The following is a 72,089-nucleotide window of genomic DNA, read 5'->3' on the forward strand; positions in this document are numbered from 1 at the left end:
AAGAGCTTTCTTGCATTTATGGAAAAACTCTTTTTTTAACAAGATTAAAAAACATTTAATCTGTACAATAACGCTAAAATAAGACAGAATGAAAAAGAATTTCAAGGGAGAATTGGAGAGAGAGCTTTCATTTTTAAGGTCTGTATTTTAACACTTCTTTTTATAAGATTAGTTTTAAAATTTTACCTTTTGATAAAGCTTATAGTTAGACCTGGATCAGGTAACCCTGAACCTTAGATATGCTGCCATAGGCCTAGGCTGGGGGACCTATCCATGGTGCACTGACCATTTCTTCTTCACTCACAACCCGTTTTTTCAAAAAGGCTTGGCTTCTGTAAAATTGGTTTGAGCCAAGTGAAACAGTGAGATACAGGCCAGAATCAGGTATCTTACATTAGATTTTGTTTTTCTCCCTTTGTCTCTCTTTTCTCTGACATGTTCATGTCAGATGAACAGAAAGATTTTCCTGTCTGAAAATGATTTAATTTTATTCCACATTATGAGCATGTATAAAATTCTTATTTGTCCAGTACTGTCATATGTGACTATGTACAATTAATGTCCCACCTAACAATGATAGTATGGTTCCCTACCCATAGTTTACCAGTACCTTTACCAAACAGTAGCATAAACCCTACAGTTATGTAATTACTCTATTCTTTACTGAAAAGGCTTGAATACATTTCTGCTTCTTTAAACAACATTATCAAAATATCTCCTAAAGATGTTTTATGAGTGCAAAACTACAAGACGTGATACCACTGAAGAGAAATCTGCAGGCCAGTGTTTTTCTTCAGACTATGCACAATTTCTTTTTTGCATATTTGGAATGCATATCATCAAGTTCAGTGTAGTGGTGGTCAATTCAATTCTTTTTACTGAATAGAGTTTGAATGAGGTTTTTTTTTAATCATTTGAGTCACAGAGCCAGTTGACCAGAGATTGCAAAAAATGTACATTTTCACTCAAACTTAATTTGTTTCTATTTTCATGCATATCCTACTGCTAAGATGAGTGACTGAAAAAGAAAAACAACTATTTTTATAGAGCAAAAAAGAGCAAAAAAAGGATTTCTAAAGGGAACATTTATTTTATTTATTTTTATTTCATTTTATTAGTATTTTCCTCAAATGTCCATCCATCCATCTTCCTCCGCTTTATCCAAGGCCAGGTCGCGGGGGCAGCAGCCTAAGCAAAGAGGCCCAGACCTCCCTCTCCCCAGCCACCTCCTCCAGCTTATCCGGGGGAACACCAAGGCGTTCTCAGGCCAGCCGAGAGATATAATCTCTCCAGCGTGTCCTGGGTCTGCCGCGGGGCCTCCTCCCGGTGGGACATGCCTGGAACACCTCACCCAGGAGGCGCCCAGGGGGCATCCTTGTCAGATGCCCGAACCACCTCAGCTGGCCCCCTTGATGTGGAGCAGCAGCGGCTCTACTCTGAGCCCCTCCCGGATGGCCGAACTTCTCACCCTATCTCTAAGGGAGAGGCCAGCCACCCTTCGGAGGAAGCTCATTTCTGCCGCTTGTATCCGCGATCTCGTTCTTTCGGTCACTACCCACAGCTCGTGACCATAGGTGAGGGTAGGGACGTAGATCGACCGGTAAATTGAGAGCTTCGCTTTTACACTCAGCTCCCTCTTCACCACGACGGACCGGTGCAGCGTCTGCATTACTGCAGCTGCAGCCCCAATCCGTCTGTCGATCTCCGGCTCCCTTCTCCCATCACTCACAAACAAGACCCCGAGATACTTGAACTCCTCCACTTGGGGCAGGAACTCATCCCCGACCTGGAGTGGGCACTCCACCCTTTTCCGGCTGAGAACCATGGCCTCAGATTTGGAGGTGCTGATCCTCATTCCCGCTGCTTCACACTCGGCTGCGAACCGTTCCAGTGCGAGCTGGAGGCCCTCACCTGATGAAGCCAGCAGAACCACATCATCCGCAAAGATCAGAGATGAGATTCTGAGGCCACCAAAGCGAAAGCCCTCTGCCACTTGGCTGCACCTAGAAATCCTGTCCATAAAAATTATGAACAGAACCAGTGACAAAGGGCAGCCCTGGCGGAGCCCATCACCCACCGGGAACGAGTCCGACTTATTGCCGGCAATGCGAACCAAGCTCTTGCAACGGTTGTATAGGGATCGAATGGCCCGTAGCGATGGGCCAGACACCCCATACTCCCGCAACACCTCCCACAGGACACCCCGAGGGACACGGTCGAATGCCTTCTCCAAGTCCACAAAACACATGTAGACTGGTTGGACAAATTCCCATGCACCCTCAAGTATCCTCGAGAGGATAAAGAGCTGGTCCAGTGTTCCGCGACCAGGACGAAAACTGCATTGTTCCTCCTGTATCCGAGATTCGACTAGCGGACGAACTCTCCTTTCCAGCACCCTGGCATAGACTTTCCCCGGGAGGCTGAGGAGTGTGATCCACCTGTAGTTGGAACACACCCTCCGGTCCCCCTTCTTAAAGATGGGGACCACCACCCCGGTCTGCCAGTCCACGGGTACTGCCCCTGATCTCCACACAACATTGCAAAGGCGTGTCAACCAGGACAGCCCTACAACGTCCAGAGCCTTCAGGAACTCGGGGCGGACCTCATCAACACCAGGGGCTCTGCCACCAAGGAGTTGTTTAACTGCCTCAGTGACCTCGCCACCGGAAATTGGCGGGTCATGCTCTGCTTCCTCCTCGGAAGACGTGTCAGTGGGATTAAGGAGGTCCTCGAAGTATTCCTTCCACCGCCTGACAATTTTCTCAGTCGATGCCAGCAGCGCTCCGCCAGCACTATACACAGTTCAAGTTCAAATTTTATTCGCCACATGCAGTGGTAGGTTGCCCTGCAGTGGAATGAACCCACCCCCCGACATTACACACACAACACAGACATTACATGGGGATACAAGTCAGAGAACGGTTGCAATACAGAAAAACCACTGAAATGGACACTACAATGGGAAAAAGTACAAGAGGAAAAAAAGAGACCTCTACCCATGCTGGGCTACAGGAGGACAGCATGAGAACAGGAAACAAAAAAACTCCTCTGCACAGAAAAGCACATAAATGTCCACAGTACAACATTATAGAGCACGTGGCCAGCAACAGGGTTGGGTAGGGGATAAGGAGTAATCCCAGGCAACACAGCAGCCATCCTGCCACTGCGCCGACTCGCCAGCGCGGGCCCAGACCCGCCTCGTGTTCCCAGGAGGTAACAAGCATCGAAGGCCTTGGAAAGGGAAGGGGAGATGAGTGAGTGCTTATCAGTGTAAGTGTGTGTGTGTGCGTGTCCATAGTTCAGCTGAGACAGTGTCCTTCGCCCTATCAGGCTAAGTAAACAGTCCTCCAGCCAATCCAGGTGGCCTTGCATGGGATGGGGAGAATAGTCATCACACAGTCGTTATCAGGGAGTGTTTGTCCGGCTTCAGCCTTGGGCCTGCAGCTGGCGCCGTGGTGGTGTCTGCATTTTGATCCCGAATTTGTTGATTTTCTTTTCATACGAGCAGCTCACGAGAATTTTCAAAGCTGATCTTTTACACTCTGATGCTGGTCTCTCGATCTCCCGTTGGAGAGCCGCGAGCCTCCCCATGATGGTATCAAACTTCTGATCCGTGGTGTTGTCATTCTTTTGATTCTGAGACCTCACAACTGCAGTGATCCGTTCTGTGATGTGATCCAACTTTCGCTCAAGGTTGTCATTTTGAGCAGGGCCCTCTCTGATGTATCCCACCATACGCTCAATGGTGTTGTTTTGAGCCTTCACAGCCGCTGTAAGCGTCTCCAAGGTGTTAACCATGCTGCGTTCGTTGTGAGAAGTCGCGACTCGTCCCGTCGCTTTGAATCCAGCGGGCAGCCTTGGGGGGGTTTGAACAGCCGGTTCCGCTCTCTCAATTCTCCGATAAGTCAGGGCCATGTCAGCTCCGATCAGCAAGAACCCTGTTATCATGGTTCCGAATAGGTAGATATCTTCAGCGTCCTCGATCGACAGTCCCGCCAGGCACATGACTCTCCAGTTCTGCCACCCGTCCATCGTGTATCCGGCAGGGAAAGTCCCTCCAGGGCACTCGGGCTCTCCCGAGCCCAAACTTCTCGTTGAGAAGAGGGTGTCAATAGCATTCAGAGGCCAGTTGATCAAATCCATAATTCTCTTTTAGGTTTTAGAGAACAACAGAGAGACTGTTCCAGGGAAAGTAATGCACATGAGACAGACAAGGACACAGAGGCTAAGCAGGGAAGATAAGGGTAAGGAGGAGAGGAGAAAAGTGCGACCGCCTTCGCTGAGAGCCAAACGAGAAGGACACAGAAGCCACAGTGCAGGTAGAGCACCGCTTTCCCTTCCTGAGACGCCTGACGGTTTGCCAGAACCTCTTCGAGGCAGTCCGAAAGTCTTTTTCCATGGCCTCTCCGAACTCCTCCCACACCCGAGTTTTTGCTTCAGCCACTGCCTGAGCCGCATTCCGCTTGGCCTGTCGATACCTGTCGGCTGCCTCCGCAAACCCACAGGCTAACCAAGCCTGATAGGACTCCTTCTTCAGCCTGGTGGCTCCCTTCACCTCTGGTGCCCACCATTTGGTTCGGGGATTACCACCACGGCAGGCACCAACCACCTTGCGGCCGCAGCTCAATGCAGCAGCTTCGGCAATGGAGACGCTGAACACGGTCCATTCGGACTCAATGTCCCCAGTCTCCCTCGGAATGCTGTTGAAGCTCTGCCGGAGGTGTGCGTTGAAGATCTCGCGGACTGGGGCCTCTGCTAGACGTTCCCAGCACACCCTCACTATGCGTTTAGGTGCACCAGGTCTGTCCAGCGTCCTCCCCCGCCACCTGATCCAATTCACCACCAGGTGGTGATCAGTTGACAGCTCAGCCCCTCTCTTTACCCGAGTGTCCAGAACATATGGTCGCAAGTTTGGTGATACGATTACAAAATCGATCATCGACCTACGGCCTAGAGCGTCCTGGTGCCACGTGCACTTATGGACACTCTTATGTTCGAACAAGGTGTTCGTTATGGCCAAACTGTGATTAGCACAGAAGTCCAATAACAAAACACCGCTCGGGTTCAGATCAGGGAGGCCGTTCCTCCCAATCACGCCCCTCCAGGTCTCGCTGTTGTTACCCACGTGAGCATTGAAGTCTCCCAGCAGGACAACAGAGAACTGCCACTCGGCGCACAAGCACAGATGACAGTCAGGACCCTTTCCCCGACCCTAAGGCGCAGGGAACAAACACTCATCCACCGGGAAAAACCCCAACGTACCGGCAGCAAGCCGAGGGGATATTAGAATACCCACCCCAGCCCGCCGCCTCTCACCAGGGGCAACTCCAGACTGAGACAGAGTCCAGCCCCTCTCCAGGAGGCTGGTTCCAGAGCCCAAGCCATGCGTAGAGGTGAGCCCGACTATATCTAGCCGGTACCTCTCAACCTCACGCACTAACTCAGGCTCCTTCCCCACCAGAGAGGTGACATTCCATGTCCCTATTGCCAGTCTTGGCAGCCGGGGGTCAGTCCGCCAGGGCCTCCGCTCCTGGCCGCCACCCGGCACACAATGCACCCGACCCCTATGGCGCCTCCTGCGGGTGGTGGGCCTGTGGGAGGATGGGTCCATGTCTCCTCTTCGGGCTGTGCCCGGCCGGGCCACATGGACTAAGGCCCGGCCACCAGACTTCATAAGGGTCTTCTGAATCGCTCTTTGTCTGGTCCCTCACCCAGGACCAATTTGCCATGGGAGACCCTACCAGGGGGCAAAAGCCCCCAGACAACATAGCCCCTGGGATCCCTGGGACACACAAACCCCTCCACCACGATAAGGTAGCGATTCACGGAGTATAATGGAGGAGTATAAGGAGTGTCAAATATATATTTTCTCATCTAAATGTCCACTGAGCTGTGTGCCAGGGGGTGGTAACGCTCCTTAACATTAGTTGCCAACCAAGAAAAAGAAGAAGAAGCTGTGAGCTAGGAGGGAGGGGGTGAGTGAGTGAGTAGCTGTGTCCCAAAACGTAGGCTGCATCTTTCGGAGGACCTGGCCTTCACAGTCTACGTGGGCCGGGTCCTTCGAAGACCGAGAAGTGTGAGGCTGTGAAATGGGACGGTCTAGCAAATATTTCTGTCCTAAAATTTAAACAGTAACAGCTTTACTACAATATAAGCTAACGTTTACACCGTAACTTTAAGCTTATTGTTTGTTGTATTGCTTATTGTGAAACACTGTAGGTTGCCTGGAATTGCGAGAAATGCGAGAAAGGTGACTGGAAAGGAAAAACTCAATGCATCATGGGAATCCCCCGGCAGCCTACATCTATTGCAGCATAACTAAGGGAGGACCCAGGGTCACCTGGTCCAGCCCTAACTATATGCTTTAGCAAAAAGGAAAGTTTTAAGCCTAATCTTAAAAGTAGAGATAGTGTCTGTCTCCCGAATCCAAACTGGAAGCTGGTTCCACAGAAGAGGGGCCTGAAAACTGAAGGCTCTCCCTCCCATTCTACTTTTAAATACTCTAGGAACAACAAGTAGGCCTGCAGAGCGGGAGCGAAGTGCTCTAATAATTCTCGATATGGTACTACAAGGTCATTAAGATAAGATGGGGCCTGATTATTTAAGACCTTGTATGTGAGGAGCAGGATTTTGAATTCAATTCTGGATTTAACAGGAAGCCAATGAAGGGAAGCCAAAACAGGAGAAATATGCTTTCTCTTTCTAGTCCCCGTCAGTACTCTTGCTGCAGCATTTTGGATTAGCTGAAGGCTTTTCAGTGAGTTTTTTGGACATCCTGATAATAATGAATTGCAGTAGTCCAGCCTGGAAGTAATAAATGCATGAACTAGTTTTTCAGCGTCACTCTGAGACAGGATATTTCTAATTTTAGAGATGTTGCGCAAATGGAAGAACGCAGTCTTGCATATTTCTTTAATATGTGCGTTGAAGGACATATCCTGGTCAAAAATGACTCCAAGGTTCCTCACAGTGTTACTGGAGGCCAAGGTAATGCCGTCCAGAGTAAGAATCTGGTTAGATACCATATTTCTAAGCTTTTCAGCGCCGAGTACAATGACCTCAGTTTTATCTGAGTTAAGAAGCAGAAAGTTAGTGGCCGTCCAAGTCTTTATGTCTTTAAGACATTCCTGCAGTTTAACTAATTGGTGTGTGTTATCTGGCTTCATGGACAGATAGAGCTGGGTGTCATCTGCATAGCAGTGAAAATGTATGCTATGTCTTCTAATGATGCTGCCTAAGGGAAGCATGTATAATGTAAACAGAATTGGTCCTAGCACTGAACCCTGTGGAACTCCATAATTAACCTCAGTGTGTGAAGAGGACTCTCCATTTACATGCACAAATTGGAGTCTATTAGATAGATATGATACAAACCACTGCAGTGCAATACCTGTAATACCTACAGCATGTTCTAATCGCTCTAATAGGATATTATGGTCAACAGTATCGAATGCTGCACTAAGGTCAAGAAGGACAAGCACAGAGATGAGTCCACTGTCAGAGGCCATAAGAAGATCATTTGTAACCTTCACTAAAGCTGTTTCCGTGCTGTGATGAGCTCTGAAACCTGACTGAAACTCTTCAAATAAACCAATCCTCTGCAGATGATCTGTTAGCTGTTTGACAACTACTCTTTCAAGGATTTTTGATATGAAAGGAAGGTTGGAGATTGGCCTATAATTAGCTAAGACTGCTGGGTCTAGAGATGGCTTTTTGAGTAAAGGTTTAACTGCAGCCACCTTGAAGGCCTGTGGTACATAGCCGATTATTAGAGATAGGTTGATCATATATAAGATCGAAGAATTAATCAATGGCAGGACTTCTTTGAGCAGTTTTGTAGGAATGGGGTCTAAAAGACACGTTGATGGTTTGGAGGAAGTAATTATTGAAGTTAACTCAGAAAGATCGATTGGAGAAAAAGAGTCTAACTTAACATCAATGGTACTAAGAGTAGCTGTAGATAATATTACATCTGTGGGATGATTATTGGTAATTTTTTCTCTAATGATAAAAATTTTATTTGTGAAGAAGTTCATGAAGTCATCACTAGTTAACGTTAAAGGGATGGTTGGCTCAAAAGAGCTCTGACTGTTTGTCAGCCTGGCTACAGTGCTGAAGAGAAACCTGGGGTTGTTCTTATTTTCTTCAATCAGTGATGAGTAGTAAGCTGTTCTGGCTTTGCTGAGGGCTTTCTTATAAAGCAACAAACTATTTCTCCAGGCTAAATAATGATCCTCTAAATTTGTGACACGCCATTTCCTCTCCAGATTACGAGTCATCTGCTTTAGGGTACGTGTTTGAGAATTATACCACGGGGTCAGGTACTTCTGATTAGAGACCTTAGTTTTCACTGGAGCTACAGTATCCAGAGTCGTACGTAGTGAGGAGGTGAAATTATTAACAAGATAATCGACCTCTGTTGGGGCAGCGTTCAGATAGCTGCTCTGCTCTGTGTTGGTACAGGGCATTGACGATGATAACAGTGGCTGGATTATATTCTTGAACTTAGTTACAGCGCTTTCAGAAAGACATCTACTTTGATAAAGTCCACTCTCCACTGCTGCGTAATCAATTATTGTAAATGTAAATGTTATCAAGAAATGATCAGACAGGAGAGGGTTTTCATGAAACACTGTTAAATGTTCAGTTTCTATGCCATATGTTAAAACAAGATCTAGAGTGTGATTAAAGTGGTGGGTGGGTTCTTTTACATTTTGAGAGAAACCAATTGAGTCTAACAACAGATTAAATGCCATGTTGAGGCTGTCATTTTTAGCATCAACATGGATGTTAAAATCACCCACAATAATTATTTTATCTGAGCTCAGAATTAAATTAGATATAAAGTCTGAGAAATCAGACAGAAACTCTGTGTAAGGCCCAGGTGGACGATAGATGATAACAAGTAAGACTGGTTTCTGAGTTTCACAGCTGGGGTGGACAATGTTAAGCATCAGGCTTTCAAATGAATTAAAAGTCTGTCTTGGTCTTTCATTAATTAATAGACTGGTGTGAAAAATTGCTGCCACACCTCCCCCTCGACCTGTGCTTCGAGATTTCTGGTAGTTAGAATGACTCGGGGGTGTTGATTCATTTAAACTAACATAATCATCCTGCTGCAACCAGGTTTCTGTAAGGCAGAGTAAATCAATTTGTTGATCAATTATTAAGTCATGTACTAACAGAGACTTGGAGGAGAGAGACCTAATATTTAATAATCCACATTTCACTGTTTTACTCTTTGGTGCTGTTGAGGACACTGTATTGTTCTTTCTTTGTAAATGTTTAAGTTGTTTGTTGCTGGTTTTTAGTTTGTTTTTTGTCTTTTTGGAAGCTGACACAGTCTCTATGGAGATGGGTTTTTGGGGGGGTAGCAGGAGGAGAGAAGCTGCAGAGAGGCGTGTAAGACTGCAACTCTGCTTCCTGGTCCTAACTCTGGATAGTCATGTTTTGAGGGGTTTAATAAATTTGTCGATATTTCTAGAAATGAGAGCTGCTCCATCCAAAGTGGGATGGATGCCGTCTCTCCTAACAAGACCAGGTTTCCTCCAGAAGGTTTGCCAATTATCTATGACACCCACATCATTTCTGGGACACCACTCAGACAGCCAGCAATTTAAGGAGAACATGCGGCTAAACATGTCACTCCTGGTCTGATTGGGGAGGGGACCAGAGAAAACTACAGTCCGACATTGTTTTGGCAAAGTTGCACACTGATTCAATATTGATTTTAGTGACCTCCGATTGGCGTAACCGGGTGTCATTACTGCCGACGTGAATTATGATTTTACCGAATTTACGTTTACCCTTAGCCAGCAGTTTTAAATTTCCTTCAATGTCGCCTGCTCTGGCCCCTGGAAGACAATTGACTATGGTTGCCAGTGTCTCTAGCTTCACATGTCTGAGAACAGAATCACCAATTACCAGAGTTTGACCCCCAGCGGGTGTGTCACCGAGTGGGGAAAAACGGTTAGACACATGAACGGGTTGGTGGTGTACCTGGGGCTTCTGTTTAGGACTATGCTTCCTCCTCACCGTTACCCAGCCGCCCTCTTTCCCCAGCTGCTTGGGATCTGCCGGGGAACAGCTAGCGGGGCCTATGCTATCTTCGGCTGCACCAGCTACAGGGGCCTGGCTAGCTAAGGGTGAGTGAAGGGTGCGAAGCCGAGTCTCCAGTTCAGTAATCCTGGCCTCCAGAGCTGCAAATATGCTACATTTGTTACAGATATCATTACTGCTAAAGGAGGCCGAGGAGTAACTAAACATCTGCCACAATGAGCAAGAAAGTGCAGAAGGGACAGGTGAAGTAGCCTTGGTGCTAACGAGTCGGCTACGAGCTAAGCTAGCGAAACAGTACAGAGACAGTGAGTGAATACTTTGGCTATAAATTAGGTAGTGAGTACACAGAAAGTGTGCTTCGGATGAAGCACGTGAAGATTATACTATGAAAAAAGAATGTATTTAAAAGTTGTTAATTAAACTGCTAAGCAAATAAGCTACTCAGAAACACCACTGTGTTTGAGCAGGAACAGGAAGTGATACTATACCACAGAGCGAGCGAACACCAAGTGACAGCGCCACCAACAGGATCTGGTAACTCAGTTACTAACTCAGTTACTTTTATGAAGAAGTAACTAGTAACTACAATTAATTACTTTTTCAAAGTAACTTGTGCAACACTGCACATGTCTGATGGCAATCTTACCAAAAGTGGGAGAGGTAAGCCCTGGTGGGGGTTGACAATACCATAATGTCACTTATGGACAAATTCCTAATTTTTTTGACACAAAGGGTGGATTTGTTTTGGAATAATCTAGGAGAGAAACTGTTAAACTCGGTCAGGTACTTGCACAAATGTCCAGTAACTGTCATAGGCAAAATTAAAGCAGTCCGGAAAATTAGACGGTCCACATGAGACAATTTTAATCTTACCCAGAACATTTATGGACAAAGAGCAGTTCCAGATAAAAATAATTTAGCTTGGGGGTTTGAGATTAGCTGGCCTGACCAGGAGAATGGAATTACTGGACGATCAATACCGTTTGATGTTATAGGATGGCATTGGATATGCTCTTGGCGGAGAGAGGATTGGTGTGATCAAGCAGTGGGTTGGCCTGTTGTTGTATATTCTGAATGATACAGCTCCGGATGGGTCAGTTACCAGGGCATTAAAGGTCTACAGACATTATCAAATGAGGTGAAGGAATTTTCTAGGATTGAAGATCCTCTGGGTGAGTGGTTGAGTAACAGTGTTGGGAAGGTTACTTTTAAAATGTATTCCATTACAGATTACAGAATACATGCCCCAAAATGTATTTTGTAACGTGTTCCGTTCCGTTACTCAGTGAGAGTAACGTATTCTGAATACTTTTGATTACTTAATATATTATCATGCTGTTTACAACTACATGAATGTACTATTGCTGTGTGATTTATTACTATTACTGAAGGCTACTCGCCATACCAATACCTACTAGATGTTTAAATCTTAATATAAAATGAGTGACAGTAGGGTGGACATTAGGTAAGGCTGCACTTTTTGCAGTGATCTCGTATAGAAAACTATTCCGCACGTAAATAAAACAGGTCCGCGGCTCCGAACCGTAGTAAAGGGACCTCTGGCTAATACGTCGGGTTCGTGTCAGGCTCATAGCCGAAAACTAGCTTTACTTTGTTGTCTGGGTCAACTTTGCTAGCGAGAGACAGAGAGAGGTGTTGAAAGGCTGCTCCAACGGAGCTTATTGTTTCAGAGGAAAACACGAACAAAGCATACAGTCGAGTCTTAATAGCTTACTTACAACTGGGCTCGTCAAGCAGTCTTTTTGGCTGCAGTGGTTATTATTATATTTATATGCTTCCAGCTCCCGTTTTTGCTCTGTGACAACTCGTACTTTTCCTTTTTCTCCCTCCCTCGCTCACAGACACATAACGGGTATGACAGTTCATTCTCCCTGCAGCACGGACTACACTGCCCATGAGGCTACATTCTTAGGGCTATACCTGTAACACTCTGCCTATTGTCCTAATATTAAATAATTTTTTTAACAATAATTTTTAAATACATTTCTTCACGTCATTATGCGGCCGCAAGTTGAGGTGACACGGGCCGCGAGATTGAGACCCAGGCATTAGAGCCTCTTAATCAATGTTCCCTCTAAGCGCAATTGCGCACTGCTGGCACGGTCTCTGCACACAGAAAATCTGCGTTGCGCACAAAAAAAATCTAACCTGAATTGAAATTAAAAATAAAACTTTAACAATTCTGTTTTGCAGTGTTAGTCAGTAAGTGACTGGCTCCGTATGGGATTAGAACGATGCCACCTTATCCCATAGTCCAGCCAATCACGCGATTCACATTTGTATATACGCAGCTAATCAACCTTGTTGACAGGCTATGACAGCATCCTTATGTGCCGACACCGGTGTTTTAGCTAGCAAAGTGGCGTGGCTGATGTGGAGTGAAGCCATGTTAATGACAACGTGTACAACCATTGGAGATGTGAGCAGGACAGACGGAACAATTGACGGAAAAAGTGTGGACTTTATACCAGTTTTTAAATTGTGTTGATCAGCCACGTAAAACCAGAGTTATGATAATAATATCTGCAATGTTAGGTTTTCTTCCTGAATACTGTCGTTGTTTATATTAACTGCGGGAAGAAACAGTAAAAACTGTGTTTTATAAGGAAAACACCCGAAAGCACTCTCCGCCTGTGAGCAAAACCGAAACCAAAAAAAACCCAGCCTTTCCTATTGGTGGAAAAAAGTACCATGTCGACCAATCAAAAAATGATATGGCAACATGGCATTCAGTTGTTTAGGAAGGGGGGAAGTTTTACGAGTGACGGATGAGATGTGCTACGTTTAGCACAAATTTTGTGTAGTTAGTGTAGTTAGAATCAGCAGCTAGCCGAAGCTATGCAAGGTGTGTTTTTGTTGTGTCTTTCTGATTCCAGGAAAGGAGCAGATAGGAGGTCTATGAGCTGAACGGACGTGAGGGTTTGCCGGAGCCATCACATTCATGTTGGGAGATAATAATTTTTGTCATTGTTACTGTATAAAAACCTGTTCAGCCGTTTCAGGCCCATCCATGGTGTGAAGGGAATGCTGTATCAGACCATGGTCCACAGCACTGTGTAAACTTGTAATTTTTTGCTGAGAGGTCTGCTGCCAGAAACTGAATTAAAACTACTTTTATCTGCTTCCTTATTCCCAAGGGGTCACCACAGTGGGTAGCTTTGCATGTTTCATGTGGCAGAGATTTTACACCAAATGCTCTTCCTGACATAGATCCAGAGGGCTTTGTGTCTCCATCTGTGTTCGAGCTGGAAATCTTTTCATTCATCAGGAAATGTTTAAACCACTCCACTAAAGATGCAGGCTTTACTGATTGAAACACTTGCAATCTGTGTAGCAGTGACTAGAGGTCACTCCTGCCTAGGCTTTTACTTTTTCATCTTCTCTGTTGCATTTCCTCTTTCACCATAGTTCATATTTTCCTGGTTTCTACAAATTGAAAAGTCCCATGTTTTCATTGTAATTGAGTACTGATTGTTTTGAAGTCTTGTAACCAGAGAAGATTCTAGCCTGTGTAAGGATGTGCAGGTAGATAAAGTGGTTTTAAGTTAGAGCAGCTGACTAATCAGCTGACGGTTGCTGGTTTGAGACTGTTGAGATGCTGGCATCTCTTATTATTATTATTATTTTAATGCAAAATGTTTTGTTACAAATTATAACAAATCAATATATTAGTGAAAAGCTGAATTTGTGAAAAGTATACATAAGATTTAGGAAATCTAAAGGATTTGTTTGCTTTAACAACAAAAATGATGTTAAGCCATTTCATCTGGGTTTAAATAGCTTCTTGGTGTGGCATGTTAGTCTTTCTCAGCCTCATTAATGTTCACTGGAGTTGAAGGTGTAAAAACTTAAAAAGGAAAACACAGTTTTGGAACTGTGTATTTTAACATGATATAAACAGGAGGGCAGACATGGAGACCTTAATCAAAAAGTTTGCACCTGAAAAAAATGCCTAGATTGCTGTCATTGTGATTTTTACTGCCACCATTTTGTTGCGCAGGAACTTTGAATGCACTTGCAAATCACCACTAAATGCTGCTGATTTTGTGGTTCATTCTTCTGTCACTTTATCCAGGCAGTGTTAGTGTGCTGTGGACTGCACATGTTGTTTCATTAGAGACTGGTATGTCTGCTTTTTGAACATTTCACTAACAGAACAGAGGAGGCACAGTTAACCTGCAAAGAGAAATGGAAGCTCATAACTTAGAATAGACTACACATCACTGAACAACAACTAAATAGTCCAGGGTAAGGTTTTTTACCTGTGATGACATATACATACATATATATATATATATATATATATATATATATATATATATATATATATATATACATATATATATATACATATATATATATATATGTATGTATATATATATATATATATATATATATATACAGTGGGGCAAAAAAGTATTTAGTCAGCCACCGATTGTGCAAGTTCCCCCACTTAAAATGATGACAGAGGTCAGTAATTTGCACCAGAGGTACACTTCAACTGTGAGAGACAGAATGTGAAAAAAAAATCCATGAATTCACATGGTAGGATTTGTAAAGAATTTATTCGTAAATCAGGGTGGAAAATAAGTATTTGGTCACCTCAAACAAGGAAAATCCCTGGCTCTCACAGACCTGTAACGTCTTCTGTAAGAAGCTTTTCTGTCCCCCACTCGTTACCTGTATGAATGGCACCTGTTTGACCTCATCATCTGTATAAAAGACACCTGTCCACAGCCTCAACCAGTCAGACTCCAAACTCCGCCATGGCCAAGACCAAAGAGCTTTCGAAGGACACCAGGAAAAGAATTGTAGACCTGCACCAGACTGGGAAGAGTGAATCTACAATAGGCAAGCAGCTTGGTGTGAAAAAATCAACTGTGGGAGCAATCATCAGAAAATGGAAGACATACAAGACCACTGATAATCTCCCTCGATCTGGGGCTCCACGCAAGATCTCATCCCGTGGGGTCAAAATGATCATGAGAACGGTGAGCAAAGATCCCAGAACCACACGGGGGGACCTGGTGAATGACCTGCAGAGAGCTGGGACCAAAGTAACAAAGGCCACCATCAGTAACACACTACAACGGCAGGGAATCAAATCCCGCAGTGCCAGACGTGTTCCGCTGCTGAAGCCAGTGCATGTCCAGGCCCGTCTGAAGTTTGCCAGAGAGCACATGGATGATACAGCAGAGGATTGGGAGAATGTCATGTGGTCAGATGAAACCAAAGTAGAACTTTTTGGTATAAACTCAACTCGTCGTGTTTGGAGGAAGAAGAATACTGAGTTGCATCCCAAGAACACCATACCTACTGTGAAGCATGGGGGTGGAAACATCATGCTATGGGGCTGTTTTTCTGCCAAGGGGACAGGACGACTGATCCGTGTTAAGGACAGAATGAATGGGGCCAAGTATCGTGAGATTTTGAGCCAAAACCTCCTTCCATCAGTGAGAACTTTGAAGATGAAACGAGGCTGGGTCTTCCAACATGACAATGATCCAAAACACACCGCCCGGGCAACAAAGGAGTGGCTCCGTAAGAAGCATTTGAAAGTCCTGGAGTGGCCTAGCCAGTCTCCAGACCTCAACCCCATAGAAAATCTGTGGCGGGAGTTGAAAGTCCGTGTTGCTCGGCGACAGCCCCAAAACATCACTGCTCTTGAGAAGATCTGCATGGAGGAATGGGCCAAAATACCAGCTACTGTGTGTGCAAACCTGGTAAAGACCTATAGTAAACGTTTGACCTCTGTTATTGCCAACAAAGGTTATGTTACAAAGTATTGAGTTGTATTTTTGTTATTGACCAAATACTTATTTTCTACCCTGATTTACGAATAAATTCTTTACAAATCCTACCATGTGAATTCATGGAATTTTTTTTCACATTCTGTCTCTCACAGTTGAAGTGTACCTCTGGTGCAAATTACTGACCTCTGTCATCATTTTAAGTGGGGGAACTTGCACAATCGGTGGCTGACTAAATACTTTTTTGCCCCACTGTGTGTGTGTGTGTGTGTGTGTGTATGTGTGTATATACAGTGGGGCAAAAAAGTATTTAGTCAGCCACCGATTGTGCAAGTTCCCCCACTTAAAATGATGACAGAGGTCAGTAATTTGCACCAGAGGTACACTTCAACTGTGAGAGACAGAATGTGAAAAAAAAATCCATGAATTCACATGGTAGGATTTGTAAAGAATTTATTCGTAAATCAGGGTGGAAAATAAGTATTTGGTCAATAACAAAAATACAACTCAATACTTTGTAACATAACCTTTGTTGGCAATAACAGAGGTCAAATGTTTACTATAGGTCTTTACCAGGTTTGCACACACAGTAGCTGGTATTTTGGCCCATTCCTCCATGCAGATCTTCTCAAGAGCAGTGATGTTTTGGGGCTGTCGCCGAGCAACACGGACTTTCAACTCCCGCCACAGATTTTCTATGGGGTTGAGGTCTGGAGACTGGCTAGGCCACTCCAGGACTTTCAAATGCTTCTTACGGAGCCACTCCTTTGTTTCCCGGGCGGTGTGTTTTGGATCATTGTCATGTTGGAAGACCCAGCCTCGTTTCATCTTCAAAGTTCTCACTGATGGAAGGAGGTTTTGGCTCAAAATCTCACGATACTTGGCCCCATTCATTCTGTCCTTAACACGGATCAGTTGTCCTGCCCCCTTGGCAGAAAAACAGCCCCATAGCATGATGTTTCCACCCCCATGCTTCACAGTAGGTATGGTGTTCTTGGGATGCAACTCAGTATTCTTCTTCCTCCAAACACGACGAGTTGAGTTTATACCAAAAAGTTCTACTTTGGTTTCATCTGACCACATGACATTCTCCCAATCCTCTGCTGTATCATCCATGTGCTCTCTTGCAAACTTCAGACGGGCCTGGACATGCACTGGCTTCAGCAGCGGAACACGTCTGGCACTGCGGGATTTGATTCCCTGCCGTTGTAGTGTGTTACTGATGGTGACCTTTGTTACTTTGGTCCCAGCTCTCTGCAGGTCATTCACCAGGTCCCCCCGTGTGGTTCTGGGATCTTTGCTCACCGTTCTCATGATCATTTTGACCCCACGGGATGAGATCTTGCGTGGAGCCCCAGATCGAGGGAGATTATCAGTGGTCTTGTATGTCTTCCATTTTCTGATGATTGCTCCCACAGTTGATTTTTTCACACCAAGCTGCTTGCCTATTGTAGATTCACTCTTCCCAGTCTGGTGCAGGTCTACAATTCTTTTCCTGGTGTCCTTCGAAAGCTCTTTGGTCTTGGCCATGACGGAGTTTGGAGTCTGACTGGTTGAGGCTGTGGACAGGTGTCTTTTATACAGATGATGAGGTCAAACAGGTGCCATTCATACAGGTAACGAGTGGGGGACAGAAAAGCTTCTTACAGAAGACGTTACAGGTCTGTGAGAGCCAGGGATTTTTTATTGTTTGAGGTGACCAAATACTTATTTTCCACCCTGATTTACGAATAAATTCTTTACAAATCCTACCATGTGAATTCATGGATTTTTTTTTCACATTCTGTCTCTCACAGTTGAAGTGTACCTCTGGTGCAAATTACTGACCTCTGTCATCATTTTAAGTGGGGGAACTTGCACAATCGGTGGCTGACTAAATACTTTTTTGCCCCACTGTATATATATATATATATATATATATATATATATATATATATATATTACTTTTCCAGAGAGAGGGCTAATTTTGTCTCTTGTCCATCATTGTTACAGCAGCTTTGATACAGCTTGATTAAAGGAAGTGCTGTAACAGAATATCAAGTTTCTTTGACAGGAAAAAAAAACTGCAAATGTGACAAGTTTTGGTTTTAAAAGCTTCGTTATCAAGCAAAGTTAAATTCTGAGAGATAATATAGGAGATATCTGAATCTACTTAAAGTTTGGGAGAGGTTGTGGTTTAGATTAAAACAAACTAAATGACAATGTGGAAAGTTATATAATAAAACTTCCAGCAGAGGAACAGCCACTGCTCAACTGATAATTCAGAGCTACTCAGACCTGTTACCTGCAGCTCAAGTCAAGTGTTGGTATATGTCTGCATTTCACATTCCAGCTCTCATCAGATGCAAAACTCTCCAGCAAAGATGCAGGAATTTCTAGCAAATTTTCCCTACAAGGAAATCAGCATTCTCATTGTCATTATTTGGAGTTTTACTTACAATGTTTTGCTTGACAAGGATGTTGGCTGCGCTTGCAAAGATGTAGATTCTGACTGCTGGGTTTACCTGCTTTTGCCAGCCTGTATTATATTTGTCTTAATATTCTGCATTGGCAAGAAATTGAGAAAAGCCTGCCGGTATTCATGTGGATGTACACTTACATGCTCAGGTAAAGGCTGCAGGGTGCAGTTATGTGGAGTTTTAGTAACATACACATACACAACATCACAACTGAAGAAAAACAAATCATCACTGAAGAGAAAAATGTTTCCAGGGTGAGTATTTCATTCTATATTCACAGCATAAAACGCTGATCTGAAGAACACCGTCATACTCTTCTTTCATGTTTCCTTATTCTGCTCCTTAGCATCATTGTTTTGGTGACCCTCCAGTCACACAGTGACTGGAGGGTCACACAGTGACTTTTCCTGCTTCCTTTCTGAAGGAAGCAGGAAAAGAGGAGTTGACTAGAATCATCTTAAACAAAATAGCTGGAAATGAACGTGAAAATGAGTGGAACGACTGTGATGTTCTTGCAAGAATGATTGAAAACTAAAAAAAACCAGAACTTTCTAAAGAACAATGAAAAAAATAGAGAGAGCTACAGGAGCAGGATGTGGAGGAGACAGCCGGTAACATGCCTGAGGGTAGGAGGGTGTGGTGGAGGTGCGGGATCCTGTGAACAGTTTCCTGGAAAGTGGATTGGTCGTCGTGGGCCAGTTGAATGGCCCCCAAGGTCTCCCGATCTGACCCCCTTAGACTTTTATCTTTGGGGTCATCTGAAGGCAATTGTCTATGGTGTGAAGATACGAGATGTGCAGCACCTGAAACCACGGATACAGGATGCCTGTGCTGGCATTTCTCCTGCGGTGTTGCTATCAGTGTGTGAAGAGTGGGAGAAGAGGGTTGCATTGACAATCCAACACAATGGGCAGCACATTGAACACATTTTATAAGTGGTCAGAAACTTGTAAATAACTCATGAAAGAATAAAGTTACGGCCACAGAAGCAGGAGAAACACCACAAATATAAGTAACTTCGATTACTTTTTATTTCTGACCTGATAAGCCAGCTGGTTTAGAAACCTCAATGACTGTCAACAGTTTTATCTACAGTTTCCAAAAATGTCTTTTAAATTTGTTAAATCCAGTCTTTCCCCAATTGCATTTTATATTAAAATACGGTTTTTAAATGAAAAAACAAAAACACAATATATATTTTTATTAATGATTACTCTAAATTTTCCTGCAAAATATGTTCTATATTTCAATCTTAATACACTTTTTAATTTAACTGAAATACTTGATTGTTATAATGTTCAGCTTTTCACTTCTCTTTTTTCTTATATTATGACAAATATAGTGCAAAACAAAGAATACTATACTGTTAAAAATAAGATGAAGAAAATACCCTTGTCACTGCCCTTAAGATTAAATAGACTTAAATAGATAAAAAGGGAGAGATTGTTTTCCATGAATAATTCTTTGTGATTCTGTTTCTTTAATAGACAATTTCACTTCTTCAACTTCTCTGTAGAGATCATTTGTTTCTGTTCTTTTTTACCGGTGTCCTTTTCTTCGTGGTAGTTTGTGACTTTGTTTATTTGCTTCTTTTAATGTAATGTAATGTGTTTTTTTTAAAAGCACACATGCAATTGTTAGATTCTTGTCATCCCTGTATTAAAATGAATCCACAACAGTCAGTTTTTTCTTCCTTTTAGTAAAGGCTGTCCGCCAAAATACTTGTGTCCCTTTGTCACCCCTCTTCAGTAATTTTCCACTACTCTCCCCTAATTCTATTGTTCAGTCTGGGGGGTTGCCCTCCCCCAGGCTCGTAATTGTGACTTCCTGTTTATCTTACTGAGGCAGCTTTTACTCCTCATTTTATGACAGGCAGACCCCCACTGTCAATAAATTCCTCACTCTACACAGTGACCCTCACCCAGGCCTATCCCCAAACCAACCTAAAAGTAAAACACACAAAGAATACAGCATTCATACAGACATATTAATTCAAATTGATTTAGACCATTTAAATCCTTCATTCAACACAATGAATCCCTTAGTAATTTGTTTTAAACAAACAACTTTAATTCCAAACAACTATTTGTAACTTTTGTCACTAGACTGCTTCATTAGTCTGCAAAAAGGCAACAAGTTAAACACTATGTGAACATTGCCAAACATGGAAAAATAAAGATCAGTCTTAGTCTTGTTAAAAAAAAAAAAGAAATCCAGAAACTTTAAACAGGCTTAAAATAAAATTAACTAGGCCCCGTTATTGTTGTTGTTGTTGTTGTTGATGTGTGTAGGTTGTAGCTGAAAAGCTGCAGCTGCGTGTGCAAGTCGACAACCACAATAAAGAAGTGTACTGAAAAGTGCGAACATGTGGTCGGGTCTGTCGTGCCCCAATCCTGGGTTTCAGCACCACTGTAAACGATGCACGACAGACCCGACCACATGTTCGCACTTTTCAGTACACTTCTTTATTGTGGTTGTCGACTTGCACACGCAGCTGCAGCTTTTCAGTGGATGTGCATATTAACTGCCGGGAATTTCTTAGTTCCGCTGTAAAAGTGATTCAAATGTTAAACATTAGTTCCGCATGACTTTTCTGTCAGGTAATTTGTGCCCCACCTGTCAGAACTCTGCACCCCACTTTCAGAACCACTGGTCTAGACTGAAATGATTGCACAGCCCACTAAAAGGGCCCTCTTTGTCCAAAGCCCGAGAGGTCCAACCCTGTCTTAAAGCTCTAACACCATCAAGAGTCCATCAAAAGGCTTCGCCTGGAAAAGCCTCTTGGATGTAAGAGTAAGTTTTAATTTTAAATGTCTGTTTGACATATTTGTCTTTTGGAGTTATTTGTTATTTTGCAAATCTCTTTATGTTCAGGAGAGATAAACAGATGTGCTTTTTCTTTAATGTTTATTACCACACTAAATGAATTTTGACAATGAAAGACCATGGCTATGATAAATGTAAATAATATCACGGCAATATCTCTAAATATAAATGAGATACCTAACCCAATTAAGAGAAGTAAGATTCTAAGTTAAATGAATAAGGAAAACACAAATAGTGCTACTACTACAGTCAAATTTCAGCTCTGTTGAAAACAAGAAACTTTTATACTCATGCTCCAAATCTGGTCATAGATAAGGAGTAGCCATGCTGTCGGCATTAATGCACCGTTAACGTGGCCTAAATGCGTTAGCACGGTCATCACGATTAATGCGATCAAAATTTTTAATGCACTCAACCCATCTGGAGCGCATAATGGAGAAATTTTGGACAAACTGCCCAAAATGCGTTGACAGAGACATTTCAGGGATTTTGAGTCAGTCTGCGCTCCAGATGGGTTAATTGTTAATCCCTTTAGTCATGATGATGGTGTTAACGCGTTTAAGCTGCATTAATGCGTTAACGCAGAGTAACCCCTTACACGGATTGATCAGCGTTAACTCATTAAAGATGAGGCGCATGTAGATCCTCCATTTTTGAAGGGGCCAGCTAAGCTACACTAAAAATAGTTGTGTAGTTCAAAAAGTCTCTCTTCAGAACTAAAGTTCACATGATCAGTATTTAAATTCCTCATATCCTCTTGGGGCTTTTCTTCTCTGTTTCGTTTCTTTTTTCTTTCTTTTGCTTTTTACTTTCAGTTCCACTCTGGTTAGGTTTGGGCACTAGAAACTACTTTATTAATTTTTTTTGTAGATTTTGGAAAAGGTTGTGATTTAGTTTAAAACAAATACCTTCACAACAGTATCTGTGCTCAATGACTAATAAGAATTTGGAATCCCTTCACTAATCCCATAACCCAACGCATTAGGGCACTGATGCCAAACAGCATTTTGGGCATAAATGAGTTATGCCTGCAAATTTGACAAAACTGAACTAATTAATAACTGACAGTAGACTTTAAGCTTTGTTAATGTTAAGTGTAATGTTTGTAGTTGTGACTACAGACATTACACTTAACATTACACCCTTTCAGGGTGGCGCTGTCACTTGGTGTTCGCTCTCTCTGCGGTAGAGTATCACTTCCTGTTCCTGCTCAAACACAGTGGTGTTTTTGAGTAGCTTATCTGCTTAGCAATTTAATTAAAAACTGTTAGATACATTCTGTTTTCATAGTACAATCTTAACGTGCTTCATCCGAAGCACACTTTCTGTGTACTCACTGCCTAATTTATAGCCAAAGTATTCACTCAGTGTTTTTACTGTTTCACTAGCTTAGCTTAGCTCGTAGCCAACTCACTAGCACCATGGCCTCTTCACCTGTCCATCCTGCACTTTCCTGCTCATTGTGTCAGATGTTTAGTTACTCCTCGGCCTCCTTTAGCAGTAATGATACTTGTAACAAATGTAGCCTATTTGCAGCTCTGGAGGCCAGGATTACTGAATTGGAGACTCGGCTTCGCACCCTTCATTCACCCGTAGCTAGCCAGGCCCCTGTAGCAGGTGCAGCTGAAGATAGCGTAGGCCCTGCAAGCTGTTCCCCGGCAGACCCCAAGCAGCTGGGGAAAGAGGGCGGTGAGGAGGAAGCATAGTCTTAAACAGAAGCCCCAGGTACACCACCAACCTGTTCATGTGTCTAACCGTTTTACCCCACTCGGCGACACACTTGGCGATTCTGTAAACTGATCAATATAGAGGGACTGGAGTCTGATAAGTTTTTCTCGAGTGATTAGCGCCACTTCTTCTGCAGTGTACACTCCTGCGTGTTTCAGAGGATCCTCGTGATCACTTTCGATGCTGTCAGCCTCGCTGTCCGGATCTCCTCGCCACGTCTGGTCCAATAGCTAGAGACACCAACAACCATACCCAGTTGTCTTCGAAAGGCCGGAGCAGGCGACATTGAGGGAAATTTAAAACTGCTGGCTAAGGGTAAACGTAAATTCAGTAAAATCATAATTCACGTCGGCAGTAATGACACCCGGTTACACCAATCGGAAGTCACTAAAATCAATATTGAATCGGTGTGTAACTTTGCCAAAACAATGTCGGACTGTAGTTTTCTCTGGTCCCCTCCCCAATCAGACCAGGAGTGACATGTTTAGCCGCATGTTCTCCTTAAATTTCTGGCTGTCTGAGTAGTGTCCAAAAAATGATGTGGGTGTCATAGATAATTGGCAAACCTTCTGGAGGAAACCTGGTCTTGTTAGGAGAGACGGCATCCATCCCACTTTGGATGGAGCAGCTCTCATTTCTAGAAATATGGACAAATTTATTAAACCCCCCAAAATATGACTATCCAGAGTTGGGACCAAGAAGCAGAGTTGCAGTCTTACACGCCTCTCTGCAGCTTCTCTCCTCCTGCTACCCCCCAAAACCCATCTCCAAAGAGACTGTGTCAGCTTCCAAACAGACAAAAAACAAACTAAAAACCAGCAATAAACAACTTAAACATAAAAAAAATCACAAAGAAAGAACTATACAGTATCCACATCTGAACCAAAGAGTAAAACAGTGAAATGTGGATTATTAAATATTAGGTCTCTCTTCTCCAAGTCTCTGTTAGTACATGACTTAATAATTGATCTGTCACGATGAGTTGTGTGGCTGTCAGTGGCTGGACCCACGTGCAGGACTCGGAGACAAAACATTAACTTAAACGACAGCTTTATTTGCTGGTGAGTCACACTTGGCGATACATAAACAACAACTTAAACTAACTAGACTGGAGATGCTGAAGGTAGACGACAATGAATACACACACAACAAACGTGGAGGCCGCAAAAACTGGCAGGGAAAAACACAGGGCTTAAATACATACTGAGGCGATTAGGGAATGTGAAACAGGAGGAGAGCACAGCTGGGACTCATCAGACATGACAAGACAAGGGGAGGCAAAACTCAACACATTGACATAGTACACAGACTTTCAAAGTAAAACAGGAAACTGAACAGACGTGGACTAAACTAGGGGATACAGTGACAGAACAAGAGACACACTGATAGAAATGACTGTATACTAACAGAAGTAACACAGAACCACGACCTAAAAAGGAGAACACAAGAAATGCCAAGGACCTAGAGAGTTAGGAATACTAGCGACAGAAATCAAACCCAAGAGAATCAAAACACATCATGAAACCCTAACCCTAGTAATGACTTCATGAACTTCTTCACAAATAAAATTTTAATCATTAGAGAAAAAATTACCAATAATCATCTAACAGATTTAATATTATCTACAGCTACATTTAGTACCATTGATATTCATTTAGACTCTTTTTCTCCAATTGATCTTTCTGAGTTAACTTCAATAATTACTTCCTCCAAACTATCAATGTGTCTTTTAGACCCCATTCCTACAAAACTGCTCAAAGAAGTCCTGCCATTGATTAATGCTTCAATCTTAAATATGATCAAGCTATCTCTAATAATCGGCTATGTACCACAGGCCTTCAAGCTGGCTGTAGTTAAACCTTTACTTAAAAAGCCATCTCTAGACCGAGCTGTCTTAGCTAATTATAGGCCAATCTCCAACCTTCCTTTTATATCAAACATCCTTGAAAGAGTAGTTGTCAAACAGCTAACAGATCATCTGCAGAGGATTAGCTTATTTGAAGAGTTTCAGTCAGGTTTCAGAGCTCATCACAACACAGAAACAGCTTTAGTGAAGGTTACAAATGATCTTCTTATGGCCTCTGACAGTGGACTCATCTCTCGCTTGTCCTGCTAGACCATAGTGCAGCGTTTGATACCGTTGACCATAATATTCTATTAGCATGATGAGAGCACGCTGTAGGTATTTCAGGTACTGCGGTGCAGTGGTTTGTATCATATCTATCTAATAGACTCCAATTTGTGCATGTAAATGGAGAGTCCTCTTCACACACTAAGGTCAATTATGGTGTTCCACGGGGTTCAGTGCTAGGACCAATTCTGTTTACATTATACAGGATGGGCCATTTATATGGATACACCGTAATAACATGGGAATGGTTGGTGATATTAAAGTCCTGTTTGTGGCACATCAGTATATGTGAGGGGGCAAACTCCTCAAGATGGGTGGTGACCATGGTGGCCATTTAGAAGTCGGCCATCTTGGATACAACGTTTGTTTTTTCAATAGGAAGAGGGCCATGTGACACATCAAACTTATTGGTAATGTCACAAGAAACACAATGGTGTGCTTGGTTTCAATGTAACTTTATTCTTTCATGAGTTATTTACAAGTTTCTCTTTGTTCACAGCCATTGACATGTCGAAGAGGTTAACACCCGAGGAGCGGATCGAAATTGTGTTGATATCTGGTGAACGCAGTAACCGCGTCATTGCAGCAGATTTCAATGCAAGACACCCTACTAGACCACCCATCTCCCATGCTACAGTTAGCAAACTCCTTGCTAAGTTTCGTGAAACTGGTTCAGTGTTGGATTTGCCAAAACGTGGACGCAAGAAAACTATCATTAATGAAGAAACATCAGTGGCTGTCCTAGCTTCATTCAACAAGAGCCCACAGCATAGCACTCACCGCATGTCACTGGAGAGTGGCATTAGCTACTCACAAATGGCACCCTTACAACTCCAGCTACTGCAGCATCTCAACGAGGATGACACAGATCGGCGCACAGAAAGCAGAATGGGCAAAACAAAAACTGGAACAGGACCCTCAGTTCACGCAGAAGATTCTGTTCAGTGATGAGGCAAACCTTTATGTGAATGGTGAAGTTAACAAACAAAACCACCGCTATTGGTCTGGCACTAACCCACATTGGATGGATCCCTCCAAGACTGTTGGAACAACAAAAGTGATGGTTTGGTGTGGTATATGGGGCACAACGATAGTGGGTCCATTCTTCATCAATGGAAACCTCAAGGCCACTGGATATTTGTTTGATATGTTTATTGATTAGCATTCAAATATCTCAGTGAAGACAGAACAAAGATTTACCACAAAGCAAGAAAGCATGAGACAAGGCTAATCAAAAGGTATTGGCTGAAGCATTTGCTTATTACGCCAACCCTTTTAACAAAAGATCTTTTAGCATGCAGCTCCTGTACACAGGGCTCGAAGCAAATAATAAAATTCAATTCAATTCAATTTCATTTATATAGCGCCAAATCACAACAAATGTCGCCTCAAGGCGCTTCATAGATACAGAGAGAAAAGCCCAACAATCATATGACCCCCTATGAGCAAGCACTTTGGCGACAGTGGGAAGGAAAAACTCCCTTTTAACAGGAAGAAACCTCCGGCAGAACCCGGCTCAGGGAGGGGCGGCCATCTGCTGCGACCGGTTGGGGTGAGAGAAGGCAAACAAAGCAAAAACAAAACAAACAAACAAACAAACAAGAAAAAAACACCACCACCTTAGTAAGTAACTTTTAAATATGCTACATGATGATGTGTTTCCCTCTTTATGCACTGAAGCTGGCACGTTCCCTGAGTTTTTCCAGCAAGATGGTGTACCACCACATTATAGTTGCAGGTCCGAGCATTCCTAGATGAACAGTTTCCTGGAAAGTGGATTGGTCGTCGTGGGCCAGTTGAATGGCCCCCAAGGTCTCCCGATCTGACCCCCTTAGACTTTTATCTTTGGAGTTATCTGAAGTTAGTTGTCTATGGTGTGAAGATATGATATGTGCAGCACCTGAAACTACGGATACTGGATGCCTGTGCTGGCATTTCTCCTGCGGTGTTGCTATCAAGTGGTCAGAAACTTGTAAATAACTCATGAAAGAATAAAGTTACGGCCACAGAAGCAGGAGAAACACCACAAATGTAAGTAACTTTGATTACTTTTTATTTCTGACCTGATAAGCCAGCTGGTTTAGAAACCTCAATGACTGTCAACAGTTTTATCTACAGTTTCCAAAAATGTCTTTTAAATTTGTTAAATCCAGTCTTTCCCCAATTACATTTTATATTAAAATACGGTTTTTAACCCTTTAAGACCTACCATAGAACCAAGTCCGCCAGAGCTTATATTATATTTTTACATGCTGTGGAGCCATTTTTGGGAGCATTTCAAGTTGCTATACATCAATACAACCATTATAGCCCAGATTTTAATAATATGTATGCATTAAGTGCATAGTAATTACATAAATTGCAAAAATAGTGCAATAAACTACAAAAAAATTGAAAATTGTTTTTGCTTTTTTATCATATATTTCTAGTTAGAGAAATTTAAGAAGCTTATCCCTCAAAACTGTAAATACAAAAAAGTTGCACAAAATAGTTTCCCACCACAGGAAATTTATTTTGAGTGTCTTCATAGTTTTATTTTTGAAATACACCAATTTTTATATACTGCAGGAAAAACGAAAATAAATATTATAGTGCAAATTTGCAAAAAAGCAGCATATGCATCAAAATAAACTATTTCCAGCAGTGCAATATGAGTCCTAAGCATCCCAGAAACGACACAGAAAGTCACAAAGTCAAAGATAACTTTTAAAAACACAAGTATAGGCTCATGAGGCCCTGATGGTAAAAAAAACTACATTTCCGCGAAAATGACGTCACTTCCAGTTTCGGGCAGGTAATGGCGGACATGCAAAAGTTCGCGCTGACGTCTATTCCAACGTAGGAAGTGTTACAAACAGCTGATCGGATCGGCAAAGCGTGTTTCTGGAATATTATGTTTTTGTTGCTGCAAGTGCTTTTTATGCAGTTTTTGCAAAGCTATATGTGGAAGGAAACTGTGACCTAGGACAAGCTGATGGCATAAGATGTAAGTACAACTCCTCTGGTTTCATATGCAAAAAAAATTATTGCGCTAGCTTACGTGGTTGCAGAGCTACCGGGATTTAAAAAATAGTTATGCAAAATGGCGTGCCCGCTCCGACCGGCTTTAAAGGGTTAAATGAAAAAACAAAAACACAATATATATTTTTATTAATGATTACTCTAAATTTTTCTGCAAAATATGTTCTATATTTCAATCTTAATACACTTTTTAATTTAACTGAAATACTTGATCGTTATAATGTTCAGCTTTTCACTTCTCTTTTTTCTCTGTATAGGTCTTCAAGGTCTGAATTATGACAAATATAGTGCAAAATAAAGAATACTATACTGTTAAAAATAAGATGAAGAAAATACCCTTGTTACTGCCCTTAAGATTAAATAGACTTAAATAGATAAAAAGGGAGAGATTGTTTTCCATGAATAATTCTTTGTGATTCTGTTTCTTTAATAGACAATTTCACTTCTTCAACTTCTCTGTAGAGATCATTTGTTTCTGTTCTTTTTTACCGGTGTCCTTTTCTTCGTGGTAGTTTGTGACTTTGTTTATTTGCTTCTTTTAATGTAATGTAATGTGTTTTTTTTAAAAGCACACATGCAATTGTTAGATTCTTGTCATTCCTGTATTAAAATGAATCCACAACAGTCAGTTTTTTCTTCCTTTTAGTAAAGGCTGTCCGCCAAAATACTTGTGTCCCTTTGTCACCCCTCTTCAGTAATTTTCCACTACTCTCCCCTAATTCTATTGTTCAGTCTGGGGGGTTGCCCTCCCCCAGGCTCGTAACTGTGACTTCCTGTTTATCTTACTGAGGCAGCTTTTACTCCTCATTTTATGACAGGCAGACCCCCACTGTCAATAAATTCCTCACTCTACACAGTGACCCTCACCCAGGCCTATCCCCAAACCAACCTAAAAGTAAAACACACAAAGAATACAGCATTTATACAGACATATTAATTCACATTGATTTAGACCATTTAAATCCTTCATTCAACACAATGAATCCCTTAGTAATTTGTTTTAAACAAACAACTTTAATTCCAAACAACTATTTGTAACTTTTGTCACTAGACTGCTTCATTAATCTGCAAAAAGGCAACAAGTTAAACACAATGTGAACATTGCCAAACATGGAAAAATAAAGTTCAGTCTTAGTCTTGTTAAAAAAAAAAGAAATCCAGAAACTTAAAACAGGCTTAAAATAAAATGAACTAGGCCCCGTTATTGTTGTTGTTGTTGTTGATGTGTGTAGGTTGTAGCTGAAAAGCTGCAGCTGCGTGTAAGTCGACAGCTGCAATAAAGAAGTGTACTGAAAAGTGCGAACATGTGGTTATTTTGCAAGTCTCTTTATGTTCAGGAGAGATAAACAGATGTGCTTTTTCTTTAATGTTTATTACCACACTAAATGAATTTAGACAATGAAAGACCATGGCTATGATAAATGTAAATAATATCACGGCAATATCTCTAAATATAAATGAGATACCTAACCCAATTAAGAGAAGTAAGATTCTAAGTTAAATGAATAAGGAAAACACAAATAGTGCTACTACTACAGTCAAATTTCAGCTCTGTTGAAAACAAGAAACTTTTATACTCATGCTCCAAATCTGGTCATAGATAAGGAGTAGCCATGCTGTCGGCATTAATGCAGCGTTAACGTGGCCTAAATGCGTTAGCACGGTCATCACGATTAATGCGATCAAAATTTTTAATGCACTCAACCCATCTGGAGCGCATAATGGAGAAATTTTGGACAAACTGCCCAAAATGCGTTGACAGAGACATTTCAGGGATTTTGAGTCAGTCTGCGCTCCAGATGGGTTAATTGTTAATCCCTTTAGTCATGATGATGGTGTTAACGCGTTTAAGCTGCATTAATGCGTTAACGCAGAGTAACCCCTTACACGGATTGATCAGCGTTAACTCATTAAAGATGAGGCGCATGTAGATCCTCCATTTTTGAAGGGGCCAGCTAAGCTACACTAAAAATAGTTGTGTAGTTCAAAAAGTCTCTCTTCAGAACTAAAGTTCACATGATCAGTATTTAAATTCCTCATATCCTCTTGGGGCTTTTCTTCTCTGTTTCGTTTCTTTTTTCTTTCTTTTGCTTTTTACTTTCAGTTCCACTCTGGTTAGGTTTGGGCACTAGAAACTACTTTATTAATTTTTTTTGTAGATTTTGGAAAAGGTTGTGATTTAGTTTAAAACAAATACCTTCACAACAGTATCTGTGCTCAATGACTAATAAGAATTTGGAATCCCTTCACTAATCCCATAACCCAACGCATTAGGGCACTGATGCCAAACAGCATTTTGGGCATAAATGAGTTATGCCTGCAAATTTGACAAAACTGAACTAATTAATAACTGACAGTAGACTTTAAGCTTTGTTAATGTTAAGTGTAATGTTTGTAGTTGTGACTACAGACATTACACTTAACATTACACCCTTTCAGGGTGGCGCTGTCACTTGGTGTTCGCTCTCTCTGCGGTAGAGTATCACTTCCTGTTCCTGCTCAAACACAGTGGTGTTTTTGAGTAGCTTATCTGCTTAGCAATTTAATTAAAAACTGTTAGATACATTCTGTTTTCATAGTACAATCTTAACGTGCTTCATCCGAAGCACACTTTCTGTGTACTCACTGCCTAATTTATAGCCAAAGTATTCACTCAGTGTTTTTACTGTTTCACTAGCTTAGCTTAGCTCGTAGCCAACTCACTAGCACCATGGCCTCTTCACCTGTCCATCCTGCACTTTCCTGCTCATTGTGTCAGATGTTTAGTTACTCCTCGGCCTCCTTTAGCAGTAATGATACTTGTAACAAATGTAGCCTATTTGCAGCTCTGGAGGCCAGGATTACTGAATTGGAGACTCGGCTTCGCACCCTTCATTCACCCGTAGCTAGCCAGGCCCCTGTAGCAGGTGCAGCTGAAGATAGCGTAGGCCCTGCAAGCTGTTCCCCGGCAGACCCCAAGCAGCTGGGGAAAGAGGGCGGTGAGGAGGAAGCATAGTCTTAAACAGAAGCCCCAGGTACACCACCAACCTGTTCATGTGTCTAACCGTTTTACCCCACTCGGCGACACACTTGGCGATTCTGTAAACTGATCAATATAGAGGGACTGGAGTCTGATAAGTTTTTCTCGAGTGATTAGCGCCACTTCTTCTGCAGTGTACACTCCTGCGTGTTTCAGAGGATCCTCGTGATCACTTTCGATGCTGTCAGCCTCGCTGTCCGGATCTCCTCGCCACGTCTGGTCCAATAGCTAGAGACACCAACAACCATACCCAGTTGTCTTCGAAAGGCCGGAGCAGGCGACATTGAGGGAAATTTAAAACTGCTGGCTAAGGGTAAACGTAAATTCAGTAAAATCATAATTCACGTCGGCAGTAATGACACCCGGTTACACCAATCGGAAGTCACTAAAATCAATATTGAATCGGTGTGTAACTTTGCCAAAACAATGTCGGACTGTAGTTTTCTCTGGTCCCCTCCCCAATCAGACCAGGAGTGACATGTTTAGCCGCATGTTCTCCTTAAATTGCTGGCTGTCTGAGTAGTATCCAAAGAATGATGTGGGTGTCATAGATAATTGGCAAACCTTCTGGAGGAAACCTGGTCTTGTTAGGAGAGACGGCATCCATCCCACTTTGGATGGAGCAGCTCTCATTTCTAGAAATATGGACAAATTTATTAAACCCCCCAAAATATGACTATCCAGAGTTGGGACCAGGAAGCAGAGTTGCAGTCTTACACGCCTCTCTGCAGCTTCTCTCCTCCTGCTACCCCCCAAAACCCATCTCCAAAGAGACTGTGTCTGCTTCCAAAAAGACAAAAAACAAACTAAAAACCAGCAACAAACAACTTAAACATAAAAAAAATCACAAAGAAAGAACTATACAGTATCCACATCTGAACCAAAGAGTAAAACAGTGAAATGTGGATTATTAAATATTAGGTCTCTCTTCTCCAAGTCTCTGTTAGTACATGACTTAATAATTGATCTGTCACGATGAGTTGTGTGGCTGTCAGTGGCTGGACCCACGTGCAGGACTCGGAGACAAAACATTAACTTAAACGACAGCTTTATTTGCTGGTGAGTCACACTTGGCGATACATAAACAACAACTTAAACTAACTAGACTGGAGATGCTGAAGGTAGACGACAATGAATACACACACAACAAACGTGGAGGCTGCAAAAACTGGCAGGGAAAAACACAGGGCTTAAATACATATTGAGGCGATTAGGAAATGTGAAACAGGAGGAGAGCACAGCTGGGACTCATCAGACATGACAAGACAAGGGGAGGCAAAACTCAACACATTGACATAGTACACAGACTTTCAAAGTAAAACAGGAAACTGAACAGACGTGGACTAAACTAGGGGATACAGTGACAGAACAAGAGACACACTGATAGAAATGACTGTATACTAACAGAAGTAACACAGAACCACGACTTAAAAAGGAGAACAATGTGGATTATTAAATATTAGGTCTCTCTTCTCCAAGTCTCTGTTAGTACATACTAGGAATACTAGCGACAGAAATCAAACCCAAGAGAATCAAAACACATCATGAAACCCTAACCCTAGTAATGACTTCATGAACTTCTTCACAAATAAAATTTTAATCATTAGAGAAAAAATTACCAATAACCATCTCACAGATGTAATATTATCTACAGCTACATTTAGTACCATTGATATTCATTTATACTCTTTTTCTCAAACTGATCTTTCTGAGTTAACTTCAATAATTACTTCCTCCAAACTATCAATGTGTCTTTTAGACCCCATTCCTACAAAACTGCTCAAAGAAGTCCTGCCATTGATTAATGCTTCAATCTTAAATATGATCAAGCTATCTCTAATAATCGGCTATGTACCACAGGCCTTCAAGCTGGCTGTAGTTAAACCTTTACTTAAAAAGCATCTCTAGACCCAGCAGTCTTAGCTAATTATAGGCCAATCTCCAACCTTCCTTTCATATCAAACATCCTTGAAAGAGTAGTGGTCAAACAGCTAACAGATCATCTGCAGAGGAATGGCTTATTTGAAGAGTTTCAGTCAGGTTTCAGAGCTCATCACAACACAGAAACAGCTTTAGTGAAGGTTACAAATGATCTTCTTATGGCCTCTGACAGTGGACTCATCTCTCGTTTGTCCTGCTAGACCGTAGTGCAGCATTTGATACCGTTGACCATAATATTCTATTACCATGATTAGAGCATGCTGTAGGTATTTCAGGTACTGCGGTGCAGTGGTTTGTATCATATCTATCTAATAGACTCCAATTTGTGCATGTAAAAAAAAATGCAGCAGTCAGTGTTGGCACACCGCTACAGATTGATCAGCAAGTGAACAGATCGTATGACAGCTACAGCACAACCATTTCTGTTTTACTCCAGCTTTGCGGAGAGAGGTGCTTGAGTTATCTCCACCAGTGCAGTATAGCGCCTCCGGTCCTGTGGGTTTTATTGTTCCCTTCACCTCTCCGTGGCAAATTGCCCAACCTTAATTGGAGAATTGAGACGCCTGCCTAGTCGCTGTTTGAGGGCTTCTCTTCAGTGGAGCTGCTCTCTTGTCTTGTCTGGTGTCATCTTTTATTTCCGTGGAACTGTTTTTATTAATTGGGCTTACCTTCTTTTTTTGGTTCGCCTGGTTTTATTCTATTTTATTCTGGATTGCTGCTTGCACCCACGACTCTGTGATCGGGCTGGAGCGATCCTCTGCACGAGTGTCATATTGGTAACTTTAAACTGCCACAGTGGCCAGTCCCAGTCTGTGGGGAGCCAGACCGGCCTGTGATCGAGGCCTGGACAATTACCACCAGCACAAGCTGTGGTTTGACTCATGGGGTGTAAGCCTTCCAGTTTGGTGTGTGTGTGCGTGTGGGTGTGATTTCTTTTATTAAAGATTGAAGTTTTAGTTTTTATGATATGTAGCGAGCTTGATGCTCAGTGTCCTTTTATTCTTTTAATGTGTTGTTCTGTGTTTTATTTCAGTGAACGGAGGATGTGCCAGTGGCCCTGGGACCTCAGGTGGTGGGTCGTTTTCACACTTTCCTTTGTATAGCACTGGGTGGGCTGTAGTGATTTTCTTTATGTCATTTTTATTTTGGGTCCACGGCTGCTGGTAAGTCCAAGTTCCATGATTGCTTTATTTTAACTTTAAGACATTGTCAAAGGCGACGCTACATTTCGTTTTTTTTATATTTTACTTTTTTTTTTTTTAACTATAAATAAAACTGTATTAATATTGGAGCCAACCTGCTTCGGTGTGCATCCCTCTATCTGTGCGGCCTCTTTTATTTGTTTTTATCTATTTTTCTTAAATATATATTTCCTGGGGGTGAAATTTCCCTAGGTGGCATTGTCGTTTTTATTAGTTTTTATCTAACCCCGCCGACCACTTGGTCACACATGCTTTCCCTAGGCAGTATCATTAGAAGACATAGCATACATTTTCACTGCTATGCAGATGACACCCAACTCCATCTGTCCATGAAGCAAGATAACACACGCCAATTAGTTAAAATGCAGGAACGTCTTAAAGATAAGATAACCTTTATTAGTCCCACACCTGGGAAATTTGTTTTGTCACAGTAGAAAGTGGACAGTGCAAAGTTATATAGCAAAAATTAAAGAACACTGGAATACAATAAGAATAATATACTGTACACAACTGTACAGAATAGAATAGAATAAAATAAAATACTATATACAATACAACTTCGGCAGAAAAGAGTATTGCGCTTTTTCTTATTGCACATGTGTGGATGTGTGTGTTTGATCAGTTGAAGTCTTTGTTGTGGAGTCTGACAGCAGTGGGGAAGAAAGACCACTACAACAGGCCACCACAGAGTCATAGAAGGTCTTCAGGAGTGGGCCCTTCACTCTACAAGACCTGAGTCTCCGCAGCAGGTACATACTGCTCTGCCCTTTCCTGTACTGGGCGTCTGAATTATGAGTCCCGTCCAGTTTGTTGTTCAGATGAACACCAAGGTACCTGTAGCTGTCCACAGCCTCAATGTCCATACCTTGGATGTTCAGTGGTTACAGTGGAGGATGTTTGTGCCTGCGGAAGTCTACCACCAGCTCCTTGGTTTTACTGGCATTGATCTGGAGATAGTTCAGCTGGCACCAGTCCACAAAGTCTTGGGTCAGTTCTCTGTACTCCCTGTCATCCCCATCAGTGATGAGGCCAACAATTGCAGAGTCATCATTGAACTTCTGCAGGAAGCACAGGGTGGAGTTGTGGGAGAAGTGTGCAGTGTAGATGGTGAAGAGGAACGGAGCCAGAACCGTTCCCTGTGGGGCCCCTGTACTGCAGACGACCCTGTCTGACACACAGCCCTGAGTTCTCAAATACTGTGGTCGGTCGGTGAGGTAGTCCAAAATCCAGATAGTGAGGTTGTTGTCCACTCCTGTGTTTTCCAGCTTGTCCTTCCGGACTGTGGAAAGAATGGTGTTGAAGGCACTGGAGAAATCAAAGAACATGATTCTGACAGTGCTCCCAGCGGTCTTCAAGTGAGAGAGGGAATGATGCATGAGGTGAATGATGGCGTGGACTCTCCTCAGCCTCAGGCTCAGGTTGAAGATGTGCTCCATCACCCCACACAGTTGGTCCACGCAGGACCTGATGACCCATGAGCTGATGCCATCTGGACCCGCAGCTTTCCTGGTTTTAATCCTCCTCAGTTCCCTCCTAACCTGGGTGGTTGAGAGAGACAGGCTGGAGCCTTGTGTTGAGTGTGTATTGAATGCTGTTGTTGGGGGTGGGGAGGAGTGAGCAGAGTGAGTAGAGGAGGTGTGAAATGTCTGAGGTGTCAGAGGTGGAAGAGCAGCAGTGGGGGTTGGTGAGTCTGCAGTTGATGTTGAAGACCGCCTCATGGATGAATCAAATCTGTTGAAGAAATGATTCAGTTCATTTGCCCACCTCAGATCCCTCCCGGGCAGAGAGATCTGATGTTCGTGGCCCAAGATGGTTCTGAGGCCTCTCCAGACTTTGCTGAAGCTGGTTCTCCATCTTCTGCCTGTAGCTGTCCTTCCCATTCTTTATCAGTCCTCTCAGCTCTTTCTGCACCCTTTTCAGCTCCTCTTTGTCTTTGGATTTGAAGGCCCTCCTCTTCTGCTTGAGGATAGGTTTAATTTCTGGGGTAATCCAATGTTTGTTGTTAGAGAAACACCGCACAGTCATGATGGGTACAGTGTTATCCACACAGAAGTTAATATAGTCCATAATGTCACAAGGCTGTCGATGTCCTCTTCGCGGTCGTCACAGATCACCTCCCACACAGTACACTCAAAACAATCCTTAAGAACCTCCTCGCTCTCTTCCGACCATCTCTGCACTGTGCGGGTGGCTGGTGGCTCCCTGCGCACTATGGGGTTATACACAGGGACAAGTTGCACCAGGTTGTGATGAGATCTACCCAGGGGAGGTAGAGGTGATGAACTGTATGCCTCTTCTGCTTTGGCATACATTGTTTCAAACTGTGTGATCAAAGACATTCCTTTGTTCCCCTGGTCTGGTTCTCCGCCAGTTTAAGGAGGGTTTCTGTGCCGTTAAGGGCGTTAAGTGTTTCTCCATCAATATTTAAGGAGGATAGAGCTCTCATTGGTGACTCCGCTGTAAGGGAGATTATAGGCCCAAAAAGAGTGTGAATGAGCGTATGTGTGTATGAGTGCCAGTAAGTGGATGCAGCAGCACAGAAGGAAACCTATGCGGTGCTAACGGAATTCTTTGGCCTGTTGTGTACACGTAGCCTGGGTTTTGGGGTGAGGCACGTTGCCCACCACAAACTTAAAGAATTTTCATAATGGGCAATAAAATGTGAAAGACTGCCTCGGAAGGGGATGAAAAATTTATAGAGAAATTTTCACCGGGCAGCACGCAGTATGTAGGTTGTTGGCGTAAGAAATATGGGTTTGAAGGGAAATTAGTGGAAGGTCAGTGTAAAATGGTTGTAGAAAAAATAGCTGTAAGTGTAGCTGGTAAAACAGGGAAAACTAAGCAGAGGAAGGAATTGCAGTTAGCAGTTGCTAAGTTGTGGCTGGAGCAGGCTCAAAAGAGGAAAGAAGCACAAAAGGTAAAAAGCGCAATTTTACAAGCAGTAGTTGTGAAACCTGAGGATGAAACCACAGCTCAATCCACTGCAACTACTTTAGAGCAACACCGTAGAAAAGCATTAGAGCGAGCAAGAGTGTTAGCAGAAAGAAAAGCCAGAGAAGAGCGTGAGAGAGCAGATGAAGAGGAGGGGGAGAGACTGAAGGCTGAGTATGGAGAGACATTAGGAGCAGCATTGAGCCCAAGACAGACTAGGCAGGAGAGGAGACAGAAAGGACAGAAAGTAAACACAATACACATGCATGTTTAAATACCTCATCAGACTTCCAAAAACAACAACCAGTGCCCCAAACCATAGATTTTTTTTGAATTTATCAGGGAAAGAAGTAAAACCCTTTTGCACATTAACAGTGCAGGGGAAAACTATACAGTTTCTATGTGACCCAGGGGCAGATAAAACCGTCCTTAGGGACCATGTGTCAGGGATAGACCCCTCAAATGGGATTATATATGTAAAATCTGCAAATGGACAGTTAAATAAACACAGAATCTCTAAACCAGTATGGATCCAAGATCCATCCACAGGACGCAGCTTAGGGTTCAGTAGTAATGTGTCCAACATGTCCTGTGAAACTTTTGGGAAGAGATATGATGATAAAACTTGGAATGAAAACTACAGGAAAAGGACAAACTGCTGAAACAGTTGTTCACCAGGGCAGTGGGGATGTACATTACTACGGGACGCTTGACCTGTCAACCTCTAGGCCAGATCAGATAAGCTGTAAAATGTTGACCACAGCTGAGGAGAGATTAGCTGAGGGCTATAATAGACAGGAGCCAGATGAGATACATGGCACACATGGGTTTAAAACTACACCAGGACCTGATAACGCCTATACTGAAAAAGTAATGAAATTAGGTCCTCAAAGAATCACTGTAAAAGCATTTTACACTGATGCAAAACAAATGGCAGGATACAGTGTGATAATTTCTGAAGCAGCTCAACAACTTTTTAAGGGAAAGGTGCCACATGTCTCACTAACTAAGTGTAGCACAGCTGAGTGGAGAGATTTGGCGTTCTTAGTGGAGCAGGGAGAGCACACTAATGAGTGGCAGCAATGGCAGACGTCGAGTCTACGGTAGTGCAAAGTCTACGCTGTCTGTAGACTGTTACGTCTTTTCATTGGCCCGGAGTCTACGGTGAGCGTAGACACTGTAGACTCGGGCCAATAGGAGCGCCGAATCCCACTGTAGACGACCAATCGTCTGGTCGACGGAAGTTGCATCACCAAAACAACAACAACACGGAGCGGAACCGTGAAGAAGCCGGCAAGTACGCTTTTTTTTTAAATGGAAACTGGCGTTTCTTTTATGTTTACATTAAGTTGCAGACTCTGGATTTAGCAGAAATGACACGATGCTGAATGGCGCATTTAAGCCTTTTTCTTTGTGGTAAATGTTAGCCGCGCTCTAGCCGACATCTAATGTATGACGCCAATTTCTAGTCTTTTCATTGGCTACAACTAATGATGTCGACATTAGCAATTCATATTATAAATCCAGATGCCCATGCACCTTGTCAGCAGGCCTGATAAGAAGTATGGTCTTCAACAAACCTCCACAGCAGCTGCTCAGCCGAGTCGCTGCCTTCATTCATGCACAGAGGGTATCCACGCACCTTCAAGTCAGCATGGTGCTTTCCGTGGCTCGTTACAAACAATCTGAGATATATGAAGTAGTAATTGTATTTACAGTTTTTCTCAAATGCTAAAACACAAACGCCAAACCTCTAAACCAAATGACCAGTTGTCTAAACACATTTACTAAATCTAGCCATCATTTACCAATATCATAAACACATGTCACATGAAGACATAATTCACAGAACACAATCCTCCGTTGTCATAAACCTAACCACATTTTCCTTGCTAAAACACAAGTTGCAAAAGAACTCTGCTCATATTCTCAAATGAAAGCTCATGTGATGCAACATGCTTGCCACAGTCAGCAATATTTGAACACAATAAACACACGTGGCGTCATTCATTACACACAACAACTCAAAATTGAAGACACTTGTTGCTAATGCTGTGACCACATGTATAAAAGCAAGTTCAGAGTGCACAGTTTGCTGAAGATTCCAAACAAACACAATGGATGAAGGCAGAGTCAGGGGAAGAGGAATTCGATGCAGAGGAGGGAGAAGAGCTGGACCTGGAAGAAGAGGAGCAGGCCAACGAGGAAGAGGAGTTCAAATGAAAGGAGGAAGAGGAGCAGGTCAATGAGGAAGAGGAGGAGGCCAACATGGGAGAGGAGAAGGTCCAGGAGGGAGAGCAAGACAACCTCGCACCATCATTACAGACGAGATGCGAGCAACAACCATTGACCATGTCATTGTCCATGGCATGACAATGGCTGAAGCAGGACTAAGAGTCCGTCTAAACCTGAGTAGGTTCACCGTGACCACCATTATCAGGGCATTCAGACAACACAATAGGTATTGTACTCTATTGCTTTCTTTGTCACAATACAGTTTTGCAAACCTGTGAAAGTAGTCTATTGGTTTCAAATGAGTTGTGACTGTATTGTAACACATGTCAATTGACAACACATGTTTCTTTCTTTAGAGTTGAAAGAATGCCACATAGAGGTGGGAGGGCTGCCATATTTATAGCGGCACAAGAAACCCGCATTGTGGATATGGTTCGTGGGAACAACCTCATCAGACTCCGGGAGATCAGAGACAAAGTCATTGCTGATAATGTCAACTTTGAGAGCATTGACGATGTCAGCTTGGCCACAATAGACCAAGTTCTCCAACGCCAAAAGACGCGGATGAAACAGGTCTATAGGGTTCCGTTTGAGCGCAAAGACCTACGTTACGAGTATGTGCAAGTAAGTATACATCCATGTTCACAGTACAGTTAGTGGACATACTGTGTTGCTCAGTGGCCTACATTACTTCTGGATAATCCTGTGCTACCTGATTGACTGTTGTTCTGAACACCTGTGCACTTTCACATTTTCACAGAGGATATTACAGTTGGACGCGATGACCAGACCTCATGAGTACCTCTTCCTGGATAAGGCTTGCTTCAACCTGCAGAAACAAAGGCAAAAAGGCTGTAACATCATTGGCCAAAGAGCCATCACTGAGGTCCCCAGGGGGGTAATATTACTCTTTGTGTGGCCATGGGTTCGGAGGGGCTTGTTCACTGGCATGCTGTCCTTGGGTCTTACAACACCCAACGTCTCCTCACCTTCCTAGAGGAGCTAAATGACATCCTACTCGACCGCCAACAACACCATCCTGGGCCCGCACATCACATTTATGTGATCATTTGGGACAATGTCCGCTTCCACAGACCAAACCAAATCAGAGAGTGGTTCACCACCAACAGTGACCACTTTTTAAACGTCTGTCTGCCACCCTACTCCCCTTTCCTGAACCCTGTAGAGGAGTTCTTCTCATCGTGGAGATGGAAGGTTTATGACAGACAACAATACACAAGAAAGAACTTCCTAAGGGCAATGGAACTGGCCTGCGTTGACATCCCAGTGGAGGCCTTCCAAGGATGGATTCGCCATTCCAGGGCATTTTTCCCGCGGTGCCTGACGAGAGACAATAGAGCCTGCGATGTGGATGAGGTGATGTGGTCCGATGCAGCTCAGCGACATGATGTCACAGTGATTGTGGTGTGTGGTGTGAATAAAGTAAATAAAAAAACTTCACACCCTGATCATGTTTTCAAGAGTACTGTTGTGTGCAATAGATTCTGTTTTTGCATTGAGTTGTGTTACAGTAGTGTACGTACATGCAGGATTTTCTATAGATTTATACTCTTCATATGAAACTCACAAATCTAAATGCCTAATCCTCTGCAGAGATCTACGACAATCCGTTACTGTATAGTTTCGAAAAATATGCATTGGCAGTTATGAAACAAAGAACCTTTTCACAAATTGAGCATTGTGTTTTCAATTGTTTTGCTGTGGTGTGTAATGATGTGTATAGTGTTTACATTTTTGAAAGCTTCGAGCTGCTCTTTTGGTGTGAAAGTTTGAGTTTTGCAGTGGGAAGGTGTGGTTGTCTTTATGTAGCTTTAGAAAAGAGTGTTGTGTTTAGACATTGGGGAACATGGTGGGAACGTTTGTGAAATGTGTTTTAGCATTTGAGAAAAACTGTAATATCATACTAGGCAGATTTACCACACTGCCATTTACTACACATTTACCCGTGTATGGCTATTGTCAGTACATCTCGCTCATTGTAAACTTTCCTTAAGTGTGTGTAACATTCACATTGATATTGCTGATGGTGACGTGTATGATTTCAGCACAGCACAGGCACTTTTGACTTTTTGTAGTTCAGTTCAGTGATTGACTATCCTGCAGTGCTGTTTTCCTGTATTCATCCACTTTAATAAAGTATCCTGTGTTACAACAACAGTGAGTTGTGGATTCACTTAATGAATGCCCAAGTTGGGCTTTAATCTGCCTTAGACATGTGTTTTGTATATATCTTTTTTTATTATTAAGTTATTCTCTGCCAATAGGTTTAGAAGACACAACTATGTAGAAACACATAACAGACCTGAACAAAAGAAGCAATGTGTACAAGCAGGTGGCTAAGACAAGTTTTGGAAGTATTTGTACAATACATGCCTGGAATTGTTTTGGAAACATGGACTGATTCTTATATAGCGCTTTTCTACTCTCCCGGAGTACTCAAAGCGCTCTATACAACACGCCACATTCACCCAGTCACACCCATTCTCACAAGCACTTTATCTATACTTAGTGCTATCTAACTACATTCACACACATTCATACTCCGATGGACGCATCGGAGAGCAACTTGGGGTTAGTATCTTGCCCAAGGATACTTGGCATGCAGACTGGAGGAGCCTGGGATCGAACCTCCAACCTTCCGATCAGTAGGTGACCTGCTCTACCTCCTGAGCTACAGCCACCCTCAAACACTAACAGAGCCATTATCTATCTGTTATGCGGGTCAAATTTCCCCAGATAGTCTTGGCTGACAACATGTGACTGTGAAAGCCATTGTGTATGATCACACCATTTTCATAATCAACTATTCAGTCTATTTGTCACAGGACAAACATAATCTCTCATAGCAAGTTTGTAATGATTTTACAACTCTTTTACCTTTGACAAGTGAATCCTAACATGGCAGCAAAGTGCAACAATGTCTCTCTGTGTAGGGGTTAAGAGTTCAGGGCATGCCTTTAATTTCTTGCCTGTCTGTAAATGACAGTGTCATGGCATGAATAATCCTTGAGATTTTACCAGTAGAAAAGTAAAACAATTACATTGTCTCATCAGGAGAACCTAAAAGACTCCTCTTATGGCTAGTCTTTGCACATAATAATCACAGAAGAAAAGAAAGGAATTGATTTTCAATTGCTCTTTTTTTTTTTTTGCCTGTCCCGTTTACAGTGGGGCAAAAAAGTATTTAGTCAGCCACCGATTGTGCAAGTTCCCCCACTTAAAATGATGACAGAGGTCAGTAATTTGCACCAGAGGTACACTTCAACTGTGAGAGACAGAATGTGAAAAAAAAATCCATGAATTCACATGGTAGGATTTGTAAAGAATTTATTCGTAAATCAGGGTGGAAAATAAGTATTTGGTCACCTCAAACAAGGAAAATCCCTGGCTCTCACAGACCTGTAACGTCTTCTGTAAGAAGCTTTTCTGTCCCCCACTCGTTACCTGTATGAATGGCACCTGTTTGACCTCATCATCTGTATAAAAGACACCTGTCCACAGCCTCAACCAGTCAGACTCCAAACTCCGCCATGGCCAAGACCAAAGAGCTTTCGAAGGACACCAGGAAAAGAATTGTAGACCTGCACCAGACTGGGAAGAGTGAATCTACAATAGGCAAGCAGCTTGGTGTGAAAAAATCAACTGTGGGAGCAATCATCAGAAAATGGAAGACATACAAGACCACTGATAATCTCCCTCGATCTGGGGCTCCATGCAAGATCTCATCACGTGGGGTCAAAATGATCATGAGAACGGTGAGCAAAGGTCCCAGAACCACACGGGGGGACCTGGTGAATGACCTGCAGAGAGCTGGGACCAAAGTAACAAAGGTCACCATCAGTAACACACTACAACGGCAGGGAATCAAATCCCGCAGTGCCAGACGTGTTCCGCTGCTGAAGCCAGTGCATGTCCAGGCCCGTCTGAAGTTTGCCAGAGAGCACATGGATGATACAGCAGAGGATTGGGAGAATGTCATGTGGTCAGATGAAACCAAAGTAGAACTTTTTGGTATAAACTCAACTCGTCGTATTTGGAGGAAGAAGAATACTGAGTTGCATCCCAAGAACACCATACCTACTGTGAAGCATGGGGGTGGAAACATCATGCTATGGGGCTGTTTTTCTGCCAAGGGGACAGGACGACTGATCCGTGTTAAGGACAGAATGAATGGGGCCAAGTATCGTGAGATTTTGAGCCAAAACCTCCTTCCATCAGTGAGAACTTTGAAGATGAAACGAGGCTGGGTCTTCCAACATGACAATGATCCAAAACACACCGCCCGGGCAACAAAGGAGTGGCTCCGTAAGAAGCATTTGAAAGTCCTGGAGTGGCCTAGCCAGTCTCCAGACCTCAACCCCATAGAAAATCTGTGGCGGGAGTTGAAAGTCCGTGTTGCTCGGCGACATCCCCAAAACATCACTGCTCTTGAGAAGATCTGCATGGAGGAATGGGCCAAAATACCAGCTACTGTGTGTGCAAACCTGGTAAAGACCTATAGTAAACGTTTGACCTCTGTTATTGCCAACAAAGGTTATGTTACAAAGTATTGAGTTGTATTTTTGTTATTGACCAAATACTTATTTTCCACCCTGATTTACGAATAAATTCTTTACAAATCCTACCATGTGAATTCATGGATTTTTTTTTTTCACATTCTGTCTCTCACAGTTGAAGTGTACCTCTGGTGCAAATTACTGACCTCTGTCATCATTTTAAGTGGGGGAACTTGCACAATCGGTGGCTGACTAAATACTTTTTTGCCCCACTGTAGCTCTTTTGCTATCAGAATTATTGTCTAAAGGCAAAGAACGATGCCCAACGGATTTACTTTACCAAATGGACCATCCCAGCCTTGCTGTAATGGTCTATTTGATTCACCTTTTATTGTTTATTTTATTTTCACTTGCTGAATACGGGACAGACTTGACTGGGGGAAAGAAAGGGGAGAGAGAAAGAGGGAAAGAAAAACAGTTGAGAAGAGGGATGGGCAAAGAGGGCAAAAAACAAAAAACAACAGAATAAGTAGACAGAAAATACATATATCGATCACCTGGATTACCTGTTGGGAAAGAAAAAAGAAAACAAGCAGAAGAAAATGAGAGTAATGGAATAAACAACATCACAATGATATATGGGAATATGACAGTAAATACTAAATATTAAACATTATTGTGCAGCATGTAAGATTGACAGCGCACAGTGTGCTTTGAGGTAGGAGCCAAAAAGGGTGTAGTTTGTGTGTGTGAGCACCCGTGTGTACACCTGTGAGCATGAACGCGCTTGTTTTTAAAAGGTTCCTTCATGTAATGATCTGCTAGAGGGTGTTGGGGGCCACTGCCCCGTCCTCCACGGCATGAAGCAGGTATGGAGGAGATCAAAACTCCAGACATCCAGAGGCCCCCAGAGCAGAAGAGACTAAGGAAGACCAACAGAGGGGCAGCCGCGCCACTATTCCAGAAAGAGCTGAGGAGAGTCCCAGATGAGGGGTCACTCAGCAGTCACGGAGCAGAAGCCAGGGGGGTTGCAGTGACGTGCCCGTGAGCTCCGCCGGCAGCCAGCTGTGCCTGAGTGACCGAGCCCCAGGCCGAGAGGCCGAGGGCACCCCATCCCCGAAGTGGCCCGAGCGAGCCCCAGGCTCCAGGCCCCGATAAGCAGCCACCAAGGAGTGAGCCGGTGTGTACCCGGACACCCATCCCCGGACACAAAGAACCACCAACGCACCGATGTCTGAGGGCGGCCGCCACTGGCAGGAGAAGTGGTGGGGGGAGATAGGCCTCCAAACCTTGGAGGGCCTGAGATGTCCCCAGAGAGCTGGCGTCTGATACCCAACCTGACATATAGACACAGACATACAGGCACACACAGATACAAACATCCATTCCCCCCCTCATGCTCTCATAAGCAATTACTCCACACTCAACCAACGTGGAGACAGACATAAAGAGACACTGTACACACAATCATACTCCCCAAGCGTACTCTATACCCCAGGTCTAGGTACCCTTGCCCCTGGAGGGGGAAACTGCACCCAGACCTAGGTGGTGTTACCCTTTTTCCTGCGGTGGGGAGAAGCAGACCGCCCCGACTCCGCAGCAGCTGGGAGGCCCCACATTCCAGACCCCGTCTGGGCATGGAGCTACCTGCCAGAGAGCAGCAGGTAAGCGCATAGCCCCTCCTGCTAGCCCTCAATGTCTACGTGTAGTTAAAATTGAGAGGTGGGCAACGACACCAAGGGTGTACACCCTGATGGTAATTTGGAGTCCGTGTTGCGTGCCCACCCCCAAGTTCCTATATGTATGTGTTAGGGGAGTGTGAGTAATGTGAATGTCTGAGTTGTGAGATAAAATTGAGGCAGAGGCAGCCAGAAGAGGACGGGGGGGGGATGCCTCCTCTTCACCCTGGTGACACACCCTTACCCCAAGGCCCTGCATGTGTGGGGAGGAAAGGAAGGGAGGGGCAAATGACCCCTCCCTGGGGCCAGCTCCCCCACTGACCCCAGTAGGCACCCCAATACTCTGCAACCCGTCAGGGAAAGGGGGCCCACGCCAATCCGGACCGGGGCCCAGTGCAGCAGCGCCGCCCGGCCCCACAGAGCCCGGGACAGCCCACCCGACCCCACCACAGAGAAAACTGCACCCACCCCATCATCCATTCATCTTCCAGATTACACAAGACAATATACGCCCAGGCTGAGATCTTTCTCCACCTCTCCTGTATCTCCCACACCTGCAGAGTACTGCAGGTCCTGAAGAGAGGAAAGCTCCTGCAAGATGTGACAACCTCCCCCACCAGTTGAAGAGCCTCCCAGGTGGCTCGATGCACTGGCGGCACCCTGCGCCAGGGCTGGGCTGGGCTGACAGCTGATGCTGAGGTTACAGGAGGTCACATGAATCCTTGTAAGAACAAAAACGGACAACAAGGAAAAACAGAGAGAAACCGAGTAAACTCAAGCTGCCTCACCAAAAAAACAACTGTGTTCATTGTTTGTACAAGAACAGGAGTTGCTAGAGAACAGGAGGCTAGCAACTGCCGCAACTAGCTAACGTTAGCTAAAGTGGCAGTTTCTGGTTTGGTTTTTGACGCTGTTTGTTTTTGTTTTTGACGCTGTTGACGGTACGAGATTTCGGAATGGCACCACTTACCTCAACATCCAGTTGTGAAAGCTGCATCAACCTGAGCCAAAAAGTGATCGAGCTGGAACAAAGGATATCCACGCTATACCAAATCCAGGGGGCTGAACGCGAACTTGACATGATCCTCCTTGGCAAAGCTCAAACCACCGCTACTAACGCTGAGCTAGCCGACACAGTGCACCACCCAGCTGCAGTGTCATAAGATCCCGCCAACAGTCAACACAGGCTCTCAACTTGCGTCGCTGGTGTTTCTGCCACGGACGAGAACTCCTGGTTTCAGCTAGGGGCCAGACCCAAGGCTCTGGTCAGCTCCACTCCACTCCAACCAGCACCATGGACCGTGGTTGAGATGCGCGGTGGCTGCAGAGGGGCCAGGAGGATCCGTCTCTCGCACCCTCACCCCTCCAGCGCGGTAGTACTGGAGAATAAATTCAATGTCCTGGATCCTGTGGACTTTCCTCCTCTGGCCGCTAGCCCTTGCCATCCCGCTGTGTCGCTGAGGTCTGCGCCATCTCCACCACTACGCCCCCGGAGCCGCGGCGGGCAACCCGACGCTGTGGTGCAAACTCACCGCGGAGAGCTGTGCTTTACCCCGGCTCCTCGGAGAGGAGGACCCACGGCACGGCTACCTGGGAGTCACTCACGCAGTCCGGCTGGCGCATCTCCATCTGAACACCCCCTGGTGCCGCGGCGCGGGTGTCTCAGATGGCCAGCAGCCCCGGTGGCACCTCCTCTCTCCACGCTGGTCCTCGGGGATTCCATCGTCAGGAACGTGCGGATGAGGGGGGCGCTCACGCTGTCGTTCCCGGGAGCCACCGTTGCCGACATAGTGGACAGAATTCCCAACATTCTGGCATCCCTCCCACAGGGTGGGATACATCATTCATATCGGCACCAATGACATCCCCAAACAGCAATCTGAGCTGCTGAAGCTGGACTTCCTCCAACTCGTCAGCCTCCTTGGTCAGTTGCAGGTGAGTGCTTTTATCTCCGGGCCCGACCCCACCTGTGGCAGAGGGATACAGCACTCCCGCACACCGCCCTGTCACTACCCCAAACCGACATTACCTGCTGATCTGTCTGTCACTGACTGATGTTCCCCTGGTCCCAGCTCCTATATTTGTTCCACTTTTAACAGTAATACACAAAACCTTTCTCTCCCACAGTCAACACAATACCTGTCATAATCACAAACAGAGAGCAACAGAATTATCATAAATCCAGTAACTCCAAAAACATTAATAACCTCCGGCCTCTTCAAAAATGTCAACATCCATTCCACTCTGTTGTCAAAAATCCACCAGTCTCAATCAGTATGGCACTTTTAAATGTCCGCTCTCTGTTGAACAAGTCTTTTATTATTAATGATTTAATTTTAGATAATAAACTTGACTGTTTATTTTTAACTGAAACATGGCTGGGTTCGGATGCACCAGTTTTTCTCACTGAGGCCTCCCCACCAAATTTTAATTTCTCTTTTTCTATTAGAAGTGGTAAGAGAGGTGGTGGGACTGCATCTTTAGCCAACAACACACTCACCTCCAAACAAATTTTATTTGATAATTTTACCACTTTCGAATTCCATGCTATTGTTTTCAGCAGCCCTCCAGTTTTATCTGTCACAATTTATAGACCACCTAAAGACAGTGCTGCTTTTATCAAGGAATTCTCAGAATTTTTAACAAACATACATTCAAAATATAATATGATAATTTTAACCGGTGATTTTAACCTGCACATAGATAATCCTTCTGACCCTGCATCAAAAGAATTCTTAAACATTCTTCACTGTTTGGATTTTACCCAGCACGTCACGCAGCCGACTCACAACAGAGGACACACTCTGGACCTGGTCATCACCCATGGGCTGTCCGCCAGTGTGTCCTCTGTTGTTGACTTGGCTGTCTCTGACCACTACTGTGTGTTTTTTAACATCACCGGTTTTATTCAGCGGGAGACCTCGGTGCGAACTGTGAGGAGGCGCTATCTAACCTCTGAAGTGGCTGCAAATTTTACCAGGGTTTTAGACGAATGCCCCCTGTGATTTTACCTGCACCCTGTGATTTTATTTTTAATCATTTTAACAGCAAACTGAAGAAAAGCCTTGACTCCGTTGCTCCACTCACCACCAAAAAGATTAACGTAAAACATGCATCACCCTGGAGAAAGGAAGAAGTCAAAAAATTCAAAAGAAATTGCAGGGCAGCAGTAAGGAAATGGAGGAAAAATAAAAATACAATCAACCATCAAATATTTTACGAGCAACTTAAAATGTACAATAATACATTAAGGAATTCAAGAAATTCATACTTTGCCAAAATAATCAGTAATAACAAAAATAATCCCAAGGTCCTCGTTTCCACCATAGATCATTTATTTAACCCTGATTTTAACAGCTCTCACAGAACCCCCACAGACTCGCTCTGTGAGCAGTTTGCAGACCACTTCAGGGGAAAAATCAGTGCCATCAGATTTGATATTTTATCTTCTCGCGATATGATTTTAAACACATCTGAGGACTCGATTGTACCTGAGGAGACACTGGACAGCTTTGTCCTGGTTAATGCTGAGAACCTTAAGAAAGTTTTCTCCACAGTGAGACCCACCACATGTCTTTTAGATCCAATCCCTTCTTCACTCTTTAAAACACTTTATGGTTTTTTTGAAGCTGAGCTTTTATACATGATGAATTGCTCTCTTCAGTTGGGTGTCTTCCCTGCTGCCTTTAAAATGGCGGTGGTGAGGCCCCTTCTGAAGAAGAACAGTTTGGATTGTAATGATTTTAATAACTACAGACCTGTATCCAACTTACCATTTTTAAGTAAAATTTTAGAAAAACTTTTTTTTACTCGGATTAATGACTTTTTGAATGATAGACAGATCCTGGAGATATTCCAGTCTGGATTTAAGGTGAACCACAGCACAGAGACTGCTCTCCTAAAGGTTTTAAATGATCTTAGACGTAAGTGGGACTCCCAAAAGCTCTCAGTCCTGGTGCTACTGGATCTAAGTGCAGCCTTTGATACAGTAGACCACGCTATTCTTTTAAACAGACTGAAACACATGGTGGGCCTCTCTGGTGCTGTACACAACTGGTTCACTTCCTATCTCTCAGACAGAACTTTTATGGTGAGTATGGATACATGCTCCTCTAAGATCCATAAAATGACATGTGGTGTGCCCCAAGGGTCGGTTCTAGGCCCTGTACTTTTTAATTTGTATATGCTCCCTCTCGGCGGTGTCATCAGGAGGCATGGAGTGAACTTTCACAGTTACGCTGATGACACTCAGCTGTACATTTCCATGTCTCCTGATGACACCAGACCAATGGATGCCCTTTTTAACTGTATTTTAGATATAAGATCTTGGATGGCAGAAAACTTTTTACAGCTTAACCAGGACAAAACTGAAGTTTTAATCGTCGGTCCTGAGGCTCAGAGAGAGAAACTCTTGTCCAAATTACAGGCATTTTCACTATGTCCTTTGCTACAAGTGAAAAACCTGGGTGTTGTTTTTGACTCTGAGCTTGGTTTTATCCCACATATTAAACATGTAACCAAAATTGGATTTTATCATCTAAAAAATTTAGCCAGAGTCCGCCCTATTCTCTCTCGGGCCAACACGGAGATGTTGATGCATGTTTTTATTACCAGTCGCATTGATTACTGCCCTGCTCTCTGGTCTTCCTAAAAAGAATATTTCAACTTTACAACTTTTACAAAACTCTGCAGCTCGTGTGCTGACGAAGACGAGAGGGCGGGCCCACATTACACTGGTTTTAGAATCACTGCATTGGCTCCCCGTGTGTTTCAGGATCGATTTTAAAGTTCTTTTATTGGTTTTTAAATGTCTTAATGGTCTTGGGCCTTCTTATTTCTCAGATCTGCTTTTACCATATGAACCCTCGCGGACCTTGAGGTCCTCTGGTACTGGCCTTTTGATTGTCCCTAAAGTCAGGAAACATACTCACGGAGAGGCAGCTTTTCAGTGGTATGGTCCTCATCTGTGGAACAGCCTGCCGGAGGAGCTCAGGGCCGCAGAGAACGTACATGTTTTTAAGAACAGGCTCAAGACCCACCTTTTTAATTTAGCTTTTACTTAACGTTTATTTATTTTATGCTTATTTATTCTATCCTGTTATTCTATTGTTAATTTAGGTTTTACCTAATGTTTATTGATTTTATTCTTATTCATTTTTTAATCTTCTTACTTTATTTATATTTATATTTATATTGCATCCCGTTCTTATTTATTTTATCTTTTTACCCTGTATATATCAGTGTTTCCTCGGAGGGGGCTCTCTGCACCAGGGCTGTGATCGACCGTGGCTGCTTGGGCTCTGGGGGTCCTCTCAGCCTGGCTGGGGGGCTTCTTTGCCTCCTTCCTGCTGTGTGCCCAGCCTGGAGGCTGCGGTCTGTGACCGGCTTCCGGTGCAGACGGCTCCCTGTGATAGTGTTTCCTCACTTGGCTTATGCGTACCCAGTCCAATTTTACTGTTTAAGTGTGCGTGTGTGTGTGTGTGTGTGTGTGTGGGGGGGGGAGGGAATATGTCTGTATTCACATCACTTATGTTAATGAAAGCGTGGGGAGTGAGTTGGAGGGCGGGGTGGGGTGGGCTGCTTTTAACCATGTGAAGCACTTTGTGCTACATTGTTTTTTGTATGAAAAGTGCTTTATAAATAAAGATTGATTGATTGATTTGGCCCCCATACACCCACCCGCCCAAAACCCCGGCAACACACCAATCAGGACCCAAGCCCCCGAGGCCCGGCCAGGGCCCCAGCCCAGAGACAGAGCGCCCCCAGAACCTTATGCCCGTCCCGGACCCACCCAGGGGCAGCCAGGCTACCAGGTCAGTAACCCACGTCCGTCAGCACAAACCCTCCCCTAGCCCCGCTGCACGCAGCCACGAGGAAACCGTCACCTAAGAGCCAACAGAGCCCTTAATTGGCCATGACCGCTACCCCAGGTTGAGCCCCCCAAGGAAGATGCTCCTGGGGAACCCCCCGACGCCCTAAGCCTGTCCCTACCCCACACCAATCACAACAGTGAAGGTGGGACCAAACTATGACCCCCCACCCCCACTAGGTGATGGAGCTGATCAAAGGAGCCCAGAGAAATTGATCTGATGTGGTGGCAGAGGCTGTATCAAGACTAATGTAATCCAATAGATAATTTCTATATTGGTTAGAATTAAGATTATTTTTATTTTTCCAGTTCATGAGGACTGTTTTCTTGGCTATGCATAGGGCAGTGAAAACCATATGGGCTATATTCTTTTCTGAAGTGACATTATCTAAGCTGCCCAACAAACACACTAAAGGGGAAGTTGGAATGTTACATTTCAGACACTTTGATAAGTCTTCACATATCTCGCACCAAAACTTCTGAACTGGTGGACAGAACCAAAGAGCGTGGATATAATTGTCCGGTTAATTGGTTTGGCAGTGTGAGCAGTTGTTGGTAGACATAAAGGCAAGGCAAGGCAAGGCAAGTTTATTTGTATAGCACAATTCAACAACAAGGTGATTCAAAGTGCTTTACAGAGACATTAGAAACAAAAACAAATAAAAAGCATGATTTAAAATTGATTAAAACAAGCAAACAAACTAACTAATTAACAAACAAACAAACAGTATATAAAATCAAAACAGATAAAATCAGAACAGTAGATAAAATCAGTAGTTAAAATGTAAGTTTTGAAATTTAAGCTTAAGTGCGGATTTGGTGATTTATTCAAATGCAGCTGAGAACAGGTGAGTCTTCAACCTGGATTTAAATAAACTGAGTGTTTCAGCTGATCGGAGGCTTTCTGGGAGTTTGTTCCAGATATAAGGAGCATAAAAGCTGAATGCGGCTTCTCCGTGTCTGGTTTTGACTCTGGGAACTGATAAAAGACCAGATCCAGATGACCTGACGGATCTGGAAGGTTCATACTGGGTCAGGAGGTCACTGATGTATTTTGGTCCTAAACCATTCAGAGCTTTATAGACCAGCATCAGAACTTTAAAGTCTATCCTCTGATGGACAGGCAGCCAGTGTAAAGACCTCAGAGCTGGACTGATGTGGTCCACTTTTTTGGTCTTAGTGAGGACTCGAGCAGCAGAGTTCTGAATGAGCTGTCGTTGTCTGACTGATTTTTTAGGTAGACCTGTAAAGATGCTGTTACAGTAATCAAGCCTACTAAAGATGAATGCATGGACTAGTTTTTCCAGGTCCTGTTGAGACATCAGATCTTTTATCCTTGAAATATTCTTGAGGTGATAGTAAGCTGATTTTGTTATCGTCTTAATGTGTTTTTCTAAGTTTAGGTCTGCATCCATCACTACACCCAAATTTCTCGCCTGGTTTGTGGTTTTTAGGTGTATAGACTGAAGTTCTCTGGTGACCTGTAATCGTTTTTCTTTGGCACCAAAGACTATTACCTCAGTTTTGTTTTTGTTTAGCTGGAGAAAATTGTGGCACAAGCAGTCATTAATTTCCTCAATGCATTTACCAAGAGCCTGTAGAGGGCCTCGGTCTCCTGGTGACATTGTGATATATATCTGTGTGTCATCTGCACAGCTGTGATAGTTTATTTTGTTGTTCTTTATAATCTGTGCCAGTGGGAGCATGTAAATGTTAAACAGAAGAGGTCCCAAGATGGAACCTTGGGGAACTCCACATGTGATACTTGTCTGCTCAGATGTGAAGTTACCTATTGATACAAAGTATTTCCTGTTTTCTAAGTATGTTTTGAACCAGTTTAGTACAGTTCCTGAAAGACCTGTCCAGTTCTCCAGTCGTTTGAGTAATATGTTGTGGTCAACTGTATCAAATGCTGCACTGAGATCCAGTAAAACTAAGACTGATATTTTCCACTGTCTGTATTCAGACATATGTCATTAAACACTTTGGTCAGAGCGGTTTCAGTGCTGTGGTTCTGTCTAAAACCTGACTGGAAGGCATCATAGCAGTTATTCTGTTTTAAGAAGTAATTGAGCTGTTGAGAAACTGCTTTTTCAATGATTTTACTTAAAAATGGGAGATTTGAGATCGGCCTGTAGTTGTTCATTTGTGTCTTGTCAAGATTGTCCTTTTTTAGTGTGGCAGGATGAATGTTATTCTTTGGTTCAACCCACTTTCAGCCTGGCGCATTAGGGGGCGCTAGTATAAATAGTGGCCTTTTGAGCATTCCTGGATCGCTTACCTGTGATCTCCTTTTTGGTCACCTGACTTCCCCTTGGTGTTGCAGAGATCATTCTGAAGCCTCCATCGTGGCTGGTAGGTGTTTACTCATTGTAGTGTGTGCATTACCTTACTTGGTGGTAAACAGATATTGTTTTTAGGTCATAGCTGTGGAAGCCTCCTATGAGCCCCTGCTCATGTTTCATGACGCGGGTTTACTCGGTACGTAATTCAATTTCGTTACGATCCCTGCCTTTTATTGTTTGTTTTATAGTAATTATTTATTATGCTTTGCAGGAAGTGTGGGCCTTAGTTTTACGCCACGCTAACTGAGGTGCTGCTGCTTTGCTTTGCTTGGCTTTTACCGTCTGTTCCCGTTGCGAAGTTTCTTTTCCTGCTGCTGTCCGCTTTTTAACGTGGACGTCGGCATGGACAGCGGCCATATGCACGCCGGTTATGGGAGTCGGCTGGCGTACATATTGATGAGCGTATGATTAATTTATAGTCGGGCAGACGGCTAGTTGGAGTAATACAGCGATTCCGTTTGCTCCAGATTTTAAAGTTTTATCCGGATTGTATGTTGTTTTTCTGTTTTGATTTGTAGTTTGGATTTTTGTTACACCACTGGTGGGAGGCCCTTTTTATAGCTGCAGATCACCAGTGTGGTCTTGCAGTAGGGTTATCCCCCAGCGCTACATTAGTTTTGTTGTAATCTATTAAAATTTTCTTTGTTTCTTTTATTCAGATGCGGAGTGCCGACGTGGAGGAGACCAGGGTGCCTTGGTGGTGGGATCCTTTGAGTGTACACACCTGCCTTGTTTAGTTTATTAGTGTGAGTGTGTGATTTTTGTGTTGCACTTGTGTCTTGGTGTGTTTTCTTTTTTTGAATTTGTGCGTGGCATCCCTGCCCCTCCACTGGTAAGCCTCAGCTCTGAATATATTTTTAAGCCTGTTTGTACATGGATTTTTACGACTGTGTTTTTATACGGTGTTTTAAATAATTGTTAATAAATTGTCAATTTGTCTTAACATTGAACCTCGTCTCTGTACTGAGTATAACAAACCTAACTGCCTTCGTGGTGATTAGTGTTACTTATTATTCTCTGGGTAAAATTCCCAGAGTGGCGTTGTCTTTTAAAATTGTGAAGAGTATTTACTTTATTCTCACCTCGTGCTGCCACATTAGTACAGGTTTTATTACAGCAGTTTTTAGTGATTCTGGAAACACACCTGATAATAAAGAAAAATTGACGATCTGTAACAGGTCTGACTCTAAAGTCTTTGAGACCTTTTTGAAAAAACTTGTTGGCAGGACATCTAAACAGCAAGAGGTGAAGTTCAGTTGACCTAAGATGTCCTCCAGGTCTTTGCTGTTAATCGGGTGAAACTGTTTCATGGTGTTTAAACAGTTTTTCGTGGACACAGTACATATTCTGGATCTGCTGTTGATGTACCAATTGCTTGTCTAATCTTTTGGATTTTTTCTGTGAAGAATTTGGCAAAGTCATTGCAGGCCATGGTCGAATGAAGTTCAGCTGCCACTGACACAGGAGGGTTTGTTAGCCTGTCAACTGTAGAAAATAAGACCCGAGCATTATGACTGTTTTTGGTGATGATGTCAGAGAAGTAGGACCTCCTTGCACTCCTCAGTTGTAAATTATAATTGTGAAGTTTCTCTTTATAGATGTCATAATGAACCTGGAGGTTTGTTTTTCTCCATCTGCGCTCAGCTTTCCTACACTCTCTTTTTTCATTTTTCACTAGTGTGGAGTTTCTCCATGGAGACTTTTTCCTTCCAGAGATAACCTTCACCTTAATGGGAGCAATTGTATCCATTACATTTAACATTTTAGCATTGAAGCTATTGACGAGCTCATTGACTGAGCCTCTGGACAGGTCAGGTGTTAATGGGAAGACCTGGTTAAATATCTCACTACTGTATTCAGTTATACACCGTTTTGTGATCACTGCTGTTGATATATTTGTGTGGGCTGAGATTTTACTTTCAAAGAAAACACAGTAATGATCAGACAGGCCCACATCAGACACAGTAACCTTTGAAATGCTCAGGCCCTTGGAGATCAGTAGGTCAATAGTGTGTCCTCTATTATGTGTGGGCTCTGTTACATGCTGAGTCAGCCCAAAGTTGCCCAGAGTGTTACTCAGGTCTTTAGTCCCTTTATCCTGAGGGTTGTCCACATGGATGTTAAAATCCCCAACAATAATTACACAGTCGAAATCAACACAGATCACAGACAGCAGTTCACTGAGATCATTAAAAAAAGTCTGTGCAGTATTTGGGAGGCCTGTAAACATTAAGAAACACAACTTTGGATGGGGCCTTCAGCTGTAAAGCCACATATTCAAAAGACTGAAAACTTCCAGGAGATAGCTGCTTACATTGAAATGATTCATTAAATAAGACAGCAACCCCTCCTCCTCTCCTGCTCACCCTGGCCTCACTGATAAAACTGTAGTTAGGAGGGGTCGTCTCGATGAGAACAGCTCCACTGTTACTTTGGTCCAACAAAGTTTCAGTTAAAAACATAAAATCAAGGCTGTGCTCAGTGATTAAATCATTAATTAAAAATGTTTTCCCAGCTAAAGATCTAACATTTAATAAAGCCAACTTAAGTGCTTTAGAGGCATTACTTGTCCCCTCGTGTTTGGGAGCAGTCTGTGGCACACAAGGTATGTTTACTATATTTAAAGATCTTTTAGAGTGCAGCTCTCTGTGTTTTGACCAGGCCACATGTCTCCTTCTGTCACCTAAAACTACAGAAATTTTAAAACCTTCTAGTGAACAGGGTCCCAGCTTCTCCTGGGAAAAGTCACCACTGCCATAATCCTCGCAGCCCGGACCCTCCACACATCACACATCAGACTGCGGAGACAGGGGATGAAGGTTGTAAGGAGGAACTAAGGGGGGCGAGGCTGGGCAATGTGACTTCGATTGCTCTGTTGAGGGTGGGGCTTGATGGCGAACCTTTGGCTGCTCTGGTGGGGGGTTTATGGGGGACAAAAAGGGATTGGGCCGGGGGGTAGATCTGAGCCCAGCATTGACCTGCTCCATCATCTCCTCAGTGAATTTCAGGTGTGGGGAGGAGGGAGAAAGGGAGGGGGAGGAGGGTGATGGCCTGTCAGGGGTTTGGGGGACTGGGGAAGATTGTGGTCCCTGGTCCTGGTCATTGGTGTTGTTGAGAGAGTTGGAGGCAAATAGGGACCCCTCTTCTTGCCTCAGATGTCTCTCCTTTCTGAGGCTCTTCCCGGGTGGGGGCAGATGGAGCTCCTCCTCAAGGTTTCTGCTGGGCTTTGTCTGTTCTTGGAGTACTGTTTGTTCCTCTTTATGAGATAACTCCTCGTTTATCTCAGCCTTGGCACCAAGCACAGATGGATGACGTATGGAATAAAACAAGTTGGAGGTGAACAGTTTCACCCCTGACTTGTTAAAATTAAATCCATTTCCTTTAAACAGATGCCTGCGTTCCCAAAAAATATTAAAGTTGTTGATAAAATGCACTGAGTGGTCAGTACATGCTAATATGAGCCATTTATTCAGTGTGAACAACCTGCTGAATCTCTCGTCTCCTCCTCTGACGGGCGGTACAGGTCCACTGATGAATACAGCTGCATTCAGAGAGTTTACAGTATTTAATAATCCAGTAAAGTCCTGCTTCAGAACCTCAGACTGTTGTTTGGACACATCGTTTGACCCTGTATGCAGAACAATGTTTGTCACAGTTGGATATTCATCTGCAATTTGAAGAATTCTCTCCTTCAGGTTGTTGACCATATCCTTAGGAAAGCAGAGGACTTTAGTGTTCTTACCGCACATCCTTTGTACATCCTTTACGGCAGAGTCGCCCACAATCAGAGTTTCAGGCCTAGCCTTTAGCTTTCCCTGTGGCCTTTTACTTTTCAGTAGATTTTCAGACCTTACTTCGCTACTTTTAGATGGATGGTTGTCCGATATAGATCCAGGGTCCTTTGATAGTGGAGCAAATCTGTTCTGCAGTTTCACATTCAGTTGTTTTGGAGGTTTGTTGTTAACCTTCCTATTCACGGTTGTCCAGTCCTGTTTCCTCTCGTATACAGGGGTAGAAGAGCTTCTCTGTCTCGTAGGAAGTGAAGGCCAGTCGGTTTCAGAGATTTCAGCTCGCTGTGCTCTGCCTGTGATACGTCCTCCCCCTTCCAGGAGACATGATTTATGTCTTGGTATTGCACCAAGACAGTCCAAGGGGGGATTATCGCTTGAGGATTTATAATAGTGCACAAAGTCTACTTTCTTGGGCATGTTATCTGTGCTCCTTAGCTGTGTACTAGCTTGCTCATCGCCATTGTTTTGAATCAAAGGCAAGGTTGTTTCATTTCCACACAGTCCATTTACCTCCACGTTTACTTCTAAGCGATGAATTTTTGTCTCCAGTACTGCAATCTTCTGCAGGAGGCTGTGGTAGTCATCTGTGGAGAGGGAAGGCATCTTGTTGCTAGTTAGCCTAGCGGTTAGCACCTTTCCAGGCTATTGAGGCTGTTCGGTGCCCAGACGCTGTAATCAGGCTTCAGCTGTGTCTAGGCCACAGACACACGGAGCACTGAGGATAAGGTAACTGTAAAAATGTTGCTGTTTCTGTTAAGAACACTTTAGTCCTAATGATCTATAAGTGTCCAGAAGCTATCACAGGTAAGCTCATACGGAAAAAAGGGAAAAATCAGCATAAAAATCAATAAAAATCAATAAAAGAAGCAAAGCATTTAAAGAGCAAAGAGATGAAGCGTCCACACTCACAAAAGGGGAGGAGCATAGCCCATCTTGAACATCTGATGACCTGTATAGTGCACTATATGTAGTATTTTGTATTGAATTAATTGAAGACTGGGATTTCTAATTAGATGAAAGGTTTTTAAGCAAATTTGAGACCAGACGTTTTGGTCTAAGTTAACTGATAAATTCGCTTCCCATTTTGCAATAGGAAGTGATATTGATTCATCTGTTTTATAAAGCATTCTGTATATTTTGGATAGTAATTTTGGGGGTTTTAAGAGTAAGAAATTGAACCACACTTGGTGTTTGTAGTTCAACTTGACCCGGTTTAAATTTCTTTTTTACTATGGATTTAATTTGTTGATATTCTAAAAATCTTTTCTTGTTGATCCCATATTGTGTAACTAGTCTGTCAAATGAAATAAATTCTGTACCTTCTAGTATATGTTCTAAATATTTGATTCCTTTACCACTCCAATCTGAAAGGTTTATCATATTATTGTTTTGTAATATGTCAGGGTTGTTCCAGATAGGTGTACGTTTGCATGGGATTAATGAAGACTCTGTCAACTTCAGAAACTCCCACCATGCTGTCAGAGAAGAGCTAACGTTGATGCTTTTGAAGCATTCATGTCGTTGGATGTTTGAGCTGATAAATGGTAGATCTGAAATCTCTAGATTATTGCAAAGTGCTTGTTCTACATCTAGCCAAGGTTCATCTAAAAGGGTATCTTTTAGCCATCCTGAGATAAACTGAAGCCTGTTGGCTAAGAAGTAGTGCTGAAAGTTAGGTAGTTCTAATCCTCCTTTATCCTTGGTCTTTTGTAGTGTTTTTAAGCTTATATGTGGGGGCTTATTTTTCCAAATGAATTTGGACATATATGAATCTAGAGATCTGAACCAATCTTGTGGCGGTTTAGTTGGGATCACTGAGAATAAATTATTTATTTTTGGTAAGACCATCATTTTTATAGCGGCAACCCTTCCCATGAGTGATATGGGTAGACATTTCCACCTAGCCAGATCACCTTCTACTTTCTTTAAAAGTGGGATATGGTTTAAATTTAGTTAGATCTGCAAGCTTGGGAGAAACATTAATACCTAAATATTTTATATTTCCCGATTGCAGTGGAGTAGAAGAGGAATTATGGAAGGAGCAATTAATTGGAAGGACTGTAGATTTTGACCAGTTAATTGAGTAATCTGATATTCTCGCAAAAGAGTTTATCAATTCAATCACCCCAGAGATATTGGTTTGTGAAATTTGGAGAAAGAGTAACACATTTTATGCCCTTAATTACTGAATTCTGTCTAATTGCTGCTGCTAGTGGTTCAATAAAAATTGCAAACAGTGAAGGAGAGAGAAGCTGGAGGATGTCTGGTCATTTGTTCTGACACAAGCTGTTGGGGAATTATATAATATTTTTAACCAGTTGATGAAAGAAGATCCAAAACGAAATTTGTGTAAAGTTGCAAATAGAGATTTCCAGTTAACTCTGTCAAATGCTTTTTCTGCATCTAAAGAAAATATTGTAGTTTCAAGGTTTTTACTGTATGAGTAGTCTATCAAATTAAGTAATCTACGTGTATTTGTTGATGAGTGCCTACTTTTTATGAAACCGGTTTGGTCAGGATGAATTAAGAGGGGGGGTATTTTCTCTAGTCTCTTCGAGAGAGCTGCCAATTGCGCTGAGTTCCTGCTGTGTTGAGCCTATCAATTTCTTCATTTAGTCCTAACCTTTTCAATTGCTCTTAATTTCAGGGGACTTTCCAACCTGTTTGTTCAAAAGAGCCAAAAGAAAATCTTCATCTATGTTGGAGTAAAAACTAGATGCTTTTATTGGAATATACACTGATAATGCTTACCGTCCTGTCATTGTAAACCAGTCAAAATAAATAAATAACACATTGTGATCGTGCTGAAGACCACCGACAGCAGTCCAGGCATCAGGTGGGATAAAGGAGCTGGAAACATCACCTTATAAAGAAAAAAAGACAACAGACTGAATGAAAAGGAGAAGTCTCCTTCATTGCACGTTTTTAACCAATCACAAGCCTCTTCTTTCCCCTTCTTTCACTCTAGACTTTTGACGAATCAGGTATCTCCTTCTTCCCCCTTCTGCCACCTTAGACTTTTGACCAATCACCGATCAGGATGAATTGCACTACTGTACTGTCCATCCCCAATGGCGGAGGGCGATGGGAGACAGACATGCACAACAGTATCTTCTGTATAAAAAACTGGGGTGGGTGACACATGCAACACCACAGATACACTTAGAGGGAAGTGAGAATGAAACGGTAGAATGATATATGGTAGATTTAAATGACCACCCTGAGCTCAAACAGATTCCAGACATTTTGTGGTCAAAAGGGAAGACTGATGTAGGGTTAATGATAACAACAAACCCAGTAGTAATAAAGCTTAAAACCTCATATAGACCCAGAGTGAAACAGTACCCCCTCAAACCAGATGCAGAAGTAGGGATCAAGTCTGTAATAGAATGACATGATTAAAGCAGGAATACTGGTAGAAGCCCCAAATGCACCATGTAACACGCCCATTTTTCCAGTGAAAAAAGCAGATTCTCAGTCGTGGCGCATGGTTCCAGACTTGAGGGCTGTAAATCAAGCCAATCAAGTAAATCAAGCTGTAAATCGCACTATGTCTCCCAGACCCCCATATCTTGCTAAATCAAATAAAACCGGGCATGACACATTTCACAGTGGTAGATCAGAGTAATGCTTTCTTTTCCATACCAGTGCATGAGAGCTCGCAAGGCTGGTTTGGGTTTACATACCAAGGTAAAAAATACACCTACAGTAGATTACTAGAAGGTTTTGTGACAGCCCTACCCTTTTTATGCAGGCAATTACTAATTGTCTGTCTGATTTCTTAATACCATCCCACTCACAGATACTAGTTTACGTGGATGATATTTTGATAGCATCTGACTCAGAACAAAATTGTAAAACCACGTCTATAGCGCTGCTGACACATCTAGCAAAAACAGGGAATAAAGCGTCACTTTCAAAGTTACAGTGGGTACAAAAGGAGATGAAATTCTTAGGTTGACAGCTCAGTTCAGCAGGGAAAAGCATACACCCAGAGAGGAAAGTGGCTATTTTAGCAGCTCCGAGGCCAGTGAAAAAGAAACACATATGCAGTTTTTAGGACTGTCTAATTATTGTCGTTCCTGGGTGCCCAACTTTGCTGAAGTGACTCAACCACTGTTAGACATGATGTATAGTGAGTCTTTAGCAATGTCAGATAGTCTGAACTGGACTCCAGAGGGAGAGCAGGCATTTTGCATGTTGAAACAACTGTTGACAAGTGCGACTGTGTTAGGATTGCCTGATTATAATAAGCCGTTTGTCCAAACAGTTGACTGCAAAGGACATTTCATGACCTCAATGTTAGCACAAGACAGCGGGGGAAGAATGAAGCCAGTAGCTTACTATTCTAAAAGATTAGATCCAGTTGCTTGTGCTTTGCCTCCGTGTGTGAGATCAGTATGTGCAGCGGCTCAAGCTGTACAATATTCCGGGGAAATAGTTCTATTTCACCCTTTGACACTGCTAGTTCCACATGAGGTAGATGCTTTACTGCTGCAGACTAAAATCACAACACCTGCAAGTGACAGAACAGGTGACAGGTGACAGACAGGTGAATGTCACTGCTACTCTCATAACTACACATAACATTCAGTGTGTGAATGGTGAATGTGTGTGTGAATGGGTGGATGACTGGTTGTGTAAAGCGCTTTGGGGTCCTTAGGGACTAGTAAAAAGCGCTATACAAATACAGGCCATTTACCATTTACCATAACCATAAAGCGATGCACAACTCTGAATCCGTTGACCCTTCTGCCAACGGAGGAAGAGGGCACTTCTCATGAGTGTAGAGAGCACGTGGAGAAGGAGTATAAGCCCAGGGATGACTTAACAGATGTGCCACTTGGTGAGGGAAAGGTTTGGTTTGTTGATGGTTCGAGTTTTAAAACAGCAGAGGGACAGGCTAAAAAAAGTTTTGCTGTAGTAGATAATGAGAAAGTTATCCGTGCAGGACAATTAGCATGTTCCATGTCTGCTCAAGCAGCAGATAGTAGCTTTAATGGAAGCATGTAAAGCTACAGAGAGACAAAATGTGACAATATACACTGATAGTCAATATGCATTTGCTACATTACATTTCTTTGCAGCGCAGTGGGCAAGACGAGGTATGACAACCTCGACAGGGAAACTTGTAGAACACGCCAAACTCCAGCAAAATCTGCTGGAAGCAGTATTATTGCCCAGTAGAATTGCCATTTGTAAATGTGCAGCACATACTTGAGGGAAAGATCCAGTCACATTAGGGAATGCCTTTGCAGATAAGATCGCAAAAGCGACACCAGCACACAATGCCTATTGCATGAGATGTATTGGCAGACATGCAGGCCCACTCACCTACTGCAGAAAAACAGTTGTGGCTCACAAAAGGAGCAAGCTTGCAAGATGATGTGTATTATCTATGTAATAAACCAATACCGCCTAAGAATTTATATAAGACTGCTGCGATTTTGAACCATGGGCCGTGCCATGTCTCAACTGGGGGGATGATGGTAGAAGTAGAGCAACATTTTCATACTCTGGGATTTAATGCCTTTTCAAAACATTTTGCAGATCATGCATGATATGTTGCAAGCACAACTCTCAGGGTAATTTGAGACCTAAGAGAGGGAAATTCCCCACACCCAGTCACCCATTTCAAGTTATTCATATGGACTTTATAGAGCTGTCCAACTGTAATAACTATAAGTACTGTCGAGTGATAGTGTGCCCTTTTTCAAAGTGGGTAGAAATTATCCCAACTAGGAAAGCAGATGCTATTTTGGTTGCCAAAGCAATATGTAAGAATATTATCCCAGAAAACGGGATTCCAGAAACTATTTATAGTGATAATGGCCCCACTTTGTAAATGAAGTGATTGGGTACATGGCACAGCATCTAGGGATAACACTAAAACAACACTGTTCATATCACCCACAAACTGCAGGGTTGGTAGAAAGAACTAATGGGACAGTAAAGCTAAGACTTAGGAAATCAATGGAAGAGACAGGCAGGACATGGTTAGACTGTATAGAATTAGTTAAGACGTACATGAGGATTACTCCAACAGAGAACGGTCTGACACCCTTTGAGATCATATATGGTAGACCATTTAGAGTTCCAGTTTTCTGTAGTGATGATAGAAAACCAGAAGAGGAGAACACATTAGCAGATTGGATGCTTAAAATGTTAAAAAGTAAAGAAGGCATGAGAACAAATGATCTGCCAGATGATTCTGTTTCCCCACAGGAGCAGAGCCCTATTGGGTGCTGTTGACGACGCCCACAGCGGTGAAGATTGCAGAGAGGCCCACTTGGATACATCAAGTGCACTGCAAGAAGGTAACACACTTCCTGGCCGACACTGAGTAATGGTGTAAAGTCCAGGGTACAAAGGGGGAAGAAAGCCTCTAGGGTGAAGAAACCAACGGACCCAGGACACATTTAGAATGGCTAAGAATGTGCTGTGCACCTCCTTGAGCCTGTTAGCCCTGGTTGGGTTGACAGGAGCGCACTGGGACAAAGCAAATCACACCCAGTACCCGCATGGGTTTTCAACCAATTACGGGTGGCAGTTTATGAACACAACCGCTCACATAAACAACAAGACTAATTGTTATGCTTGTGCACACATGCCACTGTCTACACATTCTTCTAGGCTATGGCTATATAGCTAACACTGACAACTTCTCAACTCCCCTGAACTTGAATGGGAAGGTTGATTCGCCAGTAGATGGAAAGGTGAGTTGTTCTGCTAAGACAGATCTGCTGGCCTGGCCCCAAATATCTGACCCACTGCCAGACATTATACTGCTAAACAAACTGGAAGCAGGCCAATTACCAATGTGTATGAAGGGCAACGGGTCAGTCCAGGTTGGGGATTTGCCATGGCATTTGTGCAACGTCGCCTATTCTTTTTGCCCTCGTTTGAACAGAATTAAGTGCCTGACATGTCTGATGAATGCCAGGTGTGCGAGTGATGAAATTCAGCGAGCAGTAGACTGTGCATTTGACTCCTCATACGAAATGGCAATTACTGAGGTAAGACAGAATGTGACCATTGCTCAACGATCGCACCAACACCTAGAGGTATGAGGGTGGTTGCAGACTGGTATTTCTTATGTGGACATAAGGCCTATCCATCTTTACCAGTGCAGTGGGTTGGTCTATGTGCACTCGTGAAATTATCTGATCATGTTTTCTTCATGGAGAGAATTGAACACCATCCAGAATTAAAGACAAAGAGAGACATACTGAGCGCAAGCACGGGGCTCACGGATTCAATAGTGGTCCTCTGGGAATTTCGCATCTGGGGACCCGGAGCCAAGTTCTTACAAGGATTGTTCCCATGGGTTGGGGTCGGGAAAGTTGGAACTCATGTAGAAATCAACAGATATGCACTACTGAGACACATAAACTGAACCCAAAGCCTTGGGACAGCCTTAGCGGAGAAGCAAAAGGCCATTAGGACATTGGTATTGAAAAACAGACTGACTTTGGACTTGATAACTGCATCGCAAGGAGGAGTATGCAATTTGATAGAAGAAACATGTTGTACGTTTATACCAGATGGATATACAACTGGAGGAGACATTTATGAAGGACTGCAGAATTTAACCACATTGCAGAAATACATGAGGAATCACACACCGGGAGGAGATGCACCACAAAGCTGGATAGCTTGGTTAATGTCTGGACCATGGTGGTATCTTCTTTTGAAAATATTAACTCCTCTTCTTGGACTGTTAACATTGACTTGCTTATGTATAGGATGCATTTTACCTTGTATGAGATCAATGCTAACTAAAATGATTTCTAATACATTTGTTAACTATGTACTTTTGCAACAATATGAAATGAATGACATGACAGAAGCCTGTGTATGAATGACGCCTGTGCTGAAAATGTCAAGCAAGTGGTGCATGGCTGAGAATATATTACACAGGAATAATCTGGAGCATAAAAATGACAAAACAGGAGGAAAATGTTAGAGTGAATTGTTAAATGTTGTCATTTTTATGCTTACCATCTCTACATTGTTTCAAACTGTGTGATCAAAGACATTCCTTTGTTCCCCTCCCCAGCCTGTCAAATGGTGGGGGAGGCTGTAGTGTTTTATTACAGGCACATCCCATGTGAAGGTTCTGTTTGTTGTTTAGTAAACTTCCTGCCCCTTATGGCCTCACATGTGTTGAGGAATTGAGCCATATATAGGGTGTGGGGGAGATTACCCTTTTTATGACCAAGGATGTTGTTAAAGACAGTTGTAATCAGAAAGCCACACACACACAACACACAAACACACACACACACACTAACACACACATATTTACACAAACACACACACACACACACACACACACAGTGCCTTGTTTTTTGTAACCATAAGGGGGGGGGGGGGGGGGGGGTGCAATGGGAGGTGCTTGGGTGAACTGAAACTGTTTAAAAGGAGGCAAGTGGAGGCCTGAGTCGAGGTTGTCTGTGGTGGGATTCAGAATGCTTTCCTGAGACACCGACCGGGGCCTCCCTTGCGCAAGTAAAATTGACTGATCGCTGTTGCCTTGCTTCCTTCCTTCACGGGAATAAGTCTCATGAGTCAGGGAGGTCTAAGTTTAGACCCGACAGTCACGCTCGTGTCCGGAGTTAGCGGTGTTAGCCAGGACTCCGTTAGCAGTGGTTCCCAAACTTTGTTTGCCAGGCAACCCATTGTTTTACAAGAAAAATGTTCGCAAAGCCTTCAGTTAATCCAAAATACTGCAGCAAGAGTACTGACAGGGACTAGAAAGGGAGAGCATATTTCTCCTGTATTGGATTCCCTTCATTGGCTCCCTGTTAAATCCAGAATTGAAATTAAAATCTTGCTCCTCACATACAAGGTCCTAAATAATCAGTGATAGGTTTGTAGCTTGAACCTATTCGCTGGAACGTTGAAGACAATATAATTACACAGCAAAGCAAGACACGAAGTAGGCAAAGTTCTTTATGTTTCTCGTGCACGGGAGAGAACCGGACAAACGCCGTTCCTTCGCTTGACCCCAGTTGCTCTCGTCCGCTCCCCCGTAACACTGCTCTTTTATTGAGGTTACATGAATATGCATAGGTTCATTAACATACAATGTCTACATACAAACAAAGAGTACCTTGCCTGTGTGTGTGTGTGTGTGTGTGTGGGGGGGGGGGGGGTCAGAGTGTGACCCCATAAATGACTTCCCTAAACCTGCTGGTCTGGAAGTCCAGCAGTTCATCTAAACAAAAGGCACTTAGCCTAAAACAGATATAGCCACGTTTATCCTACCATAAAACAATAAGAGAAGGTATGACCTCTCCCATGCTCCCAGAGTGTGGGTGTGGATGCCAGAACACTGGAATGCGCACAAAGCCTTTGCAGACTATTAAGGATCACACATCCTATCACTACACAATCGATTATACACCTCTACCAATCTAAAAGTAATTATAAAACTCTAAGCATATATAAGTAGATATTTCTAAGCATAAATGACAATCAACATTACAAAACCTAACAATCAGGCCCCATCTTATCTTAATGACCTTGTAGTACCATATCACTCTATTAGAGCACTTCGCTTTCGCACTGCAGTTTCACTTGTTGTTTCTAGAGTATTTAGAAGTAGAATGGGAGGCAGAGCCTTCAGTTTTCAGGCCCCTCTTCTGTGGAACCAGCTTCCAGTTTGGATTCGGGAGACAGACACTATCTCTACTTTTAAGATTAGGCTTAAAACTTTGCTTTTTGCTAAAGCATATAGTTAGGGCTGGATCAAATGACCCTGAATCCTCCCTTAGTTATGCTGCAATAGACGTAGGCTCCCGGGAGATTCCCATGATGCACTGAGTTTTTCCTTTCCAGTCACCTTTCTCACTCACTATGTGTTAATAGGCCCCTCTTTTTTTTTCTTTTTTTTTGCCTGTCCTGTTTAGCTCTTTTGCCATCAGAATTATTGTCTAAAGGCGAAAAAAGATGCCCAACGGATTTTCTTTACCAAATTGACCATCCCAGCTTTGCCGTAATGGTCCATTTGATTCACCTTTTATTATTTATTTTATTTTCACTTGCTGAATACGGGACAGACTTGACTGGGGGAAAGAAAAGGGAGAAAGAAAGAGAGAAAGAAAAACAGTTGAGAAGAGGGACGGGGGAGAAGGACAAAAAACAAAAACCAACAGAATAAGCAGAAAAAAAAATACATATATTAATCACCTGGATCACCTGTTGAGAAAGAAAAAAGAAAACAAGCAGAAGAAAACGAGAGTAATAGAATAAACAACATCACAATGATATATGGGAATATGACAGTAAATACTAAATATTAAACATTATTGTGCAGCATGTAAGATTGACAGCGCACAGTGTGCCTTGAGGTAGGAGCCAAAAAGGGTGTAGTTTGTGTGTGTGAGCACTCGTGTGTACACCTGTGAGCATGGACGCGCTTGTTTTTAAAAGGTTCCTTCATGTAATGATCTGCTAGAGGGTGTGGGGGGGCCACAGCCCCGTCCTCCACGGCATGAAGCAGGTATGGAGGAGATCAAAACTCCAGACATCCAGAGGCCCCCAGAACACAAGAGACCAAGGAAGACCAACAGAGGGGCAGCTGAGCCACTGTCCCAGAAAGAGCTGAGGAGAGTCCCAGATGAGGGGTCACCCAGCAGCCACGGAGCAGAAGCCGGGGGGGCTGCAGTGACGTGCCCGTGAGCTCCGCCGGCAGCCAGCTGTGCCTGAGTGACCGACCCCCAGGCCGAGAGGCCGGGGGCACCCCACCTCCGAAGTGTCCCGAGCGAGCCCCAGGCTCCAGGCCCCGATAAGCAGCCGCCAAGGAGTGAGCCGGTGTGTACCTGGACACCCATCCCCGGACACAAAGAACCACCAACGCACCGATGTCTGAGGGAGTCCGCCCCCGGCAGGGGAAGTGGTGGGGGGAGATAGGCCTCCAAAACTTGGAGGGCCTGAGATGTCCTCAGAGAGGTGGCGTCTGATACCCAACCTGACATATAGACACAGACATACAGGCACACACAGATACAAACATATGACCACCTATAGCAAGCACTTTGGCGACAGTGGGAAGGAAAAACTCCCTTTTAACAGGAAGAAACCTCCGGCAGAACCAGGGTCAGGGAGGGGCGGCCATCTGCTGTGACCAGTTGGGGTGAGAGAAGGAAAACAGGATAAAGACATGCTGTGGAAGAGAGACAGAGATTAATAACAGATATGATTCGATGCAGAGAGGTCTACTAACACATAGTGAGTGAGAAAGGTGACTGGAAAGGAAAAACTGAGGCGGGAGCCAGTGGAGGTGGAACAGAGACAGAAAAGAGAGTTGTTCACCCAAACTTTCTGAGTCCTGTTGGTCAAAAAGTCCAATATCCACAGAATTAGCTGATCATCCAGGTGAAATCAGGTGGAAAGTTTAGTGGCCAGGATATGAGGCTGCAGAGTGTTGAACGCTGATGAGAAATCAGCAAACAGAATTCTGGCGGAGGAGTCAGGGTGCTCTAGATATTTGTGGATGGAGTCCAAGATGAAGATTTTTGCATCATCAACACCTGTGCGTGCATGGTAAGCAAACTGGAGCGGGTCCATCAGGGGGTCAGTTGCTCTTACGATGTGCTGTTTTATGATCTTCTCCATGGCCTTCATCACCAGGGAGGTGAAAGCCACAGGATGAAGATCATTCAGAGACTTTGAGTTGTTTCAAAGTTGTGGTGAGGGCTCTCACCACATCCTCAGTCCTGAAGGTGAGTGCAGAGCTGCCAGGTTTGAGTGAGGATCTAGACTCCTCCAGCTGGGTGATGCGGTCTGTCTCAAACCTGGTGTAGAAAGCGTTGAGGTCGTCAGGGAGGGAGGAGGGATTGCTACCCTCCACCTAGATGGTTCTGGTGGTGGTGACTGCAGTATTCTCAGAGGCCATGATTTTGAGGCCCTGCCAGGCTGAGTGGAGGTCCCCTGTGGTGAATTTTTTTTCAACTGTGTTTTTATACTCCAGTTTAGCTGTTTTTATGGCCCTATTGACCTCCCTGTTGACCTCCTTTTTGTCCAGTGCAGAGCCGGTGAAGAAAATCATCTTTTTTTATTAAGGATTTCCTTGAGTTCCTTGGTGAGCCAAGCTTTGTTGTTGGGGTAGATGGAGAATGTTTTTGAGGGGATCATTTTGTCAACACAGAAGGAGATGTATGATGTCACCGTGTTGATTTGTTCATCGATGTCATCAGAGGGAGAAAGAAGGCTGTTCCAGTCAGTGGCTTCAAAACATCCTTGTAGGGTGAGGATACTTTCCGCTGTCCACTGCTTGATGTTTTCGGTGACCTTTTGACAGGGGATTTCTTAAAATCACCCACAGTTCTTCAGCTGAGACACTTGAATTAGAAAACGCAAACACTGCAGTTGTCTTTACTTGCGAGGACAAGTGACAGAGCGCTCCTACACGTAAGAGACACTCACGGACTTGCGCTTTGTCACCATCTGCTTTCTTTATTTATACAACAGGAATTAATACATTCGTTCAGTGACATGAGCATGTGCATATGTGATTGTGTGTGTATGTGTGTGTGTGTTTGTGTGTGCAAAGTCATAACTGCTTGTTCAACTTCTTACTATCGCTGTGGAAAGATTCAGATACAAATATCAGAACACGTTTCATAAAGAACAATCAGTTCTGAGCAATGAAAAAAACAATCAGTTCTAAACAAGGAAAAGGTCATCATGCAGTATTCTATCATCAATAAACTTATATCACTTAAAGCTTATACTGACTACTCAGTACAATTTTCCATTGACACCTTTTTAATCCCCTTGATGACTGGGGTGTAAGCAGGGGCCAGCAGGATGGTGTGGTGGTCTGCTGAGCCAAGAGGGGGGGAGGGAGAGGGCTTTAAATGCATCTGGTACAGAGCCATAGCATTTATCCAGAGTCTTCCCCTGACGTGTGCTGCATGTAACATACTGCTGGTATCCTTTAAGCAACTTGTCAGGGGGACACTTGTTGAAATCACCCAGGATGAACTGGGAGAGTCCGGTGATAACTGTTCCAGTTTGTACAGAGGGTTGGTGATGTACTCTGTGGCTTTAGCTGTATCAGCTCTGGGGTGGTAAACCAAGATGATGAAAAGCTGTGGGAATTCTCTAGGAGAGTTGTAAGGGCACAGGGAAACAGCCAAAAGCTTGATGTCTTTAGTGCACAGCTTCTCCCTCACAGTGGCTGTAGAGCACCAGCTGTTGTTTACATACAGACACATGCCGCCGCCATGTTGCTCGCGGTCTCTGTCCAGACGAAGAGCTGATGAAAAGCCATCAATTGACAGCGCGCTGTCGTCATCGCTGTTGTTTAACCATGATTTCGTGAATGCCAGAATGGAGGCAGTTCTGTACTCATGCAGCATTACTGGAAATATTCAGTGTTTATTCGCTGGTTTGTCAGTAGCTACTCCTTAAAAGCAAATCTACCATACATCTGTTTGTCCGTCACCAGTTAATTCACGACACCAGTTAATCTAGAACACCGGCCCCAACCTCATAGCCCTGATACGATGGACTCTGTGAAAGGTGATGTTCTTCACGGTGTCCTCCGACAACTTCAGGTGGGTTTTTTAATGAAGCTTTTCACCGTTATCTGTGAATGTCAATAGAAAATTGTAGTCAGTATAATCTTTTAATAATATAAGTTTGCATGTGATAGAATACTGCATGATGACCTCTTTATAACTCAGACTGTTTTCGTTCACTGTGACCCGTTATCATGCAGGGAAGGAGCAGTACCTGCTAGATAAGAGCTTAATAAGCAGTTTCACTTTGTACCAGGTAGAGGAGCCTCTCCTGGCACACGCGCACTCACACACTCACATATCCGCACATGCTCACGCATCAACATTCCACTGAACAAATGTATTAACTATTGTATTACTCTTCTTGTGTATAAATAAAGACCAGGGCAGTGGCAGAGTGCAAGTCTCAGAGCCCTCACTCCAAGAGCGAGTGCTCTGTGGCTGCCCTTGCATGCAAGTAAAACTGTGTTTCTCCTCTCTGATTCTCAGCTGAAGAAGTGTCTTAGAGTACATCTCTTGACAGTGAAGGTTCTCAGTCATCCAAGCTTCTTCAGTTCTAGGGTCAAATGGTGAAGAGTCCCAGATTTAAGCCCTGTGGGAGTGTCCCCCCAAGAGGGACAATGGACCCTCTAATGATCCTCTACCTAATCACACGAGCCAAGGTGTGAAGATGGGTGTAGGTCACAATCAGCCAAGGTTTCAGGTGAGCTCATTGTGAAACCTAACCCCACCCTATCATGTAATTTCCTGAGGTCAGATGGCCCAGGATCTTCTTTCACTCCTCTTTCATACCACTTTCTTACAGTGTTTCACCATTGCTTTTGCATCCTCTTCAGCAGATTCTGAGATGCCAGAAAACACAAGGTTATCTATCATGCTATGGGCTTGCAGATGAATAACAGTCTTTTTATTTTTTATGTTAAACTGGGTCACATTCTCGGTAAGAGAGTTGACCGAGTCCCCATAGCGTGACGTTTTCAGCAGCATTTCCACCTGCTGCTGGCTCAACTCTAGGGATTTTCTCAAAGATTTA

General features: G+C 43.4%; 1 protein-coding gene and 2 pseudogenes across 1 annotated transcript; 1 reads left to right on the forward strand and 2 right to left on the reverse strand.

The window, feature by feature from the left end:
* Nucleotides 1-9,443: 9,443 nt before the first annotated feature.
* LOC148102354 (uncharacterized) lies at nucleotides 9,444-10,341 on the reverse strand (annotated as a pseudogene).
* Nucleotides 10,342-56,519: 46,178 nt separating this feature from the next.
* LOC148102355 (uncharacterized) lies at nucleotides 56,520-58,227 on the reverse strand. Its single transcript, XM_087844308.1, has 2 exons — nucleotides 57,217-58,227; nucleotides 56,520-57,126 (listed from the first exon to the last, which is right to left on the reverse strand). The coding sequence occupies exons 1-2, from the start codon at nucleotides 58,125-58,127 to the stop codon at nucleotides 56,520-56,522; spliced, it is 1,518 nt and encodes a 505-aa protein (XP_087700434.1). The 5' UTR covers nucleotides 58,128-58,227.
* Nucleotides 58,228-63,948: 5,721 nt separating this feature from the next.
* On the forward strand, nucleotides 63,949-65,385 carry LOC148102356 (syncytin-1-like; annotated as a pseudogene).
* Nucleotides 65,386-72,089: the final 6,704 nt, after the last annotated feature.

This window comes from Neolamprologus brichardi, chromosome 7, assembly GCF_056152115.1.
Source record: "Neolamprologus brichardi isolate AB-2024 chromosome 7, ASM5615211v1, whole genome shotgun sequence".
Classification (NCBI taxonomy): Eukaryota; Metazoa; Chordata; class Actinopteri; order Cichliformes; family Cichlidae; genus Neolamprologus; species Neolamprologus brichardi.

What these genes read in the sequence shown, in the direction of transcription:
- LOC148102355 (XM_087844308.1), bottom strand. Translation starts at nt 58,127, where the DNA reads ATGCCTTCCCTCTCCACAGATGACTACCACAGCCTCCTGCAGAAGATT. An exon ending in GGAGACGAGAGATTCAGCAG is followed by an intron (nt 57,127 to 57,216) that starts GTTGTTCACACT and finishes TTGGGAACGCAG; the next exon opens with GCATCTGTTTAAAGGAAATG.